Source organism: Chenopodium quinoa, unplaced genomic scaffold (genome assembly GCF_001683475.1).
Source record: "Chenopodium quinoa cultivar QQ74 unplaced genomic scaffold, ASM168347v1, whole genome shotgun sequence".
NCBI lineage: Eukaryota > Viridiplantae > Streptophyta > Magnoliopsida > Caryophyllales > Amaranthaceae > Chenopodium > Chenopodium quinoa.
In genome coordinates, this window is record NW_018744080.1 from 2,932,833 (window position 1) to 3,002,680 (window position 69,848).

The window sequence follows — 69,848 nt, forward strand, 5'->3', positions numbered from 1 at the left end:
GAATTTGATTTGTGCATATTGAACATTGCATTTTTAATTTCTTGATAAGTGAAAGGTTTGTCAAGCCAATGTTGATCCTCTAATGAAATAGAGGGGATATCCATTTCCATTAGAAGAAGATCAACTTCTTCCCCGTGATTATCTGGGATCACCGGGTCATAAACCTTTTTTATGGATGAAAGAACCACATCCTCCACCTCTTTTTGCCCTTCCACCCACAAATTATTCTCATCTTTCAAAGTTAGAATCTCATTCTTTAATTGTCTTTGCTTCACCCTCCTATACTTCAAGGGAGTAGGACAATCCCCAAACTTTATCCAACTTGCTTTCATTCTTTGTTATAAAAGTCAAAGCTTAGTTGATTCTCTGAGATTTGATGATTTAACTGATGAATATAACCATCCCCTTCTTGAACTGAGGCCACGTTCAATCCCGTACTTCGCAGATCTCTTGTTGTATCCGCCAATTAATACCCCAATTTTTTTTATTTTCCAAGCACCAGTATTGAAGCTTTGATCTTACCAACCTTAGTTTCCTAGAGAGTTGAAACATATTCGAACCATGAATCCCAATCTTCCAAGTTTCTTCGACCAGTGCCCTAATTTCCGGAAAGTTGAGACACCAACTTTCAATTTGGTAAGGCCTATTTGAGGTAGTAGTGTCAAAACGAGAGTGATAGATAATTGCTGCATGATCCGAGAAAATTATTGGTTCATGAACTAAATTACCCTTCGGAGAATGATGGAACCATTCCTTTGTAATATAAGCTCTATCAAGCCTTTCAAGAATGAGCTCGTTACCTTCCCTTTTATTACTCCAAGTAAACCTTGGCCCCGAGAAAGGAACTTCCGTTGCATTGCAATTGAACCTCCAATCAAGGAATGCATCGATCCCTCTAATTGTAGTTGAACCTCCCAATTTATCACTTCCACTTGATTGAAATCCCCTATAACTAGCACATTTTTGAACTCCTCCAAAAACCATTGGAGTTGTTCCCACACAATTCTTCTATTTTATACTTGAGGCTCACCATAAAGAAACAGTACATACTTAACACTTCCATTAGAATCATTGATCATACAAAGGATGAAATTTTTTGATGAGTACATAAATTCTACTACATCATTAGACCAAACTAAAACTAAAAGCCCTCCACTACTTCCAACTGCGCGCATTCCAACCAAAACTCGAAGTAGGGTGCAAATTATCTAATTTACTAGCCGCATTAACAAAGTTCATCTTAGTTTCCGAGAAAAACATAAACATAGGAAGTTTAGAACGATAGAGCCACACTATGTAGGGAATTGCAAGAGAGTGTGGGTCATTAAAACCCCTGCAATTCCACGCCACCACCTTCATGTCTCTTTAGGGGGTTGGCTTGCATTAGCCATCATACCCTCGGAAGAGATTCTCATTGAGTCAAGTATCATCATTTGCAAATCAATATCCATATCTTCCTTAAACCCACGGTAAGCCAAAGTAACTTCTTCACTTTTTTTGTCTTTTGAAAGAAGATTCCGAAGAGGAAGAGGAAGAGGAAATATCTTGATGCCTCTTGTTTTTTTCCTTTTTTCTTTAGATCATCATCTACCTCAACCCCGAACTCATGAGCCATGTACGGGTCCGAAATAGCCTTCGAAGAAAACCTCATAGTTCCATTCTCATATTTTTGCCATATAGCAAAACCCCCTTTTTCTGACCATCGGTGTAGCCGCTTGAACCTTTTCCTCTCAACCCAATCCAAATCTGAATCACTATGACGGATCGAGTCTCCACCACAAGAGTGAGGATAGTTGCCTATTGCTTCCCTTATCCTTTTTCTTGTATTTGCACTATCATCATAATTAAACAAGTCAGTGAAATTAAAAGAGCTAAAATGGGATACCGGAGAGTTTGGCGGATCAAAATCGGATAACGGAAGATTCGGCAATCCTTCCAAATTAGAGTGAGATAGCTGCAGAAAAGGGCCCGAGTTTCCCCTTGCATTTCGATGAATTTCCTGAATTTTTGTGCGCCTAGCCTCTCGAATCCCCAAGGTTAAAATAGTACTAGCTTCCATGATTTGCGCATATTCTTCGTTAGTGAGATTTTCATCTCCCAATCCCATTGTTGTCGTGACAGTAGGGCTTGAAATACCACGAATCGAAGTGAAATTATTTGCTGAATTTCAACCCCGATTATGCCCTGCTTCATTACCCAGAATAGCCACATGATTACCTTCGAACATTGCTGAAGATAAGGCCCAATCAGAGATTCATAGAGTATGGAAAATGGTACCCGGACCCCCTGCTTGACATTCTCGATTTCGCGCAGATGAGGACTCCCCAACTTCAAAGGTTGAACCTGCAAAAAGTTGTCTTGGAGTTTTTGGCCTATCATGGCCCAAATCAACACTTCTGTGAGAAGGGATTCCCTGAGTATCACATTGCACTTGTGATCTTTCCCCCCTTAAAGGGCTTTCCCTATTTGTGTTCCCTTGTCGAGTCTGAGTAAACTCAGCATACGGATCCTCCCCCCAATCCCAACCTCCTGCTAGATGGGGTTGCACCAGTGCATCATCCCTTTCAATGATTTCTGATCCATCATTCGACAACTCCTTCTCCCCTGTATGATAGCGTTCGCTATCCTCGCTAGTCATCAAATCACAGCTGTGTTGACACGCACCAAGTTCTCAAAGTCTTGACCATTCCTGCATTCGAACAGGAAATAAATTCCACATCTATGGACCCGGATATCTCCACTCCAAATCCATCTTGAATTAACTATATGTTTCGGTTGAAAACAATGGGACCTTGCCGAAGGTCCACTAAAATGGAGAAGACTGGATTCGATCCAAGCTGTGTTGGGCCGAAGGTTTCCTGCACAGTTAACACACGTAAACTAGCCTCGGGGGTGTTTCCGAGGAAGGCCCCTCCGATGCTAAAGTCAGTACAATGTGTAAAAAGGAAGACACTATGCAAGAGAGTTTGTAGCTTGAGGCTTTTGTGGAGTATTTCTCAATGCAAGAATGAGCATATGAGTTGGAATAATCCGTGTATGAGATAATGTATGTGATGATGCATGTGTTGTTGTGTCTGATAGTGTATGTGATGTTATGAGATGTCTTATGTAAGAATATGACTCTCTCCTTGAATGTGTTAATATGAGGGCTTTTATACCTCATCATATTTGGAGAGGTTGGGCTTTAGCCCAATTGGCTTACTTTGTGGGCTGACTTTTGACTTTTGAGCAATTGGAGAGTTGAACCTTGACCTTGGGCTTTCAATTGGATCATTTAGTGCTCAGGCCCAATTTTGACTAAATTGGACCCAAACAACTTGCCCCCCAGACCCGATTCGGAAGAATGACGGGTCGGGTTTGATTTAACTCAGAAAAGGAGGGAAGTAAATGATTTAATTGATCCAAAAATTTGAATTTAAACCGTAATTAATGAGATAACAACGGTTAATGATTTGCGGAAGTTGGACGGATAATGGGCGGTTTAATCACAAGACATGTGTTTAATGGTTACTTAGTGGGTACTTAAGAGAAATTAAAGCACAGACTCTTCGTATCCCGTACCTGGAGATATAAACAGAGGCGCGTCATTCTCCTCACTGATTCACCAACACAAACCCAGAATTCTTCGAGAGAGAATCCAAGAATCCGTATCAAAACTTCGCAAATTCCCCCGAGCATTGAGCTTAGAAGCTGAGACTTGCCACTACGAACTCGTAAATCGGCAACTTTCGCTTCAGATTAGGTAAATTCCTTTGATTTCAGTTTATTTTTCTTCGAATTCGAACTCCTTCCCCTCTTCTTTCGACTTTTCTCTTCGAAATAGTCCATGGCAAGAGGAGTTAGAGGTAGAGCCCGTGCTCCAAGAAGAGCAAGGCCGATTCCCGATCCTAGGAATAGGATTGGGACCTGGAATGGTCGAAGGCCGGAGTCTGACCCTGCTGATGGGATTAGGGCGACTCCCCTTTCCTCGGCTCCTCCTCAAAGAACGGATGAGCCGAGTGCTTCTAGACGGGACGATGAAATTCCCGCTGTCCTTTGGGATATCCTCCCTGGGTTTTCAGAGTGGGAGAATGCCGAAGTCGCTTCGGCCATGATAAAGAACCGCCCCTACTCATGGTGGGTAGAGAACGCCGATCAATATCGATTTGCCGAGCAAATTGAGTTGCACTACGGCATTTTTGAAGCTGATGGATATTGGTGCCGAATGCCCTCAGCATCCGATAGAATCCATCGTCCACCCCCGGGGTATGTGGGGGTGTACACGAGACAGCTTCAGTATGGGCTGAGGTTCCCTTTGGACGTTTTCGTCCGAGACTTGCTGATCCATTACAACATTTCCCTATGTCAGCTAACCCCCACCAGCATCCGAAGGGTGATGACATACTTATGGGTCTGCAAGTTCTTCAGATACGTGCCGAACCTGCACTGCTTCAGAAAGCTCCATCGGCTAGTGCCAAATATTCAGAGTGGGCACGGAAGCCATGGTTCTGGGTGGTATCGGATTGAGTCCCGGCCCCAATACTTGACCATGTGGCCAAATGACTCTTCAGACAAGGACTGGAGAGGTCAATGGATTTGGGTTAGGGCACCCATAGATCCGGGCCACCCTTGCGTCTTCAGCGCTCCCCGGTACTTAGCTGAGCCTGATCCCGAAATGGGAAGTCTAGGTCCCCCCGCAGATAACGGGGCGGATCCGAACCTGGATCAGCAACATATCTTCGGCAAGCTGCCGAACCCGGGGGGGAGTGGTCGAATGCAGCATATCCCGGAGACTTGGCTCCCCGATACGCATTACGTTTTCCAAGAGAATATGCTAGCAGCTGTTGGCCTCAGCCGAAAGTTTAAGGATGGTAAGCTTCTTCGGCTGGGGCCGAGGCTTTTAACTACCTCTTTTTCTTCTCTCGCTTTGCTTTTTTATGCTGTGCCAACATATCTGAGCTAAACTTTTTCCCTTTCCTTTTTTCAGAGCGGGACGAGACCAACGTTGGTATTAACTACGCTCGTCTTGGTGTTAACCGAGAGCGAGTTGTAACTGAACGGGCCCCGTCTATCACTGAGCCGAGCCATAGGGAAGTTCATCTGGACTCTTCCCACTTCCAAATTGAGGCTGTTGCTCTGTATCAGAGGCAGAAGCCTTGGTGGAAGAAGAGAGACCCTTGGTTTCAGCTGCTGAACGAAGAAGCTGAAGCTGCCCGCACAGCCGAAGAGGTTGCACGGGTACTTGAGGCTTGTGAAGGAGGAGAAGGGTCCTCCAGAGCTGCTGAAGCCGAAGCTGCAGCTAGAGCAGCTGAAGAAGACGAGGCTTTGCTGAAGACCTCGGTGAGCTTTCAGACAACTTTTTTCTTTTCTTCTTTTTTTTTTTTTTTTTTTTTTTTTTTTTTTTTTTTTTTACTCACACTCTTCTTCCCCCCTGTCTGTTACAGTCTGAAGAGAGTAACAGACACAGAGAAGGCAAAGCTCCTGTTCGTCCCGAAGATCAAATACAAGAGTCTTCAGACTCAGATATGGACGAGCAGCCTCTTCTGAAAAGGCGCCGAAGGATGGCCATCATCGGCCCTCATGACTTTCAGCAGAGGCCGATGACCATCGGCGTCGCAATAAGGGAACCTGAGGAAGGCAATGGATCGCCGAGGGTTCCCCAGCCAACACCCCAATCTCCTCAAAAGACCCCTCCGCCACCTCCTGAGATGGAGGTGGATCAGAGGACTCCCGAACCTAAGGGAGGGGTCCAAGAAGAAATCAAGGAGAGTGCTGCTGAGCACGGAAATAAAGATGCCGTGATGTCAAGTGCTGAAGGCTTCACGGCAGATATCGCAAGAGAGGTTGAGGCCTTCGTCCTCACCCCTGAAGAAGAGGAGGTCATAGTACTTGACTCCTCTGAGAAGGACGATGCTGAGACAACCAAAGCTAATCAAGCTCCATCGTCGTCCTTCCCTTCTTTCCAGACTCTGCATTCTGGAGAAATGGGTTTCTCGGCCCCCCGAATTCCAATCCCAGATCACATCTGGGACCTCATATGGGGTCAAAACCGAGAAGGAGCTGAAGCCTACTTCGGCAGTTTTGCTGGCATGTCCGAAGTAGACAGGGCAAGGATCTGGTCGCTGAAGGCCACTGCTGGGATGGGCGAATCCAGTAGATCAGTTCCTGACCCAGCCAGGTCTAACCAACTGCTGATGATGCAGGTAATTTTCCTTCATTCCCTCCGAAATTCAGCTCTATTTTTTTTTATTGCTTATTTTTATTTTTTTCTTCCTGTTTTCAGTTCGTGCACAATCAGACTCTCACTGTAGAGCTGATTGATACCCTACAAGATAGGGTAGACGCTGCTGTGCACGAAAGGAAGGTGGCTGAAGAGGAAGTTAAGCTTGCTAAGCTGAAGCAAGCAGCAGCTGAAGAGAAGCAGCAGGAGGTTGAGGAGTACGGTAAAAAAGCTGCCGAAGCTCTGAAAACCTTCTGCGATGCTATGGAGATGGAGGTTTTTCCCCCACTGATGGAAGGGGAAAAATTCCTCCAGGAGCATATGGGAGTGGACGTCTCCAAATTCAAGGCTGCTATTGAGAGCCGAATTCAAGAAGGAACTGCTGCACAAGCTGAAGTGCAGCAGCGTCTAGAGGCTCTTGAAGCCAGCCGAATGGCTGCTGAAGAGTTGCTCTTGGCCAAAGACGTCCAACTCTCAGAGGCTGCTGCTGCTGCTGAAGCTCAAAGAGCTAAATTCCAAGAGGCTGAGGATCAACTGCTGATCCAGAAAGTTGAAGTGGCCCAAGCTCAGACAAAGGCTTTCCAAATTCAGCAAGAGCTGAATGAGCTGAAGGGGTCCTCCTCCAAAGTCGCTGAACAGCTGAAGAAATCCAAGGAAGACTTGGAGGAGACCCAGAAGAAGCTGGCTGATGCTGAGGCTTCACTCAAGGTCCGTGTTTATACCCAAGAGGAATATGAGATGGGTTTCAGAAACGGATTCCGAGTATGCCGAAGACTCTGCCTTCATGCTGAGCCGAAGCTGGACTGGTCTAAATGTGCTGAGTGGGTCCAGAATCCCGAAGACCCTCACATGAAGTATGCAACTCCAGCTGAAGCTGAAATTCTTAAGGCTGAGGAAGCCGAAGAGGAAGCTGAAAGACTGGAGTTGGAAGCTGAGCAGAGGGAAAGGGAGGCTCGGCAAAATGCAAAGCCCGCCTCTTCGGCTGCTGGGGCTGAGGCCATCATGGGACTCAACGCTGATCAGTCTGATCCCCCGGCTGAAGCATAGGAACTCGGGCAGTCGTCTTCAGAATCTTGCGGTTCATCATGTGCTTAACTTTAGACTTGCCGCTTTCTGAGTTTTTTGCCTTGTTTTTTGCTTCAGCTTGCCTTGTCGTACAGCAGTTTTATTTTTTTGCTTATGTACGTATTTCGGCAGCTGTTATTTTCCGCTTGTGGGCGGCTGCCGATACTGTATTATTGAACTTGTAGCTCAAAAATTTTTTCTTCAGTTGCTTTATTTTTGAATGCTTTACTGTTTCTTTTCTTCAACTCTGCCGAACATAGCTGCACTGCGTGCTTCTTGCCCCCACAGAAATTGAAGTATGACTTTAGTTGAATAAGCAATTTCTGAACTTCTTCAAAATAGATATCCGAAACACAGGGCCAACTTAAGGCAATGCTTCTGGGATACAAGTCTTACTGAAGATTGACTGTCTGAAAGTTGGATATCCGAAACACAGGGCCAACTGAAGGCAATGCTTCTGGGATACAAGTCTTACTGAAGATTGTCTGAAAGTTGGATATCCGAAACACAGGGCCAACTGAAGGCAATGCTTGGGATATTAGCTTTCTGGGACTAACCTCTTTAGAACAAGTCTTACTGAAATTTGACTTCAGCTGAAAGACCAGCGTTCTTAAAGAAGACGTATATCCGAAACACAGGGCCAACTTAAGGCAATGTTTCGGATAATGGCTCTCTGGGATACAAGGCTCAGTTAAGGCAATATCCCAGGATTGTCCATGGACTCATGTCTTTGGAGAACAGGTCTTACTGATGTTTGATTTCAGCTGAAAGACCAGTGTTCTTTAAAAAGACTGAGTTTTGTAAGCCATCTGAAACCCAGTTACCCGAAGGCGAAGGTTTCAGACGAGGCTGATTTAAAAAGGCTGTTATCCTTGATTTTCTGTCTATCTTTGAAAAATGGATACCCGAAACACAGGGCCAACTTAAGGCAATGTTTCGGATAATGGCTCTCTGGGATACAAGGCTCAGTTAAGGCAATATCCCAGAATTGTCCATGGACTCATGTCTTTGGAGAACAAGTCTTACTGAAGTTTGACTTCAGCTGAAAGACCAGTGTTCTTTAAAAAGACTGAGTTTTGTAAGCCATCTGAAACCCAGTTACCCGAAGGCGAAGGTTTCAGACGAGGCTGATTTAAAAATTTTCAACTGTTGCTGTTATCCTTGATTTTCTGGCTATCTTTGAAAAATGGATACCCGAAACACAGGGCCAACTTAAGGCAATGTTTCGGATAATGGCTCTCTGGGATACAAGGCTCAGTTAAGGCAATATCCCAGAATTGTCCATGGACTCATGTCTTTGGAGAACAAGTCTTACTGAAGTTTGACTTCAGCTGAAAGACCAGTGTTCTTTAAAAAGACAGGTTTTGTCAGCAATCTGAAACCCAGTTACCCGAAGGCGAAGGCTTCAGACGAGGCTGAATAAAAAACCCTCAAAGAGTAGATAGAACAAAGAAAATTTTGAAAGGATAAACAGTTGTAAATTTTATATAAATGGCGGCTCCAAGGCCTGTCATTAGTTCAAAATGTACTTACAAAGATTGTTCTGCCCCGAAGGGTTTACACATGGTATTTTTTCAGTACATCAGCATTCCAGTGATTCTTCAACTCAGTTCCATCCAACTGCCGAAGTCGGTATGTCCCTGGCTGAAGCTCATCATAAATTTCATAAGGTCCCTCCCATGTAGCTGAGAGCTTCCCATGGATTCGGCCTTTCTGAACTGCAGCAGCATTCCGAAGGACAAGATCCCCAATTTTGAGAGGCCTTGCATGGACCCTTCAGTTATGGGAGATGAGGTCTGAACTTATCCCGGGCATATCAGCTGCCGAGAAAGCAAACACATCTCTGTTATCCCGCAGGAGCTGAATAAGTTCACAACGGGTGTTAGGATCAAGGTCCATCCCGATTGTTACACATTTCTCAGCATCTCCTTCGGCCAACTCTGCTGTTTCAGTCTGTTGGTCCATGTCCATTGCTGATGGACTGGACTCTTCAGAATCTGGTCTGCTGCCGATGTCAGCAGGTGTCCCAGTCTTTGTGTTCTTCGGCTGGCTCTCTGAGTCTTTCGGCTCAGATGAAGAGTCAACCTTTTCCCTTTCGGGACCTTTTTCTCTGGGCACTGATCCTTGGGCCGAAGCACTTAGGCCTTTCGGCTTTTTTGTGCTTGGCTCTCTTTCTTTTTCTTTCTCCTCCTCATCCTTGTCGTTATCTGGGCGACTACTGGATGGCTTGAGGTAGTTGCACCTTCGGGCGTCCTTCTGGTTGCCCTGTATCCTTTCGGGGAAGCCGGCGTCTGAGACGTAAATCATCAGCTGATGATAAGTTGAGACGACCCCTTGGATCTCGTGAATTATGGGTCTCCCCAAAATCACGTTGTACACTGAAGGAGCGTCGATGACCAAAAACTCAATCATGACGTTCCGGGCTGCCTCATCGCAACCGATGGTGACAGGAAGTGTCACCTTCCCATCTGGATAAGTTGAAGCCCCATTGAACCCGTATACCGGATAGGGTACCGGCGTAAGGTGCTTGGGCTTCAGCTTAATTTGGTTGTAGGCCTTTCGGAACAGAATGTTTGCTCCGCTGCCACCGTCAACAAGGACCTTACTGACGTCGTGGTTGGCCACCGTGGCGATGATCACCAACGGATCCTCGTGAGGGAACGTAATCCCCCGGCAGTCGGCGGCTGTGAACGTCATGTTCGGCACCGGCGACTGGGGAGATTGAATGTCAGCGTTGTTCACCTGGTGAGTCAAAGCTCTAAGGTGACGCTTGTGCTCCCTCCGAGAGTATATTCCTCCCGAGATAACATTGATCGGAGGGAATTTCCCCTCCGGTTTTTTACTGTTTTTCCGAGGGAAATCAAGGTCCTGCCGAGGGTCCTTTGCTAACCTTTCGGATTCTTTTTTCTCGCGGTGATCCGCGATGTATTTTTTCAAGTATCCCTCCCGGACCATGTCTTCTATCTGGTCCTTCAGCTGGATACACTCTTCAGTGTTGTGGCCCGAAGACTCGTGGAACTCACACCACTGATTTTTATTTTTTCGCTGATACCACTCTGGGAGTGGTCTCGGCTTTCGGTAACTCTGCTCCTCCTTCGTCACACTGTAAATTTTGGCGCGTGGAAGAGAGAGCGGAGTGTAGGACTCGTATCTGCCTGTGTATGAGGCAAACCTGTCCTTCTTTAGGTCGCTGGCCGAAGATGGCTCCGAGGCCTTTGATTTTCCCTTTGCCTTATGGCCTTGGCCTTCAGACAAGGGTATTTGCCTCTGTTTCCCTCCCCCGGATTGAGGTTGGGTTTTTGCTTTATTCCATTCTTCGGCTCGGATGAACTTATCCGATGCACTAAGAGCTTCCTCCAAGGTCTGCGGGGTATGCATGACCATGAAGTCTAGGAATTTTCCTGGCTGAAGGCCATTCTGCATTGCAAAAACAGCTAGCCCCTGGTCCAGCTGAGAGACGCTTGATGACTCGTTACTGAAACGGGTCAGGTAGTCTCGGAGGCTTTCAGTTTCCCCCTGTTGCAGACCCATGAGCTCTGCGGTAGTCTTCTCTCGGCGGTTTGCCGTGGAAAACTTGCTCCTGAACTTGGAGGACAGATCATCCCAACCTGTTATGGAGCCTTGCCTTACTCCCTTGGAGATCCACGCTTGCGCGACCCCCTTGAGAGTGGTTGGGAAATATTTGCACCAAGTCGCCTCGGATCTGGGGCAAAGATGCATATGAGTCTCATACGAGGCCACGTGGTCCTTCGGATCCGTGGTCCCGTCATATGTGATATGCGACGGTATTTTAACCGTGGGTACGCGCTCTTCTAGTATCCATTGCTCGAATGGTGAACTAGCGGGAAGCATAATGGCCTTGCCCTTGTTCCTGGCCGAAGGGACCGCGCTCCGCCCTCTCAGAGAGGTAGGAGTGGTTTTCGTCCCTGGCTGGGAAGTCTGGGCCTCGGCTGCAGGGAACGTGAGGCGACTACGCACGCTCGGTTCCTGGCCGCCGAGTCGGTCAAGGACGCTTCTGCGAGCAGTCTCAGGTTCCCGGCGAGCAGATTCTGGCCGAGAAGCTGAGCTGCTGCTCTTATGCGCTGCTGGTCTTGAGGATGAGGATCCTTTAAATAATTGAGAGTTCTTCTTCCTCTGTTTTTCATTTTTCCAAGAATCCTCCTCCCACTCTTCCAGTTCCCGGAAGGAAGGAAGCTTCCCACCGTCATGGTCTAACTTCCTCCGCTGATGCCGGGTATGCGGAGGAGTTCGATCACGAGGCGGTGGCATATTCTGTGCCCTCATTGCCTCCATGAGTACTGCCAGCGCTCTTGCCACCTCTTCCGAACTGGGCCCCGTCAAAGGGGTCTCCGGCCGAGTGTGGGCATGAGGCCGTGCAGCCGATGGTTGGCTTCGGGACACTGAATATGTCCTATGATCAGACTGACCCCTGCTAGACCGAGAGTGGTCCGGCCTATATTGAGAGTCATGCATTATAGGAGATAGGGAATCCTCCTTGTGTGATCCTCCCCCCGAGCCGGCACCCTTGGGAGAGTTCCGGTCCGGCGAGGGCGATGGTGTAGGGGTTTTAGGCTTTTCGCCCGCTCCTTGACGGAGGCTTTTGCTCTTGCGGTTCTTAGCCATGGCTGCTAAGATAATTGCAAGATGATCTTGGTTAGGAATTTGGCTTAAAGATTTTTGAAAGTCTTCCCCACAGACGGCGCCAAATTGTTTCGGTTGAAAACAATGGGACCTTGCCGAAGGTCCACTAAAATGGAGAAGACTGGATTCGATCCAAGCTGTGTTGGGCCGAAGGTTTCCTGCACAGTTAACACACGTAAACTAGCCTCGGGGGTGTTTCCGAGGAAGGCCCCTCCGATGCTAAAGTCAGTACAATGTGTAAAAAGGAAGACACTATGCAAGAGAGTTTGTAGCTTGAGGCTTTTGTGGAGTATTTCTCAATGCAAGAATGAGCATATGAGTTGGAATAATCCGTGTATGAGATAATGTATGTGATGATGCATGTGTTGTTGTGTCTGATAGTGTATGTGATGTTATGAGATGTCTTATGTAAGAATATGACTCTCTCCTTGAATGTGTTAATATGAGGGCTTTTATACCTCATCATATTTGGAGAGGTTGGGCTTTAGCCCAATTGGCTTACTTTGTGGGCTGACTTTTGACTTTTGAGCAATTGGAGAGTTGAACCTTGACCTTGGGCTTTTAATTGGATCATTTAGTGCTCAGGCCCAATTTTGACTAAATTGGACCCAAACACTATATATTGTACCAATTCCTCAGGAAGAGGGTATGGTCCAACAAAAATCCCTATCACGCAAGAATTGAAGTTTATTGCGCTATTATCCAGATCGAGGGATAAGGGGTCCCCCTCTTAGATCAAGGTTATCTTGCTTATTATGAGCATTAGGTGAGTTTCTATCGTTATCCATAATAAGAACAAAACAACAAAATGAAAGAGAAAGGAATAATGTAAGAGAGTTAATAGAAGAAGACAGAGAGAAAGAATAATCAGAGGAGGTAACTTGAGTTTAAACTTGTGTTCTTAAGAGATGTGGCAGCATGAACAAGAGCTGAGCAAATTTAATGCCTAATTCTATAGTCTACCCTGGAAGAAGATTTAGGGAAAAAGAGATAAGGAGCAAGCAGATTCTCAACTTTGGAGAATGAAACCCTAGCTGAACTAGGAAGAACTCACTATTTTAGTGAGAGATGCTCTCAACTTAGAGAGAGAAAATGAATGTTTTACTAGTCAAGTCTTTTGGTTGCTAATTGTCACAAATATATAAAAAATAGCAATATATGAAAAAGTAATATTGAGGCTTCGTAATCCGAAATTCGGAAAATATTGATCGTCAATATTTATATTAAAAAAGGGACTTCGTTCAATATTTTGTGAGTAATTTTATGATGTAGTTTTTGCAAAGTTATACAAGTGTACGTATTCATGGTTAGTTTTAATCACATTTTTATTGGATATAAAATACAATTATGTAAATGATGTGTATGAGACAAGTTGTGGCTATAATTCTGTATATCACAAGGCTTTACGTTCAAATTCTTTCAAGGAGCGAATTAAAAAGACATCGTACGTTACCCATTTTAATAGGAATGATTAACAAGAATAATCCTAATCGATAAAAATGCTAGTAAGCTGACTCACTATGCGGCATGCGTCAATGAAAGATAAAAAATGAAAAAAAAAGAAGGTAAAAAAAAAATTGTGAAACGTTGACCAGAGTATGAAAACGACAATATTAGGAGTCGTTAAATTGACATTAGCCACCTTGCAAAAACAAGACCCCACTTTTCCATTAAAAAAAAATCTAAATACAACAACAAAAATACAATCCAACAGTTGAAAATAAAAATGGCATTTTTTGTAAAAATTAATCCAAAATTTTCCTGTACAAAAGACTAACCGTTGGAAAAATTCTGATCGCCTTCATATCAACAAAGAGAATGAAGAATTAGGAAGTTTCTATTCTTTTTATTTTTTTCTAAAATTTTATAATTTAGGCATAATTTAATTAATTTAATTTAATTTAATTTAATTGATTTTATTCATTTAATTTTATATAAAAAAAAGAAAGAGGAAAAATGGTGAGAGGGAGATCATAAATTCCGCAGGTGAGGAATGCCTGTAATTTGCTGTAAATTTGAATACTCTTGACGGTTTTTCCAGCCTCGGTTCTCTGCTTCTTCAAGCAACGATCCAGAGGTAAATTTATTTATTTGTTTTTGATTAATTTCAATTTTTTTTGCAATTTTTTGGGAATTTTTTTTCCATATTTTTTGAGCTAGAAATGATATTGACCCATATGAGAAATCCTTTATTTAATGCAATTTTGAGAATTTTTCAATTTTTTTGGACCCTAAATTATATTGACCCACATAAGAATTTATTAATTTAATGCATTTCTGACCCAATTTTGTTAGAATTGTTGGTTATAAAGATGTTTTTCAATTTAATGCAATTTTGGATGGTTGGTGACAATTATTGATGAAATTCAATATGACCTTGATGATGGAATTGATTATTGTTGTGATTTTAATGATATGATTCATAATTCTGTTGAATGTAGGCTGGTTCCGGAGAGAAAGAGCTACCCAATTTGATTTCTGGGGGTTTTATGCAATTTTTTCTGGGAAATTTCGGATGATTCTTGATTGATTATACAAAGAGATAGAAAGAAATATACAATCTTTTGAATTTGTATTTTGGGTTTTCTTAATCAAATTACCTTCGTTGAAGGTTATACACTGTAAATATAGTTGAATTTTGGAAAAATATAAAATAAAAAAATGAGTGTTGTATCTGGAGTAATATCAAGGCAAGTTTTGCCAGCATGTGGAAGTCTTTGTTTTTTCTGCCCCGGTCTTCGGACAAGGTCGAGGCAGCCTGTGAAGAGGTACAAGAAATTCATTGCCGATATTTTTCCCAAAACCCAGGTTAGCTTATGGCATTATATGATTGTTTAAGCTTTTGTTTTTTCTGTGGCCTTTGATTTCAATTCAGTAGATGTACTTATTGTTATGAAATTGAGTTATTGCGTAAGTTGTACTGAAATTGTTATGTTCATCTTGGTGGTATGAGTTGGAAATATGAGTACTTTAATTATTAGTAGGTTGAATCAATTTCTTATTTTATTTGTTGTTTAAAAGAATATTCATCATTGTATGTTGAAGATTTGGTATCACTTTCTTTAGCTTGTCAGTCTTTTGTTTTGGAAATCCAACAATGTCTTAGGTACGAGTTCATGCAATGAGCTCATCTCAGCTTGCATGAAATTGTACTGATCATGTTGATAGTATTGATGACCGCCATTCGATAGAACTTAGGGTGTAAGAAGTTATCCCAAATGCATCTTGAATTTTCGAGCTATCCCAAATACATCTTGGAATCCAGGAAGGTAATTTTTGAGATATTGGGCAACATAGGGGAGGCAATCCCCGCCTATATAATCCATAACTCCTAGGCTACAATCCTCAAAGCACATTCCTACAATCCTCAAAGCACATTCCTCGAGTGCTCCTTATACACAATCTCTCAATTCAGAATTCTCTTTGTAGAGTTTGTACAACACCTTAGTGAGTTTGTTCTTTTAATAGTGAGAGCTGGAAGTTTATTACTCACCCCTAATACTATAGAGTTTTGGTACTCTTCTATTTTTACATATAGTGGATTTTCAAGGGCTTGTCATTCGTGAGGTTTTGAAATATTTTTCCCATTTTAAATTGTGTCCTATATTCATAACTTATCTTGCCTTATTACTATTTCTATCTATTTTTCTCAATCTTACATGCATCTTTTCTTCCACTACACACTCACAATTCTTATCTCTCATTTAGAGAATTGGTATACAACCTAGATGACTTTAATTTGCACGGTCATGCTTTGATCTTTTTTGGTCAAATGATATTCTTGATGCTATCTTTGAACAGGTTTTTATCGTGACCACGGCTACTTGTTTCTTTCATGCACTTGCAATTCTTTTGAACTGTTCAACTATGTGCTCCATCCTCGTAGTGTTATCATTTCTGTCTTTTGTTTATCTGATAATAGAAACTTTTGAATGTGCTTTCTGCTCTTCTAAATCTTTCTCTAGTACTTTGACTGCTAACCATACTTCTTTTGACAGGATGAAGAACCAAATGATCGGATGATTGGAAAACTCTGTGATTATGCTGCAAAAAATCCCCTGCGTGTCCCAAAGGTACTTTCAGGAAAATTTCTCTTCCCCCCTTCCCCTCCTATGTGCACCTGGGTTGTGCTTGAAAGGCCATGCTTTTTGCTACTTTTAGTATTCTAGTTGTCTAGTGTGGCCATGTTCAACAACAGTTAAATATAGTAATGCGGGTAGCCAACCTATTCTGAGACCTATACAATTTAGCTTATCAGTACTCTGTAAAGTCTTCATCAAGATAGTTTGCTAATTAAATACAGCCAACATGGTGGTTAGGTGGAGGAGCTTTGATTTATAGTTTCTTTGTCTGTTCTATTAGCAGATCCCCCTCCCCCACTCTTGAAAAAAAAAACTCCCTGATGCCTTAATCAAGTTGACTGAGGGTTTGATTTGACTTGACATAGCATTAGTTTTTGACACTTATGATTATATATGATGGAGACATGTGGTCCTCTTTGTGACCTAGTTTTTTCTTTTCGCTATGTTGAGAGCCTGAGAAGATCTTCTCAATCATTTGAGCTTCTGTGAAAGAATTATGTTCGCTTAAGTCTCCTCATTTCTGTAATAAACTACTTCACATATCATTTTAGCCTTGTTGAATACCATGGTTTGACATCTTTAACCACTTTTTCATCCCTTTAATCTATTATTATAGCTGATGTCTTGTGTCAGTGAAGAATTGCACTGTTTTGTTGATGTTTCACTGTAGTCTGCATTCTGTTGGTCAGATCACCAATAATCTTGAGCAGCGGTGTTACAAGGAATTGCGAAACCAGAATTTCAATGCTGTGAAAACTGTCATGTGTATTTACCGAAGATTATTGGTGACTTGTAAAGATCAAATGTAAGTTGTCTAATTGCTTTGGTTTGTATGTCAATTGCACTACAAGGAATTCTAATGCTTGATGTATCTACTAACGGTTAATGAGAATTTGAATACTTGGTATTTTACTGAAGTCTGTAATTCTGTATCTCTCTCCCTCTGTCTCTTTCTCTCGACTGGCACTAAGGACAATTGCCAGTTGGTGATCATGTCATATAGGCAAATTGGGTGTTTACACAAGAATATGATTGTAGTAGGTTTTTTCAAAAATTTAAGTAAACTGTGAAATTTTTTTGATACCTCATCATGAGCCTCTTCTTATGATTCAAAGCAGGGATGCGTATCATCCTATTTTTGGCATACAATTTATTTTCTCATGTTTAATTAAATTTCATTATTCAACTTCACATTGAGAATCGAGGAAAATAACTATTTTTCACTAGTATAGGCTGAATAGAAGAATATGTTGTGATTTTATCTAAAAGAAACATGTAAAAGATGGATGTCGTGTTGATTAAGGTTATTTTTACTATTCCTACCCTCAGTGTTCCTTTTCCTTTCATACTTTCCAGGCCTTTGTTTGCGAGCAGTTTGCTAAGCATCATGCACATTTTGCTGGATCAAACAGGACAGGATGAATTGCGAGTCATAGGATGCCAAGCTCTTTTTGTGTTTGTAAATAATCAGGTGTGTTCTATAAATCTGTACTGTATTGCTAGGTACTTCTTGTTTACCAATCACCTGAATTCTTTGAAATCTTTATGATATATACCAGTAAGATTTTCATTCCATTTTTTTGATGCTAGCTACATTTTTTTCATTAAAATTCTCTACGTAAAGCTTCATTTTGATACTAGCTTCATTTTTGTTTGTTTTTGTGTTTCAGAAGGATGGGACTTACATCTTTAACTTAGAAGACTTTATTCCCAAACTGTGTCTTCTAGCTCAAGAAATTGGGGAAGATGAGAGGGGATTTCGTCTTCGAGCATCTGGACTGCAAACTCTTTCTTCTATGGTGATAGCATTTTTAATTTTTAATTTTTTAATTTAATGATTATTTCACCTGCTTATGATAATATTTTCAGTTACAACTGCTGATCTAGCTCTTTGGTTATTTTTCTGATAAAGGGACAATAATATTGCTTCTTCTATGAAAGTTCTAAATTGCATGCTTGTGATTTTTGCAGATCTGGTTCATGGGTGAACATTCCCATATGCTAGCTGAGTTTGATAATGTAAGCAGATACTGATTTATTCTTGTGCTCATTTAACCTTCTGGTCTTTTGGTCTTGTTGCCTGTTTTATTTTAGCATTTACCCTTTTAATTACAAGTAATTTGAATGCTGTGATAGCTATAAGGGATTTAAGAGATATATATGTAATGTATATTTCTATGCTCAGTGATTTTTCTCGTTGCCTAATTGCATTCATCTCTCATGATTTCTAGTGTATATTTTGGACATGTCCATAGCTTCTGGTAGTAAATGCCTTTGTGAAACTGAAGGTAGAAAAGGAACCTGTACTTTGCTTTAAGCTTGAAGGCTGGGATTTCCTATGTTAGTGGATACACAAGATGGTGCAAATTGAATGAATGGATACCTTTGCCTTGATTAGATGTTGTTTGAACTCTTTCAGTCATTTATGAAATTGTTTGATTAGTGCTTTTTTTACTGTCTTAAAACTTCCTTGTCTGCTCCTGTGTATGGTTGCATATTACCACTATCACCAGTATTTGACTGCAATATTAATTACACAATTACTTTGTTCAGCTGTTTAAAATAGGAATAACTGACATATTCAATCCCTACTATTGATTAATTAGAAATAGTCCTAACTTTGAGAGTGTCTTCCTAAAGCAGTTCAATTTAACCTGTTAGTTCTATTACCTGTCAAACTATCAACTTTTTTGAGGGCATTTTGCTTCTCTCTCCTTTATCTCCCCCTTTGGCCATTACCACTTCCTTTTAATTTTACCCTTTTTTAACATGTGATACGTCATGTGGGAGTGCCTGGCTTCTTTAGGTAGACCCTCCATTTTCCCGACATGCATTACCAGCAATATGGATGGTTGTATTAGCTATAAATTTTGTAAAACATATCCTTTCTTTCTAAACAGGTTGTATCAGTAGTTTTGGAAAACTATGCCACTCCTCAGCAGAATACAGCTGACGATACTGACAAGCAGGGATCTAACGGTAGATGGGTGCAAGAAGTGCAGAATGACGAGGGTCATGTCATTGCTTCACTTGATATGTCAAGGATTCCTACTTGGGGGGGAATCATAAATTCTAAGGGCGAATTAAATGTGGCAGAGTAATTATTGTGCACAAATTCCCCTGATTTTCTAGTCTTTCTTGTGGTGGTAACTGTCATTTACATGCTATCTTAATCCTTCTGCAGGGAGGTTGCCAAGAACCCTGGTTTTTGGTCCAGGGTTTGCCTGCATAACATGGCTAAGCTAGGCAAGGAAGCCACCACCACAAGACGTGTTTTGGAATCTTTGTTCCGGTATTTTGACAATGGGAATTTGTGGTCTCTGATACATGGGGTTGCTTGTCCTGTTTTGACAGATATGCAGGCAGTTATGGAAACCTTAGGTAAATGGTATTCTTGGATCTTAATTATAGTTGAAATATTTTTCTTCCTTTTTTTAATCACCTTGAGCCCTTGAGGTGATGGTTTAATTACAACCTCCTTAATGTTACCATTTTCCCAGGTCATAGTTCACACTTTTTATTGTCAATACTGGTGAAGCATTTGGATCATAAAAATGTACTCAAACAGCTTGAGATGCAGCTGGACATTGTGGAGGTGACCACCACCCTGACTGAGCAAGCTGAGGTTGAGCCTTCTGTTTCTTTGCTTGGTGCGGTAAGTGATGTTATGAGACATTTGCGCAGAAGTATTCACAGCTCAGTTGATGATTCCAACCTTGGTACTGAGGTTATCAAATTTAATAGAAGGTTCAAAGAGTTAGTGGATGAGTGTCTCGCGCAGCTAGCCCACAAGGTATCATTCCCTTATTTTTTGAATTTTAACGGTTTTTCTACTGAACATCAGTATTTGTTTCTTTTCTGAGGAATTTGAGGTCTTAAATTTTGTAAACAGGTTGGAGATGCTGGTCCTATTCTTGATATAATGACTGGCATGCTAGAAAATATTTCTAGTATCACTGTTATAGCCAGGACCACAATTGCAGCTGTGTTCCGGACTGCACAAATTGTAGCTTCCTTACCAAATGTATCATATCAGAACAAGGCAAGAGAATTTACTGGTTTTCATGCTGTTGATTTAGTTCGTTGTTTTTTTTTACTATGTAGCTTATTTTGTCCACCTTCAATCTCCAAATTCCAATTTCAATACTTTTCTCATTTCTGTAGGCATTTCCAGAGGCTCTATTTCACCAATTGCTTCCAGCAATGGTACACCGAGATCATGAAACTAGGATTATGGCTCATCGTATATTTTCTGTCGTTCTTGTGCCATCTTCAGTGGCTCCTCGTCAATATTCAGCTGCGCCTATGTCCGGGAAAGGTGCTCATGTTCCGAGGTCACTTTCTAGAACTGTCTCGGTGTTTTCATCCTCAGCTGCCCTGTTTGAGAAATTACGCAAGGAAAGATCAGGAAGCAAAGAGAACATTCCGTTTGATGGGGGAAACATAAATGTCGGGATGTTCAATAGACTGAAGTCATCCTACAGTCGAGCATCTAGTATTAAGAACCTAGTGCATGTACCCATAGAGGAGGGTTCTCCGAACAGCTTAAACAAGGAAGTGGTAGGTTCTGTCTTTGAAATCTTTCCACTTTTCTCATGCTTTTCTGTACTAAAGTATTGAATTATACCCAAGGAACTTGTGTAGCTGCTTGCAAGATAGTTCTCTTAAATACAGTTTTCAAAAGGGCAGAATAAGTATATATGAAATTTAGCTAATTTTTTTGTATTTATATATGATAATTGTTTTATTTTACTAATATAGGGAGGAAGTTCGCTCAGGCTGAGTAGTAGACAAATCATCCTCCTTTTGTCATCAATTTGGGCGCAATCGATCTCTCCTGAAAATACACCAGAAAACTTTGAGGCAATTGCACATACATACAGCCTGGTTTTGCTGTTTTCTCGTGCCAAGGTGATTTGCTAATTTATAGTTCTCTTTAATCAATACACTTTTTCCTTGCCCATAATTGCAAGTACAAGATTTTTAATAGAAGAGAATCTTTGTATAGGAGTATTTATTTCTTCTATCAATTTGTTTAAACTTTCCTTAAATCTTATTACATGTTGATTTGATTGACAAACTGTCAAGCACATTGCTTCTGTTCTCAGTAATACCAAATACTTTCATGTTGCTAGTTTAAAAAGCTCTTTACTATATTGCTTTTGTTCTGAAGCTGCTGTTTAACCTTGTTTGAGTTGTAGAGTTCTAGCCAGGAGGCACTTGTTCGAAGTTTTCAGCTTTCATTTTCCTTGAGAGGCATTTCTCTTGCAGAAGGAGGTATAAATTTTCAATATTATATTCTTCTGAGAATTCAATATCAGTTTTTATTTGGCTGATACAGCTTAGGATTTGGCATAGATGTTTAATTAAAAAACTTCTTGTTTTACTGCTTCCCTTTCTGAGTCACTACTTTTCTGCAACTATTGAGCTGGTGAAAGAGGGACGTAAAATTAAAGAGAGAGGCGGGAAGGGGGGGTAGAGGGTGGGGGGAGAACAACATATGTGCAAATGGGAGTTACTATACTCTTGCTGATTATTTTATAATGCAACTTGTCAAGTTGTCAGTGGAGGAAATAATATGGAAGGGATTTTATAGACACCTGATATTTTACATTTGTGATATAGGGCCTCTGCCACCGTCGCGTCGTCGATCACTCTTCACCTTGGCCACAGTAATGATAATTTTTTCAGCAAAAGCTTATGATATCCAGTCTCTCGTCTCTTGTGCCAAAGCAACACTAAACAAAAAAATGGTATGTCATAGTAGTAGAATGATGTTGTCTTAGCTCTCATTTACTCATTTCTTTGCCTTTATATGGAAGTGTTTGATGTGCTTTTTATCCTTTTCAGGTTGATCCATTTTTGTCTTTGGTTGGAGATAGCAAATTGCAGGCTGTTAATAAGAATGCCACTATAGCATTTGGGTGCAAAGAGGATGAAACTTCTGCTTCAAGATTTCTATCTGAAATTATAATTACAGAGGATCAAACCAGGGAATCCTTTGCTGCTGAGATCATTAGAAGTCTTGAAAAGATTAAAGACGTAAGTTAGTTGTCAAGATAAAAGATAACATATAAAGAATCTTGAACTTTGCATGCCATTGAGACTATTTTGCTATTTTTTGCAACATACTTGTAACTTGTTTCTCCTTTATTCAGTCTGAAATATGCACTGTAAGGGAGCAATTGCTTAGTGAATTTTTGCCAGATGATGTGTGTCCTCTTGGGGCCCAGATGTTTGATAACCCGTCCAAGATATACGAAGTGGATCCTCGACAGAGTGTTTGCCACGATGAAGTAATAAATCTGCACAGTTGGATTTTAATTATTTGCTAAACACAGATACAGCTTTTGCTATTAACCTTAGAACTAATTTATTATTGGTTTTGATTGTTCAGATTATTCCACTCTTTACAATTGATGATGATTCTTTGCTTGATAAGAAGCCTAAGCAAGAGTTATTATTGACCTTAGAGAATGGCAGTCTCTTGAGTGTCAACCAACTTCTGGAATCAGTATGTTACTTTCTCTTTCTACTAAAACGTTTTTTCTAGATCACTGTTACAAAGCTTTTCAAAAGATATAGATTGACATAGATTAAGGCATGGATTTTGGTTATTACAACATTTTGCAGCTGAAATCTCTTTGTATCATTTCTGTGCATATTAGTAACCACTTGTATAACTTACTGTTGTGAATGATGTGGTGAGTATTTGGATCATTCCTTGGGCTTGCACTTGGAGGCTATTGAAATCTTTGCTTCACATGTTTAGATCGGTTTTCACAATTTTTTTTGTTTTGGGGGATTTATGTTGTGTTCATGTTTGTAGTTTCTTGTTGTGTCATTAAGTGTAAAAGGGTCACTCAAGTTTCACTAGCAGGGTGAACAAGGGTGATTATCCTCACCCATGGTCGTGCTAGCCAAGTCATTTCAGGTTGGGGGGAAGAAATATTATTTATCAATAACTTTATACAAAGAAAAACAACATTGTTTTGGCTTTCATCTGTCTCTCCCTGACGCATTAGTTTTTTGGAGCCTAATGATTTGCAATTAATGAAAATTCAGAAGCTTAAGATCAATTTCAATTTGATGTCGTTTGTTCTCTTTGGGTTCTTCACCTATTATTCTATATTTAGCTCTATTCTTGTGTGATTATGCAATGTCATTATATATTTTATAAACAAGGGGGATGTCTCCTTTTCCTACAGGTCCTGGACTCAGCTCACCAAGTTGGAAGATTTTCTGTCTCAACCGCCCCTGATTTGCCTTACAAGGAAATGGCCAGCCACTGTGAAGCTCTTATGATGGGTAAGCAGCAGAAGATGTCCCATTTGATGACAGTCCAACGACAAGAAAGCTTAATCAACTTCTGTGTCCAACATGCTGATTTCGAATCAAACAGGACTACATCTCCTTCACAGGTATTAAGATTCATCTAGTCTTGAGATGTCAATTGTTGCATTGTTTGATGTTTGCATATAAAGAATTTTTTGATATAGCATAAATGACCCACGAACACAAACAATTTGAGACACCCCAAAAAGGAACCGGTGAACAAGAAGTGAAGGAGGAATAATCCATCTTTTAACACTTAAATTATTTGGCTGTTCAGAACAACTGTCATCTCAGAGCGGGATTAGGGCTGTTTTTGGTGTTAAATTTAGCAATATGAGTCAGTAGAAGTGTTTTTTTTGGTATCCTTTTTTTCTTAGTCTGAGTTAAAAAAATGTTGCAGACGGGAAATCCTTTTGAAGATGATCACTTAATGGCTCCTGCAATCAACGTATTACCAGCTGTGAGTCCAGTACCCATGCTATGTGCTGCTGAATACAATTTACAACCGCAGCACTATAAGCTTCCCACATCAAGCCCTTATGACAACTTCTTGAAAGCTGCTGGTTGTTGATCAACAATAAACTAGAGGCGGTCGAAATGTTCTAAGGGAGCAGTATATATATAGTTTCTGGAATTGGTATTGACGACTTGGCGTTCTGTGCACGAAGTAGCTAAAAATTCTATCAGCTACTCCTGAAGCAGCTTGAATAGTCAGTCCTAGATTCCAAAAATTCATTGTATTCTTTAATTAATTTTTTTTTATAAATTTTGTTTTGGGTTATATCCAATTTTGTTCCAATGGGATATGGCAAACAGGTTGTATCTTCTGGAATTTTTTTGGTTAGAGTAGATTTCAAGTACAGCTTTACAGTCACATCTGTATCTGCTGAAAGTTTCCGCATTGTATAAGAAAACATTTTCTAAAAATCATTTTATTGGCGTTGACATCAATTTTTATTGTATGTATATTATGAATAGAACTTACTGTAAATTTGCTGAGCATGGATGAAAAAGCCATTGGTGATTTTATTTTTGTTGTTTTTTCACTCTAAGCATGTATTTTGATCTTTGTGTACAAGCAAGATGATTTCGTGTTGTAAACCCCCAAGCAATTTCTGTTGTACAACTGATTGCGCGGCAACCAAATGAGCAAACGAGTGTGGTTGTTTAGTGTATCTAGTAGTGTGGTACAAGCCATACAGCTCGTGAAAAATAAAAAGGGCACACCCCTTCATGTTGTGCAATTTACAATGTACTCTTACAGTCTTACTAGTCTTTTTACTCGGTTTTTTCTAATCAAATTTAGAGGATTAGTTTCCTTGTTAACCCCATAAAATGCAATGTATGACCAATACACAGGACTTGTTAGATTTCCATTTCCTAAATCCCCCACTGTCACAGATTTAAGAGACTCATTGGCAGTATATTTGGTAGAGCAGGCATGTTTCTTTCTTTTCTAACTTGCACGAACTTAGAGCACTCTCACTCATGGTCAAAAATATGCCCATGAGGAGAAATTCAAGGTAAAAAACCAAAAACATGTATTTTACTCATGGGCAAAAAAATAAATGCCCATGAGGAAAATCAGAAATGCCCAAGGTCATGGCATTTTTGTAATGCTACAGTAACTTGTGTAGCCCACTAATTAAATCTAAAAATAGCTATTTTGACCAATTTAATGTATTTAAAAACAAAAATAAAAATTATCAACGTTCATAATTTATTTTTATCTATAAGTAGACACCCATTTTGTTATATTTTTGTGCACTTCGAAAAATCACATTTTTCTACTTAATTTGTTATTATTAAAAATTTTACTTTTGTTGTGGGTTTATTTTAGCCCATGAGTGTGTGAGGACTTGTATAAAAAAAACGCCCATGAAAAAAGTGGAAAAGAGGAGTGAGAAAGTGGGTAGAGAGAGAATGACATTTTATTTTTTTGACCATGAGTGAGAGTGGTCTAAAACAGAATTTTGATCAGTTCCAACTCGAAAATAATGTTGATTGATTTGGCTAATTAAAAATGTATATTTTTGAAGATTACATGTATGAATCAATGACTCATTGTTGATTATATGTATAGATATGGTTCAAATCATATCAAATCCGAACGACCCATTTGCCACCTCTACTTATGTTTATTATTATTTTTTAAGACAACATAGTACAAGTAAACAATCTGATTGATGCAATTGAAAAGTTGAAATCAGTAAGAGAAGGCTAGAATTTTCAAATCTTAAATATATTCCTAAAGCATCTTACTATACCTTGTTAGAGATAGGCTCAGCATAGCACAAAGAAAGGCACTTTAAGTACAAAATTTTAGCAGTCTTTCAATTCCAAGAAAAAAAAATGATGTATTTTTAGCTGCAATGTGAAAAATTTGTACATAACTCCCATAAGGAATCAAACTATTTTAAGCTTCATTGTCTTGCTTAGGATCTTCATCCATGAATCTCTTCCACACAGGATGCTTCTTCCAAACTCGATCAGCAACAGCATCGATTGGGACACCTTTAGTCTCAGGCAATAGGAACACGACGAAGAAGCCCATGACAACAATCCACCCGGAGAAGAAGAGGAAGATGTAAGCTCTCATGTGACAAAGCATTGATAAAAAGGCTTGAGCAATTAGGAAGGTGAACAACATGTTGGAACTCACAGCAAACGCGAACCCTGCTGTTCTGGTTTCAATAGGGAAGGTTTCACTTGGTATAAGCCACCCTAGAGGCCCCCATGACCAAGCAAAGGACATCACAAACAAGCATGTTAGTATTACTACTAGAACTGCTGCTCCCTTTGGCAATGTATTGGTGTCTGTTAACTTCAGTATCAGTATTATTCCGATTGCAGTCTGCATCCAAACACGACCAATTGATTTTGTTAGTATCGAATGTACCAAGGCCCTGTTCTCTTCAACAGAAAACCAGTTTAAGACATGTAAAAAACAAGTTATAATCAAATAAATAAGAAAGCATAACAATAAGTGATGCACGCAAATTAGGCTTAACTTTGGCTATGTTCGGCAAAAGTAGTTGTTATAGTAGCTGTTAGGAAAAAGTTGTGAAACAAGTAATTTATAACTAGTCGAAGGAACTGAATAAAAGTGCAGTGAATAATGAAAGTACCTGACTAACAAACATTTGAACACAAGCTTGAAGTAGCAATATCCTTCTTCCAAACTTGTCGACTCCATAAACCGAAACCAAGGTACTAAACACATTAACAAGGCCAATAATCACAGCAGAAAGAAGTGATCCATTACTCTTAAACCCAACAGTTTGAAACAAAATAGGAGCATAAAACATAACTGCATTAATCCCAGTCATTTGTTGAAAAACTTGCATCAGAATCCCAATAACAAGAGGCGGTACACTCTGCTTCTTCCTTAACTCCTTGTAAGGGTGCTTCACTAACTTAGCCTGATCACATGCCTCCCTTATCTGTTCAAGCTCGGCCTCAACTTCGTCGACCCCCCTTATTTTCCTTAGCACTTTCCGGCCTTCATCAACCCGGTCTCTCTCGATTAAGCTCGTAGGAGTTTCAGTGATGATGATCCCTCCAATTAGCAGCAGAATAGCGGGAATTACTGCTAATCCAAGGGATATTCTCCATCCTATAGGGTGTAATCTTAAGGTTGCAAAGTTAACAAGGTTAGCAATAAGTATACCAACTGTGACTAGAAGTTGGAAGAGAATGTTTACTGCTCCTCTGTGTTGCATTGGTGCTATTTCGGATAAAAACAACGGCACTGCCTGCACAATTACCAAAATCGTACTCAATATTAGATTATGGACATCCAGAGTCACAAAGGACATTGATATAAACTAGATTTAATACATGTCATATTGTCATGTACGGAATATGGCTAAATATTTGACCAACTAAGCTAGCTTACATCAACAAGACACAAAACATATTCACAAGTGTAATTAGCCTCACCTCATTACCAAATTTTTATAAATTGGATTTAATGCATGCCATATTGTCATGTAAGGCTCAATACTTTACTAACTAAACTAGCTGACATCGACATTATATTCACTAAATGTAATTAACCTCAGCTCATTACCAAATTTTCATAAATTGGATTTAATGCATGTCATATTATCATGTATCGAATTTGTCTCAATACCTTACCAACTAAACTAGCTGACATCGACAAGATAACAATATATATTTATCAAACCCAATTAACCTCAACTCATTACCAAATTCTCATAAACTGGATATTGTCATGTACAGAATAAGGCTCAATACTGCATAATACTTTACCAACTAAGCTAGATGACATCGACAGTATATTCATCAAATGTAGTAAAACTCACCTCATTACCAAAACCGACACCAACGCCCATGAAAACCCGGCCAATGATGACCATCCAAAGACGCTGAGATAGTGCACTAAATGCAGAACCCACCAAGAAAAACACAGCAGAAATCAAAATGGTAGGCTTTCTACCTTTAAGTGAGCAAACTTTTGATGCCAGAAAACTTGAAACAAGTGCTGATAAATACAAAGATGATGTGAATAACTGAAGATACTGATTATCAAATTTACAGTAGTTGTTTTCATGAGCATGTTGCTTTCTTTGGTACACTTTTGGGAAGAATTCTTTCAAGAAATCATCCATTCCTGTCACTCCACCTGCATTTATATACAAATTACTCCGTAATAATCAATTTACACTTAACTACTGTTAAATACAAGATTAAATAGTGTGTTACTAATGATCAAAAAATTTGATTTCTTTTTAACAATCAATAACTAATTAAAATATACGTAGCATAAGTCTACCTATCTGAAAACTCAACCAAGAATTACACAATTTTTTCACTCAAAATTAGAAATATAACATGTAAAAATAACATGATACTCCGTAATAGGTAACATTCAAGTGATCCAAAATGGATCAATTACTAATCTTAATCTTACCCTATCTTATACAAAATTTACCACCCAATATGACAAAGTCTACATATTAGTAACAATTACTCAAATGCTCGTATTAAACTCAATAAAGGTCATACATTTATTCATTTGTATCCATGATTTCACTAGAAATAACTCGAATAAAGTAACAATCTACGAAGTATAAAATTTTACTAGGTTTACCTGAAATGCCAATATCATAACCAAACATGAGGCCTCCACAAGCTGCTAGTAACCAACAAGTTACAACGTATGGGGTTATTTTCCCTGGAAACTGATCACGTTTATTTGTTGTACTCATTTTTTCTTTAGGAGGAAGATTTCGCCAAAAGCAATTTTTATGCAAACAAATTTGTTTTACTTATTGTTTTCCCTGGATGAGAGGTTGTAACTCGTAACCCTAATACCCTACACCGTGTGATATATATAGTAACCAAACCATTGGTAATTAAGTTGGTTGAGCTTGTGTGACATATATATGTATAGAGTAACAATTGGAAATTAAGTTAATTGAGCTTGTGTGTTGTGTGATATGTATGGTAGATTACTAACAATTGGAAATTAAATTTTGTTATGCAATGTGATTTGATAATGACTATAAATTTCATTCTTATAACAGAACAATTGGCAATTAAACTCGGATTAGTAGCTCAATCCCTTATACACGTGGCAATCCAAGCTTATCTTTTTGTATAATTATAATTTTTTTTTAAAAAAACTGTATATTTATCTAGTTTGTTACACTATTATTTTGTTAACCTTTATTTCCACTTTATATATATATATATATATATTTTTTTTTTTTTGAACTGCAAATTTTTTTTAAAAAAAAAAATGTAGTTTGTTATATAATTCTGTTAACATTTTTATTTTTATTTTTTGAAACTGTTAACATATGTTTAGTAACTATCCAATATATAATATTTTTTTTTACATGCAAAATTTTAATTTTTAAGATTTTTCAAATATATGTAAAAGGATTGAGAAACTTCATATTTATGCAAATGTTACACATGCATGATTATTTTTCAAGTGCTCCTATGATTTTAAACCACCTTCAATGCTGCAAATGATAAGCAAGATTTCCATCAAAAATACTTGACTAATCATTAACTTCATCTTTAAAATTAGGCTGTGTTCTCCAGACTTTGTCTATAGTTGAAAGGCTTGGTGTAAGTTTATCCCAAAATCGAGACTTATACTTCAGACTTTGCTACATCAGATTTCCACTAACTTTTAATTACTTTTTTTTTTATTATTCAGACTCATACAAGACTTTCTCCAATTTCACACATTATTTCAAGACCCACTCCAGATTTACTTATCCAATTAATATTTATAACATTAATTTATTTATATATTTATTAATTATTTTAATATTGTGAGTTGGCAACTCACTATTGGACAATATAATTATTTTTGTCCATTTGTATAGTCTCAAGATGGGTTTTAAAATTCAAAACTCATCTCAAGACTATGTGTAGTCTTGATAGAGATTATTGCTAAAATCTTGCTCAAGACTTGTCTAAAGACTCATCTTAAAACTAGGGATAAACTTACTTCAGAAGTACTTGTATATTTTAGTTGATAAGTTTTAAAAAAAATTTAGACTACATAGTAAAAGTTAATAAAGATACGATAAAATAAAGGTTAACCAATAAGATCATATACGACAAGATAATACTTCTTCCGTCCCTAAATATAATTCTCGTATTTTTTGGGCGTCTTAAAATGTTGTTCCATATCATCTTTTTTTCAATTTTTAGACACTATACAAATACCAAATTATGACCCTCATTTTGTTTTTTGTTTTATTCACTCGACTACCTTGTTTTGTCTCTTCAGATAGGAGGAGCGACTGAATTAGTATACAATTCCTTTTGCATGCCCCCGCTTTACAATAATTTTATTGTACATCGAACATTTTGCTAAAAGTGATACTTTTTTCTTACAAAAGTGACCCTTTATTTTTTACAAAGTGACTCATATGTTTACAAAAGTGACCCTTTTTTTCACAAAAGTGACCTTTTTTTTCTACAAAAGTGACCCTTTTTCACAAAAATAACTTCTTTTTTCACAAAACTGATCATTATTTTACAAAAGTGACCTTTTTTTCACAAAAGTGACCTTTTTTTTCTACAAAAGTGACCATTTTTTTCACAAAAATAACTTCTTTTTTCACAAAAATGATCATTATTTTACAAAAGTGACCCTTTTTATCACAAAAGTGACCCTTTTTTTTTACAAAAGTAATTAAGCTACAAATGCAAAACAGAGTATCAAAATCAAAATTCTTAAAAAAAAAAAAAGTATCAAAATCAAAATCAAAGAAACCCAGCAAAATTAGAACCTCCATTTTTATGAACAAACCCAACTCACCCACAAATATTGAACCACCGCCATTTTCAAACAAGCCCATTCAAACTTGTTCGAGCACCGCCCATTAGGCAGCCTCCAACACTGCGTGTCTGCGTGACTGTACTTCTGGAACTTGAGCGGCAACAATGGCGACACTTCCGACTGAGATAATCACAGAGATTCACTCACAATTACCTATTAAATCAGTTGTACACTTCAAATGCGTCTATAAATTCTAGAATTCCTTAATCAAAACACCCAATTTCATCCAACTTCATCTCAATCAACCCTTAATTTTCAACTTCGATCGTCATCTCCTCTTCTGTTATCAATCTCTTTATTTTGCAGAATTCGACCATGACAAGATCTCTTTCTTAGAGGTCCAGCTCCCACTCTCAATTCAGGGAGTTCAGGTGTTTGGGTCTTGCAATGGAATCATTTGCATTAAAGAGAGAAATAAAAGCAAATTGAAGAGAGAGAAAGCTTTCAGCAATGGCCTTGATTAGAGCAAAGTTCATAAAAGAGAATGAGGAGAGAGAAGTAATTTTGGGGAAAAGTCACGTGTGAAATTATTTAGGGAATGAAATTCTTCCTCTTCTTTCTTGCCACACAATAAAATAGTGTAAACCCGCTTTTTTTAAATATTTGTGATTAGTATATATCAACATCATCAGTAATGTGCGCACCTTTCCCACATATATTGTAGTCTTTTTTCATTTTTTTTTTATTATTTTTAATTGTTATATATATATATATATATTTTTTAAGATTTAATTGTAATCTTTTAAAATAAGGGTAGTTAAATAATTTTACACAAAAATTTACTAAAATAGGAAAGTTTTATTTTATTGAACATAATTAGGTATTAGATTTTATTTCAAAAAAAAAATTAGGTATTAGATTTTTTTTTTTTAGAGAAAAACGGAGGTATTAGATGAAATGACTTATTCAATTTTTTCTAATCTTCAAAAGGTTGAAATAGTGCAATAATAATTTTTTTAAACCATCAAAGGTTCTATGCAATATTAGACTATACCGACAATGGCGAAACATTGTAACAAAAAATAAGTTAAGTTGTTGCATATTTTCGCCTCAAAAGCAAGGCTGAATATGAAATGTTGTGTCAATACATTACACGTATCACTTATATTCATGTATACAAAAATGTTTAACCAATTTGAAGAATTATACAAAAAAAATGGCCCTAACACATAGAATATTCCTACCAACAAATGTTTAAAAAGGTCTTTCTCCTATAACATTTCCAGGTGGATAATAATTGCAAGTAATAAAAGTGCCTCCATTTTGACACCTTTCTTTGGCGCATCCAACACTTTGTGTATCTTTCCAAACAATTTGTGTGTAATGCCCACACATTTCTTTGCAATTATTAGAACCATAATCATAATTAGGCTTTTCACCGGCCCACAAATCCACGGCTTCACTTGGGCTTAATTCACCAGGACTCATTGCAATGTTCTCACCATATATTGGATTATTTGAGTGTTGCAATTTGCAATCTACGGCCCTTTCTTTAGCATAAGATCTAGCAAAGGTTGCAAGAGTTTCGTTCCAAACTAAAGGGGGTTGCAATGCTGCAAGACGAGCTGCATTGGTTGGTGCAAGATATTGAAGTTTCCAATCAAATAAGGATGTGGCCAAACATATATGAGCCATGGTTAGCCCAGTTACCAAAACAATGGCTAAGGAAAGATTTGAAATAGCCATTGTTTTGGGGTGAGTTTGAAACCTAGGAGAGTGGGGAAATGAAATATATGAAAAAAAAAAAGTTTTGGGGAATTATGTATATATAGGTGGTTTTGTGTTAGTTTTTTTGTTAAAAATAATAATGATGGTGCTTAAACATAGGGTCTTGTGAAATTTTGGATGTATGGTCCATTGGCTTTTTATTTTTTTATTTATTTTTTATTTTTTATGGAATGTGAAATTTAGTATCTAATAGAAATTAGGTGTGCTATTCTTTTAACCAATCAATAACGGGTCATATTATATTCTATTTATATCCAATTTTTATTGAATGCTTCTTTGGTTGAAAATAAAATGTATTGGAAATTAGAATGTAGAAATTCGACAGATTACACCTTAAATAAATATTTCAAAGTTCATAGATATTGAAGTTAAAAATATCACAATTTGCAATTTAATTTGTTGCTAAAAAAAACTTGCTAAATTATGAATAGAATTTTGTTTTGTTTTAAAAGGTGAAAATCTATCTTATAAAAATTAAATACGCGTATAAATATTATATACCATGTTAGCATGTTTGTTTGTGGGGATTATTGGTGGGATAAGGATTTATAATCCCTCAAACAAACAAGGGATGGGGACTAATTTGGGGCTTATCCCTTTATTTCTGTAACAAGGGGGCAAGTATAAGGTTTGGGGATAAAAATTAAAAGGTGAAAGACAAATTTGCCCTTAATGAAAGGGAAGGAAGAGGAGACAAATTAGTAAGGATAGTTAAGTAAATTTGCTACTTATCCCAATTTAATTCCCAACTCATTACAAACAATGGATATCATAATTTTATCCTTATCCCACCTAGTAATTCCTTATCCTTATCCTATCTTCTTATTCTCACCATTCCTATCCCTATTGCCAAACGCCCCGTGTATGTATACAATATATTAATCCCTCTACTACAAAGCAATACTCATTTGCTATTCTAATACTATAAAGCTGCCAAAATTGCTAATATACTCAATAATAAATAAAATAAGATAAAGATTTAAATGTTAGTAAATTTATCGCTAAGGGCATGTTCACATTTACTGAATTGAGCTGAACTGAACTGAATTGAATTGAAATGAGCTGAACTGATTAGAGTTGAACTGAACTAAACTGACTGGAGCTGAACTAAACTGAGTTGAAATGAATATTTTATGAGAGAGAGAAATTAAGAGCTAAACTGAACTGAACTGATAATTGGAGCTGAACTGAACTGATGATTGGAGCTGAACTGAACTGATTGGAGCTGAACTGAACCGAAATGAACTGAAATTAAGTAAATGGGAACAGACCTAACAATCATCATATAAATGAACGAAGGGAGTAGTATTATTTCCAAGTATTATTATAGAAAGGGAAGGAATGAATAGAATTAATGCAACCATTTATTTTCCTAAACTTTTAAGAGTTTTAGGCTATCATTCTTTTTTTTCTTTTGGAAATAAAGGCTATGATTCTTAAATATCAAGTAATTATTTATTACGAAGTACATTACAATGTCTAATTTTTATTAATCCATATTATGCAATAAAAATTACTCTGTACTACAATTTAACTTAAAAAAACAAAATCATCCGGGGCAATCACTAATTATAAATTTATTATTTTATCCAAATTTATCTCTAAAATAAATTTATAACAGAGGTTTTTCAGTGTAGTAGGCCACATGGTACGGCACGGGTTACATGTATAGTGTAACTGGTTTTGTCAAAGGTTACTTGTAGGTGTTACTTGTATTTTGGAGTTACTTGTAGATGTTACTTGTATTTTGAGTAACCCCTATAAGTAACCCCAGACCAAACCCCCAGACCAAATCAGTAACACCTGAACGTAACCAATAAGACCATACAACTAACCATAGAATACAAATAACACCTACAAGTAACCCCCTGACTAAAATCAGTAACACTCTGACCAAAACCAGTTCACCCTATAAGTAACACCAAATTACAAGTAACACTCTACAAATAACTCATATCACACCATATCACCATATAGCCAGCCACATACAAAAAATTTGTAAATATACTCTTCTCATAGTATTCGAGAGATCAGGGAAAATAGACATCTAATTTAAAAGTGTCAAATGAAATCGACCCAGGTGCGTGACATGTGTGGTCTGCTGCTTGTTAAATTTACACTTTTGTGGTTGTGGATTATATTTGTGGGACCGCTTTACTGTACATCATGCACAAAATTAAAAGCAACAACTTTGATATTTGGGATTTTTCAATTTCATTCAGCTTACAGAGTTTATTAAAAGCTAGGATTTCAATTACTATCAAAGGTTCTAGGCTTCTTTCTCCGGTCTTTCATTTCTGGGTACGTATTTTTTATGTTTTTACTATTGCTGCAATTTATCATTCAACTATCTTTTCTATAATTTAGCTCAATTTCTATTTGTTTTTGTTCCTTTTAATTAGATCACCATTTAGTATTTGGAATGAAATTGTAGGAAAAAGTTAGCAACTAATCATGTATGAAGTTTGATTTTTGGGATTGTCTTTAAGATTAACCACTCCAATTAATCATAATTAACTACTCTAGTTAAGTGGCTAATCATGATTATGTAGTTTCAGAACCTTACTAGATTGGAGTGGTCAATCATGAACTGCATAATCATTAACATTATAATAATCATATTTTAATCGACCACTAAAAATTTTTCAATAAAACTTATATCATATGTTTTCGTGGTATAGAGACTATGGCATCTTGGCTAATGTTCTATTTTAACTTCAATGGTCAAGTCATTTTTAATATTTTGCAAGCAAGTTCCTAGTTACTACCATCGGAGATGTAACTCATATAAGATACTGTTATTGTTTAGAAGTCAAGTTATTGTTTAGAAGCACATAGTAGACGTCGTTCTGATGTAGTCAAGTTATTGTTTAGAAGCACATAGTGAGAGTTTTAGGGTATGTTCTCATAGACTGGCTGGACTGGAAATAAACGTATGAAAACAAACCCACTATATAAAGCAGAGGTAACAAGAAAGTATTTTCTATGTTGGATGATGGAATGTGGGTAGAATTTACTTGTGGATGAGAGTATAATGACTTTCCTTTTCAATCAATATAAATTGTGTAAAACAAATTTGTGTTATTTTTCTAATTGGAATAGAGTTATGAGAAAAGAGAATGTTGGAAAGCTTAATTATATTGATGAATATACACGAGTAAATATAGTACATTGAACCTACCAAACTATGACTAGATACAATATGTGACTAGGTACCTTATCTAATTACAAGGGATATAATTTGACTATCAAAATTAAGGAGTAAATCAAGGGATTTACATATACTAAACAATAACTAATAATGATAATGATGATATAATCATCTTTATCCTTTATACTCGGCAAGACGACATTCGGAACGAGTTGTCGATTTTGGATATAACATCTCAAATCTTGTTCAATGTAGGAATTGAAGTGGTGAGTGGAGCATTAGAAGGTTTTTTAGAAAAAGAAAAGGAAGTGTATTAAAGAAGCTTTTTTTTTTGGATGGAGGAGTTGCGTGAAGAAGTAAAAGGATAGTATATATATAGAGAGAGATTATAAGAAGTTGTTTAATGGGTGTTTTTCACGGTTTTTAAACACATGAACCATTGATTGTAAATATTAAAAAAAAATTAAATAAAGAAATTTGCTAGCATATGCTTGCAACAAATGGGAGGGAAAAAAATATAGAGGTTCCTTCACCACCATTGAAGGTGAGATAGAAAATTATAATGGTGGTGATGGTGGTTTAGAACAGAATGTTATGTTTTTCCATAATGGTTTTGGAGAGAATTTCGTATATGGTAACACATGGTAGGTAGACTACGGGATCGGGATATCGAAAAAGGTTTGTTTCTCTGTGCAAGGGGTTTGGAGAAAAAAATAATATTAATAATGGCATCTTTTGGTATATGAAATACGGGTTGCCAAAGAGCAAAAAGTGTGATTTTGGTTTGAAGCTTTCCGAGAAGAAAGTTTGATATGGTCACCATCATTTGTCGGCATCAACAAAGGTTTTGATAGTGTAACCATGATAGAGTTATGAGAAAAGAGAATATGTGACTAGGTACGTTAGGTCGTTAGTTAATTACAAGGTATATACTTTGACTATAAAATTAAGGAGTAAATCAAGGGTTTTACATGTACTAAACAATATGAAGTAACTAATAATGATAATGATGATATAATCATCATTATCCTTTAGAATGTGCCTCATGATTATTATGTGTAATGAACCTATTAATTTCTGTTTTGCAGCTTGAATATGTCTGCCAAGTATATAGTCGCATCACTCTTAGGATCGTTTGGTGTTTCATATGCGTTTTTTTATCTTGCAGCTGACAAGAAGATTTTCGGAGGCAAGTTGAACAATCTTTACTCAACTCTAATGATCTTGGCTCAGTATTCTCTTTCTTTTTACAATTTGCGAAATACTAATTGTACTGCATAGTGAACCAGGCACAACTCCAATGACTGTTTCTAACAAAGAGTGGTGGGAAGAAACTGACAAGAAGTTTCAGAAATGGCCTCGCACGGCTGGCCCTCCGGTGGTCATGAACCCCATCAGTCGCCAGAATTTCGTCGTCAAACCCAAAGATTCCTAGATATAGTGTCTTTGCTGTTGTATCAATTAATCTCTTTAATGGTTTCTTATCTTCATGTGTAGGTTTGCAATGAGTTACTGATAAGATTGTTGTATCTTGTATGTAAGAATAATATAGTGCAGTCTTTGGTTTGCTTGTATGTGGTTAACTATTAATCGAGGATCAGTGATTCAGTGAATACTACAGACTACTACAGAGTAAGAGGGATGGATTTATGTGACTTACCCGTACGACAATAGAGAGGTTGTTACCAATTGATCTTTAGTAAACCATTTTGATATCGGCCATATTTATTAAGAAGTTGAAGAACATTGACATTCAGTCCATGGAAATGGACATAATACCACTAGTACATTTAAAAGTAACAAATTTTGGTCTCTGGATGTACTCTTAGCCAAAATATTGCGATATCGTTGCCAGGATGCAGTCTGAGGTTGCATTATACTGGAATACAGAACTGTCTCAAATCTAAGGTTTCTCAAGGACAGTATGTATGCAGTTCAATGTAAGGAGCTGCATACGTCCCACCTCGTTGATTTCGATCTAGACCCAATGCTAGAAGATTGTAAAATCTAAATCAAGGCCTCACTACAACAAACTTCTTTTTGGGAATTTAATCATACAATTATGAAGTGGATTATACAGAATGGCAAAATAAAACTCATTCCTGCCAAAAACTAGTGATATTATGTGATAATTCAAGCTAATGCTTTAAAATCACATCTCATAATCAATCTTTGCTTGATTGCATTTGCATAGACCAAATCTATTTCTCCTTAACCTCTTGAAGCATTTCAATAACTTTTTTCATCTTAGGTCTTTTGGCGGGCGTGGTATCTGTGCACTGCAATGCAACCTTCAAAGCTGCAAGCATTTCTTTTCTCCAAGCAAATGAAACTGTGCTAAGCCTTGCATCGAGTATCTGCTCCGGAGTTTCCCCCCTCATCGGAGCACTTTGTACCCACTTCACCAAATCTGCTCCCTCGCCAAATGCCTCCTCAACTGGTAGATGTGTTGTAAGAATTTCAAGCAAGATAACACCATAGCTGTACACATTTCCTGGTGCAGTAACTTGCATGGTGTATGCATATTCTGGTCACCAAAGCAAGAGTTTCTTCAGCAAGTTAGCATTAAAGATGCTCATAATATTATTAATACACTGACAACACGGATTAAAGATAGAAAATAAATTTTGAATGTCAGAACAGACCTGGGGGAATATAACCAAATGAGCCGGCAACTGCACTGATACTTGCAGTTCCTCTGGATGGATCAAGAAGCTTTGAAATCTCGATCTCAGCAACTCGAGGACTCATGTTTGCATCTAAAAGTATATTACCAGAAGAGATATCAAGGTGAATAACAGCAACACTGTGAAGAAATGCCAACCCTTCAGCTATTCCAATAGCAATGGAGAGCCTAGTAAGCCAGTCGGGTTCATACTCAGGTTTCTTTGTATTCTCATGAAGAAGTTGGAACAAGGTTCCATTGCTCATGTATTCATGCAGCAAAAGGGCAACATCCTCATAAATTACAAAACCGAGGGGTCTCATCAGATGATCATGGTTTAGTCTTCCCAACCTTTCAAGCTCCCTTATCATCTTGTTCTGGTGGTGAATTATGGTCTTGTCCACCGATTTAAGACTTCTTACCAAGAGAATGATCCCTGAGGGCATGGTCGCCTTGTAAACTGTGCTAAAAGTCCCGCTGCTAAGCTTGTTTGTGTCCTTGAAAGTTGCCTTAACAACAGCATCAAAATCTATAGCTTGCCTGAAATTTTCAACAAAGATATTGCCTGCAGTTATCAGTGGTTTGCTAGTAGCACTATCATCCACAATGCCTATGTCTTTGGCCGAATTTTCTTGTTTCTCTCTCATCATGAACAGCAGAACCACCACAGCGACAGAAATGAAGACTGCCAAACCAGAACCAATAACAGCTAATACGATCCTGTAAGATATCTTGTGAGTATAGTTATCCTGATCACCTCCATTGTCACAAGATAAACTCAATGGCTGACCACATAGAGCCTTATTTCCTGAGAAGCTAGAATTTAAGCTTTTCTGAAATGGTACAAAAGCAGGTATAGGGCCAGTGAACAAATTGTTCGAGAAATTAACTTCTATCAAACTTAGCATGCCTTTGAGTGCTGAAGGTATTGATCCAGACAGTCGATTGTTGGACACATCTAATGAAACCAACTTGTCGAGCTTCCCTAACTCCGGTGGTAGAGGTCCATGGAGATGATTGAAGCTCAAATTCAGCGATATCTGCAAATTTTTCAGGCGACCAATATCAGGAGGAATTGTGCCAGTTAGATAATTAGTGGCCAGCTGCAAATCCAGTAATTTAACACAATTCCCAATCTCATGTGGTATTTCTCCTCTCATAGAATTTTGACTTAACAGCAAGAATTGCAATCTAGAGGTGTTGCATAAGTCAGCAGGTATGGTGCCATTGAATTTGTTGTTGCTAAGATCGAGCTTGTTAAGATTTCTGTTACGAAGAATGGACTCCGGTATATCTCCAAACAGGCTATTTTCTGAAACTATCAATTCCTGCAGATTACTGAGCTGCCCTAGTTCAGGAGGAATGATGCCAGTAAACCCATTCGAGGCCAAGTTCAAGAGAGTGAGGTTCGAGCAACGAGCAAATTCCACAACAATCTCCCCTGAAAGATTATTGTTGTTAGCCTCAAAATATGTAAGGCTAGTTAAATTCCCAACAGATTTTGGAATACTGCCTATAAGATTATTGTTCCCAACTCGAATGCTCGAAAGGTTATCACAGCTCCCAATCAATTCAGGAATTGTTCCTGTCAACCTGTTCTGAGTAAGCACTAAAAACTCCAACTTCCCCTTAGCAAACAGCCCCTCTGGTATAGACCCATCAAGCGAATTCGAGTGAAGGTTTAACAACTCGAGTTCAGACACCGAACCCAAACTGTCAGGAATTTCACCACCCAAATCGTTCTCATAAGCAGCAAAAACTCTAAGATTAGTTAAATTTCCAACCCATTTCGGAATTGAACCATTCAACTTGTTACCAGATACCTGAAAATCCTGCAATTCTACTAATGCTGCAAGTTCATCAGGTATCCCACCAACAAGAATATTGTAAGAAAGGTTCAATGCTTTAAGATTCTGAAGTTTTCCAAACTCAATAGGAATTGAACCCACAAATTTATTAGTAGACAAATCAAGAAACTCAAGCTCAGCTAAACTACCAAAAACAGTAGGAATTGGCCCAGAAAAATAGTTATTTGACAGGTCTAACCATTTCAATGCTTTGAGGTCAGAGATTAGAGTGACATTACCTCTAAGCCAACGGCTAGAAAGATCAAGAACTTCAACAGTTTGATTTGAACTACAAACAATACCTCTCCAATTGCAATAATCTGAACTATTAACACCCCAACCTTGTACCCCAATTTCTTCATTTAGTGCAAACATTGTAGTTTGATCAGGGAGTTCAGACCTTACTATTGTTAGAAACCCAACAATAAGCAAAATTGAGGAAAAAAATCTTGGAATTTTCTCAAATTTTGTGTTTTCTCTTTGAAATGAGCACATTTTTTCTCTCTTTCTGTGCTTTTGCTCTCAAAATTCAGTTAACTTTCCAGAATTAGAAAGTACAATGTGGGTATGAAATGAAACACCCAGAAAATCAAACAAAATCTAATACAAAATTATCAAAAACCCAGATGGAAATTTTCATTTTTTGGAGGAACCCATGTAAGAACAAATAACAAATGGAAAAATTCAGTGAAAAGTTGCAAAACATTCAATGAAAAAATTTCATTTTAATACACAATGTGGCTATGAAACTGAATACTCAGAACAGCAAACTTAATCCAAATGCAAAAAAATCAAAAACCCAGATGAAATTCTCATTTTTGGAGAACCCCATGAAAGAAATTTTCCAAATTATGAAAGGAAAAAAAAAAAAAACTAATTTTGAAAAAACCCCATTAAAGTAGAGCTGAAAGTGAAAATGTGCACATATGTGTGTTTGAAAAAAGGAAAGCTGAAAGTGGAACTTTTGAAGAAAGCAAAATCAAAGGAGAAATTGGGGCAATAGTAACATAAAAGGGCGGTTTAATTTAATTTGTTTTTTGTTGGTAATGAAATGAAATAAAAGGAAAGAGACACATTGATTGCAAAGGACCAAAACAGGTAATGTAATGAAATGTAGTGTAACTTTATGGTAAAGAAAGGAGGGAAAAGGGAAGAAGAAAGAAGGTGAAAGTTGAAAGAATGAAAGAAGCATACAAGATTACAGAGTTACTGTATTCACTAATTTCACGGACCAGGTGTTTTCCCTTTGTCCTACGCTCACTGTCACTTCTTGTTCCAGACGGGCGTTCATTGGTTTTTTTGTTAGGGGCGGGCAACCTTAGCATTGATTAGGCTTCGTTTTCTTTGCCATTACTCCCTTCATTTTTTTAATACTAGTATTTGATACGCTCTTGTGAGTTGACATGATCTTTAAAAATAGGTGAGCGTACCCTAAGTAATCCCTGATCGAACCCTCAAGTAATCCCTGATCGATTTATTTAAGTAAACCCTGACCGAACTCCTTAAATAACTCATAACCGAGTAGCTCGAGTAATCCCTAACTGAGTAACTTGAGTAATTCCAAACTAAGTAACTCGAGTAACTCATGACCGAATAACCCCTCGAGTAACCCCGAACCGAGTAACTCGAGTAACCCCTGATCGAGTACCCATCGAGTAACTCTTGTCCGAACCCCTCAAATAACTCCTGACCGAGTAACTTGAATGACGTCTGAGTAAATAACTCGGGTAACTCTTAACAAAATAAATTCGGTAACCCTATTATAATTTTTACCTAAATTGTATTACATTATTTATTTTATTTTTTTTAGAGAACATCATTTACATGTTGTTGAGGTCAGGATTCATTTTAAGGAAAAAAAAAGTTACAAATTCTCTTTTACTATTTAAAATAAATAAACAAATGTGTTATGACTTATATGAGTGACTTTAGACTTTTTTATTTATTTATTTTTTTTTATTTTTTATGTTAAGTAGTTATTCCTTACCTTATTTTTGCTTTTTATTCAAGAAAAATATAGTTAGGTCAAATTAAGGTTAAGGAAAATATAGGTAAAAAGAATGTATTATTTTAACCTGGTTTTGATGTTATATGTCTAAAATATTGCAACAGTAGGCTCCACACCTATTAATCAATTCATGTCTTGTGTCGATCATATTTAGGAAAATTTAAGCAAACTTAGATTCTAGAACTGAACAAACTATTTGTAGATTGGGATGGATTCTTCCTCTATCTTGTTTAAAGTCAAAAAAAAAAAAAAAAAAAAAACATTCACTTCAATTTTGGTTTTTTTTTTTTTTTTGGCCAATATTAGGCTAAAAACACGGATTATAACTATAAGGCATCTAATTGTTACAATTTTCATTTATAATTATTATTATTATTATATAATATCAAAAAACCTACAAAGTCAATCAATTTAAAAGAAATTGGTGGGGAGCCGAAATACAATTTGGGCCCCACTCCTTTAGCTATAGCAAAAGCCTACCCTAGTGAAAATATGAGCTGCCGCACGAGGCCCAATATCTTGCGTAGTCGAGAACCTCTAAACCCGCTTCAGCAACGCTACAGCTTCCTTCACTAATTCCCCAAGAGAAGAAAAGGAGAAGGACATCGAGATGATTTCAATGGACCCCATGAAAGCTCAATATACTATTTGGGTGGTTTGAATCATCCATTTTGCCTCAAAATAATCAATTTAGGCGTTTAGTTTTAATACACACACCTCCTGAATCAACTCAAAGTCATCATAGGATTTTTTTTTATATAATCGATTAGTGATCATATATGGCTCCAAAAAATATTATATGACCTCAATATGCATTCCCCTATCATCTTGAAATACTTCAATACTAGGTCTCAAAACCTTCAAAACTGGTCCGAAAGCATGGTTTATAGTCTTTAGTTTTAGACAATTTTTTTACTTTTAGGGACACAATTAAAAAAGTTAAAAAAAAAAACAAGTAGAGGTATTACCCAGGGGCGGATCTGTTAAGGTGCACAGTGAGTCACGTGACTCACCAGCACGCGCGCGCGCACACACACACACACACAAAAAAAAAAAAAAAAAAAAAAAAAAAAAAAAAAAAAACACTAAGAGACCGCCTATTACAGATAGGGGGTCTCTTTGTTGCTTCTATTTGAGATTAGCCCACTGTTAGTTTTTAAATATCAAATAGACCTCCTATTAAAATATCAGATAGGTGGTCTCTTTGTTGCTGCTATTGCCACCACATCATTAGAGACCTGTTATCTAGATAACATGACTCTTTTTGTCGGCCATTGAATTAGAATAATTTTTTGCGCAACTTTCATATTTCATTAAAGAGACCTGTTATATTTAATAACCAGTCTCTTATATTTAATAACCGGTCTCTTAAGTTATCTTTTTTTAAAAAAAAAAATAATTCTTGTTTTTAAGTAAAAAATCGGGTTTTTTCATTTTTACCACCTTCAAATAATGACTTTGTCGAATTTACCACCTCCAAAAAAAAACATTTACTTTACCACCTCATAAAAAAATTAAACATCAGTTTTACCACCTCATCTGAGCTCAGGTGACGGAAAACGCTTGTGGGGCCCAGCATAACGGCTAGTTTTTGATTTTTTCCCAAATTTCTCTCGATTTCCCTTTTATTTAAACCTAGTTCTTCATTTGTACACCAAATTCTTGCACATTGGAGATTAATTTTTGCGATTTTCTTCACAAATCAGTATTTTTGGGCAACCTTAACAATCCCAAACCCTCTAATTATCAAACAATCAATTGAACTCCTCGACAACAAGCATCAAATAGGTAAGCCATTGTCGTTAATTCTCTAGCAATTTTCGTGATTTCTATTGTAATTTTTTGGCAATTCGTTGCGTGATTATGTTGCATTTGCTAAGAGTAATTGAAATTGGGCGTTTTGTGAGGTCAATTAAACCCCAATTTGAATTAAAATACTTAGGGTTCATGTAAGATTAAATTAGATTGGGGGTTTTTGTTATGTGAATTGGCTACTGAAATTAGGGTTATATTATGGTGATTGTGTTCAAATACAATTAATTTCATTCTTGTTCTTACTGAATTTCAGAAGGGAATGTCTTCAGTTAGCATGTCACCCTCAAAGGAGAAAAAATGCCAATGTGGAGTTCCAATGTCTAGGCTGACTGCTTGGACTAGGGAGAACCCAGGACGCAAGTTTAGGACCTGCAAATTCTATGATCCTGTGACTGAGTCAAGGGGGTGTAAAGCTTTTGAGTGGGTGGATCAACCAGATGGAACACCTTGGCAAACAGAGGTGATTAACAACTTGCTGCTGGACAAGAAACTAATGAAGGGAGAGCTGAATGACATGAAGAGGGAAGTTGATGATGTTAGTGGACAAAGGAGGTGCTTGCTCAATGAGATTGACAGCTTGAAGATGAAATGCAAAGCTCTTAGCACAGATAGGAAGAAGATGATCAAGGAAGTGCATGGCAGCAATGCAACAACAAAGAAAATGCTCACAGTACATGCTATTGTTGTGTTTTGTTGTTTTGGTTTGGTACTGGGTATGTATTTTAGATCTTAGGTTCATTTAGGAATGCTTAGAAACAAAAAAAATCCCCAACTTATGTTGTGTTTTGTTGAATTATTATGTGTGGATGTTGGGATGACATTTCTTGTACTACTTTTAACAAAATCAATGAGAAATGGAACTTTTTGGTAGAAACATATCACAATTCGTATTAGTACTTGCAACACAATGTTTGAAATTGTTTTACATTGGCTGAGACAAAAGTTAAGGCACCTTTGTGCAAAATCATTGTTCAACTATCATTGTTCAACTACCAAATAAACTTGGTTGTCTATTACAAAATACTAATGAGTAGACCTAGGGTCACAGTTGATTGAGATCCTTGTCCTTCTTGCTTGTCATTACATGAAGCTTGGACCTGGTCTGTATTTTGACTTTGGGAGGAGTAGTTGTTGGCACTCTTGTGGGCTGACTCAGGCTCCTGTTGCTCCTGGTAACAGGCTGAGTTGGCAAAGGCTCTGTTCTTGTTGCAGGCTGGCTTGACACAGCAGTTGCAGATGCAGCATTACTTGACCCAGCCTGTGCTGTTGTTGGAGGCTTATATTGTGGCAACTTCAGTGCAGCCTGCAATCACAGTATGACAAGACTCAGAAACAAAGCCACTAAATACACTCAAGTCACAAAATACACAAAATACCTGTCTTGCTGCTTTCTCTTCACTTTTCTTTCTCTGTTCCTTAAGCCAAGGAGTCTGCATCTGTGGCCTCCCACCCTTTGGATTTGTTGCAGGTGGGTTAGGCTGTTCTGGTGCTGCTTCAGCCTTGCATGTTTTGGCAAAGTGGCCAAACCCACCACAGTTCTTGCATTGTTTCATCACCTTTGGCTTCTTGCCCTCAGGTGCTGCAGAAGTGCCCTCCCCTGGTTCAAGCTTTCTCTTATTTGCCTTAGATCTTCCTAGCTGCACTTTCAGCATAGGTGGCAAAGGCTGTCTGAGCTTGACCTTTTCCCAATTCTTAGGGCCAGGCATTGGCTGTATTGGGTTCTCATATGCAGCCAAGTATGTCACCCTATAGTAATGTGGGTGCACATACAACTCAGGATCATCCCTTTTGTCCATTATGCAAGCAAATGCATGGACACAAGGTATTCCTGTCAACTCCCATCTATAACAAGTGCATTTTCTCTCTTGCATATCCACAATGCACTGATCATCCTTGTATTTCACCTCATAAATTTCATCCCTTGAAGCTGTAACCTCACATGTCATGGCATACTTCTCCAACCCATCAAAGACTTTGTTGACAAATGGGGTTAGTAAACCTTCCCAAGACTTTACTGCCTCCCATTTGTCATTACTCCTCTTCATCATATATCTTCTAAGCCATTCCATTTGAGTTAGAATAGGCTTGTCTCTGGCATCTCTAATCACTGCATTAAATGTCTCACACATGTTGTTTAACAACATGTTAGACTTGCAGTTTGTAGAGAAAGCATGCCTTGACCAGTGCTGGGGGTCAATGTTTGACAACCACTGGTATGCTTCTTCATCCAAAAAATTGATACTTTCCATAGCAACTTCAAACTCAAACTGATACAACCACACACATGACAACCATTCAACACAACATAGACACATGGCATACAGTTTTCACAAAATAGAAAGACATGTAAATATGTGCAAAACTAAATGTTCCTAGCATACATTATAGTTCACCATAAAACTGACATAAAAGAACCTAAATAGAAGCTTACCAGAGTGCTTGCCCTAGCAGCAGCCCAGAACAATTCCTTGAAAGTTGCACCATGAAATTTCAGTTTGAAATTTGACCAAATATGCCTCACACAAAATCTGAGCTCAGCTTTGGGGGCCACATCTGCAAATGCTTCTATGAGACCCTACACACAAGGCAAAACTAACAAGTTAGTGTACAGAAAATTCAAATAAAGCAAAGTAATTTAAACACAAACACAACCCACTTACTTTCTGTCTGTCAGACATAAAAGTCAAGCCATCTCCTTGGTCATACACACAAAGTGCCTTGAGCAAGCTCTCCAGAAACCAGCACCAGTTGTCCTTGTTCTCAATCTCTGCAGTTGCCCAAGCAATTGGGAAGATGGAATTATTGCCATCTTTTCCAACTGCAACCAAGATCTGCCCAGGGTATGCCCCTTTTAGATGGCACCCATCCACCCCAATTACTGGTCTGCAACCAGAAATGAATCCATCCCTAAGTGCAGCTAAGCACACAAACATCCTCATAAAAATTGGTCTTTCAATTTGATTAATATCATCCACCACCACATTACACTCACTCCCTGGGTTCCATTTCAGCAGTGCCTTCCCATAGTCCCAAACCTTTGAGTATTGCTCTGATGAAGAGCCATATATTATAAGCTTTGCCCTGCTTCTAGCCAACCAAGCCTTGGAGTATGTAATTTTGATCCCCAAGTCATTCAAGGCCCTGTCCTGAATCTGTTTAATCTTCCATCTGGGGTTGCCCCTGAACTCCTCCAAGTACCTGTCAGCAAGGAACTCTGCTGTCACCTTGTTGTTCATTTTACTCCTAACACACCTATGCTTCAGCCTTAGTGTCTTAATTTGCCAAGCCTCTGATTTCACAAGCCTTGTTGCATAAAACTTGAACCTACACCTAACACCCTTACTACATGTACACTTCACTATCCTACAACTGTTCTTGTTATACACACACTTGCATTTCCTTTTGCAATATGCTGTTAGCCTCTTTGAATCATTGTGAAGAAGGTAATACTCATACCTATTTTCAATTGCATGTTGTCTCAAAGCTTTTCTCATTGTTTGCACATCACTGAACCTTTGACCAACTACAAATTTGATAGCCCTTTCAAAGTCTGTCTCAGGGTTAAACCAAGTAACACTACCCTGATCATCATCTGAATCACCTTCCACACTCTTTAGCTCATCAGAATCACAAGTTGCCTCCTCTTCAACCCTCACTTCAATTTTCTATAGATTTCTTTCTATGTCAAACCCTATGTCCTCATCATCACTTTGATCCCCTCCTTCAGTAACTCCCCTCAAACTGCCTTTCACCTCACTGTTAATATGGTCTACATTTTTCTTCAACCACTGTTCATCATCATCAGAGTATAAGTCCTCCTCTCCCTCATCAACTTCTAACTCAAAATCACTCAACTCAGAATCAGAAGACTCTGTATCACCATCCTCATCACTAAACACATCACTGTCATCCCTTAAGCTCCTCACTCTTTCTTTTATTTTTCTCACTAAATTAGCAAAATTTCCAGTCTCATCCCCAACCTTAGCCTTACCCTTATCTGGAGCAGTGAGTTTACCCTTCCCTTTATGTGTATTAGCATTCACTTTCTCTGCCCTAGGAAGCCTCTCCTCAGCCTCTCTGTCATGTATAACAATGCCTTTTAACCTAGGGCTTCTCCTAAATGGCTCTTCTTCAGTGGGCTTACTAAGTTCTGGGCTGGGTTTGTATACTTTAGGCCCACCAAACCTCTTTTTCAGTTCCTTCCTTTGTGCAGGGGTTAGCTCATTCCCAGATATACATTTGAAGGGTGTTTTGTTAGTCCCTTCAATTGGCTCATGACTGGTAACATACATCTCACATGCCCCCTCTTTGTTCACCGACTCTAGGAAACCATTCACCTCACCATCAACAAGCTCCCTTTTACCATTCACCCAAGACTTGCCCTTTTGTTTATACCAGCAACTAAACCCCCTAGGAACCTTCACATTCACATACACAAACCCATGTATAGCTGCTTGCCTCAAAAAGTGTACATCTATCTTATTTTTTTCCACCTTTCTCATCCAATAAACCCACCCACCATCCCAAGTTAACACCCTCCTATTTTTACCAGCTAAAGAAGGTATAAAGGCACCCCCTACTGTAATTTTTAAGTTCACTGTGTCCATTCTGTAACAACACCAACAAAAGCACACACAACAATAACCAATTTCAGTAATTACAGTAAACAACAAAAACCAATTCACCAATTACAGCAAGTAAAAGCAATTCACATTGACTATGCACTAAATTAACAGTAACCAAGTACATCTAATTAACTAATTATTTAACAAATGCACACTCTAATTCAGTCAAAGATTCTCATAATTAGGGTTTATAATACTTTAATTCACAGATTCCCCAAAAAGGCATACTTTACCCCAATTGACAACCATAAATCCAACGAAATGTACTAATAAAGGGTTTAAAGTACCTCTTGTAGTCAGGAATCTCGATTTCTGTCAGCAAATTACCAAGCTTTTGGTCCCCTCACCCCGTGGAAGATGACAAGAGAAGCTGATGTGTTGCAATTTTGTGGTTCCAGCTCGATTTCAACCACCTAAATTGATCTAGGGTTTCAGTTTTTACAGAGAGAAAGAGAAAATTCAAAGGAGAGAGAAGCAGTTACAGTGAGAATCAAGAAAAATCAAAGGAAAGAGAGACCAAAATTGATGAGGAAGTGAGAAATTTGGTGAGACATTGATTATGGAAGGTGGAAGGTGAGAAAAGGAGGAGACAGAGGGAAATCGATTTTAAAAGAATTAAATTGGAGGGAAGTGACAGTTAACTGGGCCCCACAAGCGTTTTCCGTCACCTGAGCTCAGATGAGGTGGTAAAACTGATCTTTAATTTTTTTATGAGGTGGTAAAGTAAATGTTTTTTTTTTGAGGTGGTAAATTTGACAAAGTCATTATTTGAAGGTGGTAAAAATGAAAATACCCTAAAAATCATAAAGTTAGTTTAATGTAATAGTTTTATAGTATGTATTTTTATATCCTATTTTTGGATTGAAATCAATTTAGTGAAATATAATTTTTTTTTATATAATTTTTGGATTGAAACAAGTGATCAATTATTGATGGTGACTCATAAGTTCGAAAATCCTGGATTCGCCACTGGTATTACCTATAGACCTCTTTATCCGGGTAGGCAATTTATGTGGTTCGAACCATCCACTTTTTCTTGAAACTCTCAATTAAATCATTTACGTATACACTTTCTCTCATTCACTCAGACACCACAAGTATTCATGTAACCTGATGATGGTCCAATAGTTTTCAAACAACATTATATGTCTCCAAGATACGTTCACTGCGATCTTGTGAGTTTTTGACACCGGTTCGTTATGAAATTTTCAAAATTGATTCAATTTCGTGTATGATATAACCAATGACGGATTTTGGGCCAAAAAGTTTGGGGGGCCAAGGTTTGATCCTCCAACCTTTTGCTCAAAAATAACAATACTTAACCACTATATCATAACATTTTAAGTGTAATTATTAGAGATTATATTACTTAAAACCAATAGCTTAGAAAAATTAAGGGGGGCCGGACCCCGTCCCGTCTCAACAAAGGTCCGCCCCTGGATATAACCTTCAAATTTGGCTTTTAAATAACATTTTTAGATCTAGAAAAATTATACAGGTGCTTCATGCTAAAGAAAACAATTACGAAGTGAGATTTTGACTTACTAAAGGTTTTTAACTAAATATAGATAGCATCAAGTGCATGCATATATGCAAAGTTTTACAATAAGGTTCATCTACATTAGAACCATTATTTGGTTTATAAAAAAAAATCATTATTTGGATATGAAGGAATATTTATCCCCTTTAATTCTTTATTCAATAAACATGAAGATGAGCAAGATATTTTAATTTTTAACTAGACAAAAGTATAGAATATATTCTAGTTAATTAAACTATAGAAAAGGAAATTAGGTGACTAACCCTAATTTAATTTTATTTTATTAATATAAGAACTATATAAGATTCCTTTCAAAAAAAAAAAGAACTATATAAGATCCATCCCTTTTGGCTTGACTGCGGTTTATGATTATGGGAACGTTAAATAAAATCTGTTACTAATGATGTTACCCATAACACATGACATTGGCAATAATTTGACTCATTAATAACATTTTAAGAGCTACCCAATCTTTGCTTTCTTCATCATTTGATTGACTATTATCTTCCATTGTTCTCTTTTCTGAAACCAATACCCAACTCGACCCCACCAAAATTATTAAAATAAAAAGAAAATAAATTAATAATAAAAAGAAAATAAGAAAGAGTAAAAGTGTGAAGGCATGCAACTATATATCAATATATGCAAGGTAGAGATCTATATAATATAGTAAAATAATCCGTACAATTTTATTTTTTTTGTATTGTTTAATTAGTAAATTAGTAGACAAACTAGAATCACATCGCCTATAACTTTTGACTTTGGTTGAAACAAAATCATGTTATTGTTTGGTTGGTCACACAAGAGGTACAGAATGTCAATATTTATATATAAAAACAACCACATTCTTGTCAAATACTAATGAGATGATCTTGTGAATAATTTTTAAACATGAATGCCATTTTTATAGACTTTATTTATATAGCTTGCATTGTACATTTGTACGTAGTTTTTTTCTTAATAAATTGATATTTTTATGCGAAAAGGATAGGTATGTAATTATTATATTTTATACTTCCTCCGTTTTTTATTATTGCACCATAGGGATTTGGTGCAAATATTTTGGCAGTGGAAAAAAGTAAGAAAGAGGAAGGTAAAAATACAAAATTGTCCATGTGACTTATTGATAAACAAAAAAGTAAGTGTGAAAAAACAAGGGTATGTTGGGTATTTGTAGTGTGAACACAAATAATATTTGTGAAACTTCCTAAAAAGGCAAGTGGTGCAATAATAAAAGAATGGAGGAAGTAGGGGTGAACATGGTCTGGTTTGGTGCGATTTGAGTCTAAACCAAACCAAACCAAACCGCAAAATACGGTTTGGTCAATTTTCCAAACCAAACCAAACCATATTAGTATTGAAACCAAACCAAACCAAACCGTTGAAAAGGTTTTCGGAGGCTGACAAAGTGACGTCGACCAACGTCTCTGTGAGTAAAGATAGAGAAGGATAGTTATAGCGGCCCATAGGCGCGAGATGTACCTTGTGGGGGGGGGGGGGGGCGGTCCCCTGGACATAGTCCTTTTAGGCAGTGGCCGTTTAGTCCATGGTCCATTGGATGGTCGGTGCGGATGAGCCACATGCAGGGAAACTTGCACGTGTGGTTCTGGCCGGGCTTTCCTGAGGTATCTAATAACCCTGCTTTTGCTCGCTGCTGGCGCACCTCTCCTAACTATTGCCCATTTATTCTGGTAATAATGCGGTTTGGTGCGGTTTGGTTTGCGATTTATGATGAGACGACATTTTTTTCCTAAAAATTGTCAAATATTAATAAATTTATAATAAAGTTCAAATAATTAGCCCAAAGGAATTCAATTATACTACAAAGTTTTAATAAAAATAGCAACCAACTAATCAAGTGCTAAGTGATAACACAATAACACATAATAAAAATAATACATAATATATAATAACTATTTGAGAATGAGTATAAAGTATAGTAGTATACTGACCGTATAGTCTTCTAATGATTTTTCATGTTTTTTTTTGTTTTTTTTAATAATATATACGCAGCAATAACTTTTTTAATTTATTTAGAAATTATATAAATATTAAAATGCGGTTTACTGGTTTACGGTTTGGTTTGGTTTATAATTTTTGAAAAACCAAACCAAACCGCAAACCGTACTTCCTAAAAAATCGAAACCAAACCGTATTTTTCTAAACCGTAAACCAAACCAAACCGCTAAAATACGGCTTGGTCTGGTTTGGTTACGGTCCAGACCAAACTGTGTACAACCCTAGGAGGAAGTATTTCAATAATTCAATTTACCTTGTGGCAAGGAAGATTAAGGTATGGTTAGATTTTTTTTCAAGAAAAAAGGTAGATTAAGGAAATTTTGAACTTGTTTAAAAAAAAAAAAAAAAAAAAAAAAAAAAAAAAAACTAGATATATAGTTTGTTTGCTTGTTTTCTCTTAATAAGACATTACTAATAATTTAATGGATCGGACCATAATAATAATAATCAGAGTTTCCCGCGTGGCACATCGTGTGGTAGGGATGGGTTACGTGCTCAACACCTTATGGATTGCTTGAGTGGTGTTGTTGTGGCTGTCTCAGACGAGTTGGTTGACTCTATTACCGGGGTGGTTAATCTGTTTCTAGCTGGTAGATGTCCTATGGAACTAGGAGAGTATATTGCTAGTGCCCCTCTCACACCCCTTGTCAAGCCCGGTGGTGGAATTCGTCCTATAGCTGTGGGTACCGTTTGACGGCGTCTGGTTTCGAAAGTCGGTGTTGTTATGGTTGGGCAGTCTTTGGGAAGTTACTTTGATGGTCTTCAATTTGGCGTTGGGGTTTCTTCAGGCGGTGAGGCCATTCTTCATGCTGTGAATCGATTACTTGAGGTTCGTGGATCTGATGTTGGTCTTTCAATGTTGTTGGTGGATTTTCGTAATGCCTTCAATCTAGTTGATCGTGTGGTCATGTTACGTGAGGTCCGTCGTCGTTGTCCAGGTATTTCGCAGTGGGTTGAATTCTGCTACTCTAATCCAGCCAGATTGTATTATGGGGACCACACCTTATGGCCGTCTCAGGGGCTGCAACAAGGTGATCCCCTTGGTCCTCTGCTTTTTGCTTTGGTTTTACAACCCTTGGTGTGTAAAATCAGAGATACTTTTGATGTATGTCTTAAGGCTTGGTATTTAGGGCCTCTTTTTGGGTTACATCTTAAGTTTCTGGCCTAAGAAGACCCCCGAAGCAGGCTTGTGGGTGTCTTTCCACCTAACATTGCTCGACCTTCGCGTGGTGTTAAGTTCCTTGGTGGTCCTGCTAGTTCTGATTCTGGTTTTAGTAGTGAGCTTGTGATGCATAGGGTGACCAAGACCATTGCGCTTATGGATAAGGTTGCTATGCTGGATGATCCTCAGTGTGAGCTATTGTTACTTAGGGCTTGTACTGGAGTTTCTAAACTCTACTTTGCGTTGCGTACTTGTCCCCCTAGTACTTTTGAGACGGCTCAGCGCACTTTTGACGAGGCTCTTCGATCTTCTTTGGAGCGTATTGTTACTGCTTCAGGACCTGGGTTTGGCGATTGGAAGTGGTGGCTTGCCACTTTACCATTTGCATTTTGAGGGCTTGGTGTTTATTCTGCAGGTGATGTTCGGCATTATGCTTTTCTTGCTTCTCGGTTACAGTCTACTGGGTTGCAGACAAAACTTCTACGACATGATGACATTGTTGGTCATGGTCGAGCTTTTGAAGACGCTTTGGGTCTGTTTAATGGCGCGGTGGAGTCTGATTTTTTAAGTAATCCTAGTGAGGTCGCTGCCCCAAAACTCATGAAGAAATTGGCAGACATATATTTCACGAAGGTTACCGATTCTGCAGAATCCACCTTTTCATTATCCCCTCGTCTATCAGCATTGTGGAAATCTCAGCAGGGAGATCACACGTCTGCTTGCCTTCGGGCCGTTCCTATTTCAGGATTGGGTCAGACTATGAATGCAAAGACTTATCGATGTGTATTTTGCTACCGATTGGGTGTTCCGTTGTTCTCTGCCTCGACACCGTGCTCTGCTTGTTCGAGGGTTTTTCCAGGGCATATTTTTGGCGATCACGCGGTGTCGTGTGCTGGTATCGTGGGTATTAATTAAACATAGACATAATGTTGTTCGGGATACCCTAGTTGATGTTTGCTATCGTTCGATCTGGGATTTCAGCAAGGAAAGAGGTTGATATTGGGTTGTCTGGAGGGAACGACGAGGCCCTCAGACCTGCTGATGTGTTACTTTATTCTTGGGATTGCACTAGTAGAAAAATAGCAAATGACACCGCTCCAAACCCAGCCTAAGGCACCGGTTTGAACCGGTGCCAATGTGGGGGGTGCCAATAACCCCCCTTTTTGGCACCGGTTCAAACCGGTGGCATAATTGATTTTTGGCACCGGTTAACCGGTGCCATAACTATTCCTTTTTTTTTGTTGGGAATTAAAGTCAATTGGCACCGGTTAACCGGTGTCAATTCATGTTATTTATTTATTTATTTATTTAAAGTTTGTTTTATCCACACATACAATCAGAGATATATTGATCAAAATATAATCAGAAACATATAACAAGCTTGAATACGAAATATAATCAGAAATATATTGATGATTAAATTGTTATTTTACAATACAAAAAAATAAAATAAATTACAACATCAAAATCCAAAAAAAAAAAATTACAACATCAAAAAAAAAAAAAATTACACATCGAACAAAAAAAAATTACAACAATAAAATAAAAATTCCAAAATCAACACTTTGATTCTTCACCTGCATCAATTAAAACACCGAATTAATAAAAACTCACAATAAACTAAAATTACGAAAATTAAACCCAGAAAATAAACCCAGAAATCACGAAATTAAAAGCAAGAAAATAAACCCAGAAATCCCCCCCAAAAAAAGAAAAAACCCCAAAAATACTCACGAACTGAAAATAAAAAAATTAAAAAAAACCCAGAAACTCAAAATTATAAGAAAAATTGAAAAAAATACAAAATCCCCGAATTACTTAACAAGAATGGCTTAATACAAGTACTTCATCCATTCTTTTTAACATGCATGTACCTAGAAAATACAAAATCCCCGAATTTTCTCTTTTAAAAACATCCAGAAAACTCAAAAAAAAAAAAAAAAAAACCCAAAAGACACATGCTTGTACCCAGAAAAATCGATTAATTAAACACAATTTTTTTTGAAAGAATTAAACACAAAATTAAACCCATAAAAAACGAGAAAAATCGAATTTAAATATAAAACCGATTAAATTCGGATAATTATACCCAGTAAAATTGACAAAACTCGAATTAAAATCCAATAATCAATTAAATAAACCCAGAAAAATCGATTTAAATCCAAAATCAAACCCAAATTTAAGTCCAACAAACTCGATTAACATCGAATTAAACCCATAAAAAAACCTCTAACTCGAAGGATACCCAGAAATTGTTGTTGATGTTGATGTTGGTGGGCTTTGCGGCGGCGGTCGACCTTTGTGGTGGTGGCAGCGGCGGCTTTGCGGCAGTGGTGAGATTGTGGTGGTGGGCTTTGTGGCGGTGGTCAAATTTGTGGTGGTGTAGATCAAAGAAAGGGAGGAGATCGAAGAAGCTAGGGAGAGGAGATGAAAGAAGATCGGTTGAGAGAGAGGAGATCGAATATGGGAGATGAGAGGAGAGAGAAGGGAGAAGAGGAGAGAAGGGAGAGAGGAGAGAGAAAGAGATCAGAGGGAATGAAATAAAGAGGCAGAGTGACCGATTATATTTAGGGTTAATAATGTGATGAAACGGTTTTTTTTTTTAACATCTTTTTGGCATCGGTTTGATCTGAACCGGTGCCATTTCTCTTTGTCTAAAAACCCGCCCATTTTTAGGCCGATTTTTGGCACCGGTTTGGCCTGAACCTGTGCCATTTGGGGGTTGCCTTTTTGTATTTTTCTACTATTGTTGGGTCGCGATGTCTGTGTAGATTTGACAGGATCTTCTCCTTTGACACAGCCAGGGCTATCTGACTTTATTCCTGGACGGGTTGTGGCTGATGCAGCTCAGCGGAAGCGGGTTAAGTATGATCTGAGAATCGTTGTCAGGCGATTGGATATGGATTCATTCCCTTCTCCTTTTCTTCGTTTGGTGAATTAGAGAAGGAGATTGTTGCGTTGCTTAAGCGAATTCAGAGGTTCTCGACGACGCAAGACATTGGAGCACGTGCTGCAGCTCATATTTTTACTAGGGTAGGCTTTTCTATAGCTAGAGGAGTGGGGGCCCAGATTGTATCTCGACTTCCCGCTAATTTATTGTAGGTTGTATGACTTTTTGTTTTGAGATATAATAATAATAATAATAATAATAATAATAATAATAATAATAATAATAATAATAATAATTTTACCAGCTCTGTACTCTGTACATAATATGCTTATATACGTTATAGAGTTTACACATCACTATTGGTAAAATACCTGTCGATTCAAATAACAAAAATAGAGAAGATGAAAGGTGTTTCGGGGTTTTTTGATGTCCTGCGGGAGAGTTACAATTCCGAGACTGGAACCGGACGCCTGTACCTGCAAAATAACGGAGACTCCTGTGAGCTCCGCCTCCAACGGTCAAGTTAGTACCTGATTAAGGAGTAATTAATGCGGAAATTAAAGTAATAAGGTCTCTCTAGGTGAGAGTGTTTAATGTAGGTAATCTGCTTTGTTAGCGAGATCAGCCGGTTATTACTGTGTGTAATTAATGTGTTTGTTCCGTAATGTTTTTCGTGTACTTCTTGTGGTTTTTCTCCTTAATGAGGATTAAGGGAGGTATTTATAACCTTGGGAAACGTGCCCATTCTAGGTTTAGGTAAACCTAGGGCCGATTGGGCTTCCCTCGGAAGTTGGGCCTGGGTGGCCGGGTTCTCCATTAGGCATGGAGTATGCCACATGTCGTGACATAACAGGTCCAAGGTGGACGAATAAGCGCGTGCCACGTGGCAAGCCCTGACAGTTCCAACCAGGGGACACTTGGCAGGACCTGATTGGTCCACGTGGCGCATTCCGATTGGTGGGAGCAAAATCCCCTAATCAAAAGGGAAAATACTTGATTGAAGATCTCAAACTCACAGTCGCGCCGTGGAACAATAATCCACTGCCTTAGAAGGGAAATACGTCACCACCGGTACAGGTTTCCTGATGACGCACGCCCCCTAAGTTTAACGCAACTCTCCCCGTAATTCGTGCACCCGAACCCGAAGAGTGGAATTGCTCAAGAACTGTTCAGATCTCAAAGGGTAGGTTTTTGTTTATGTGTTTAGGGTTCAATCATATAAAAATTATGAATACAGGAAAGGCAAAGCTCATATTTATATGTGTCCCGAAATTAGGAAACAAATAAACAAACCGACCTAAGGAAAAAAGGCGGGCCCGATCGGGCAACCAGCCGCCCGATCGGGCGCGAGATGAAGTTTTCCAGACCTGGTGTCGCGCCCGGTCGGGCGAACCACCGCCCGATCGGGCGATCTAGAAAACCCACCTCGGGCGAGCCATCGGGCTCGAGCCGCCCGATCGGGCTTGAGCCGCCCGATCGGGCTCGTCAAAAACTCGAGTCCGTCGCCCGGTCGGGCGCGAGAGTTCTCCTATTTTCCTTAGCCACCTCCGCCTGGTCGGGAGAACCACCGCCCGATCGGGCGCAAGAATCCGTTTGCATTACCTATTTCCAACAATCCCCCACTAATGCGAGCGTATCTTCAACATGAAATCTGAACAGTAAATGAAAGTCTTAGTACTTAAATGCTAGTATCCAAAGATTTGAACTAACACATTAGTGCACAAGGTTTTCAACACTTCCCTAGTGAGTATCCTAAGATTTGAACTCCTAGGAGCGAGGAAGGGACCTTGTATACACATACCTTGACTTTAGAGGTTAAGCAACTCCGCCAATCTTGGCCTACACCTTGGGCTCTCATGAGTACTTCAGGAAAACTACACCACAATTTTCCCCTTGAAGGAGGCCACCCCTCGTACTCACGTAGGTGTTCCGTCTGTGTATAAAATACACATTCCCAGCACATCTAGGGTCTTTCCTTGCAGGCTTAAAACACATTCAAGCACCTTGCAATCCCAAGATTTTTCTGTGCAATGGAATAAGAACATTAAGAACGAAAAGTTCAACCCTACCAACTCGACAGTGCATCTATCAATCCACTGTTCAATGAGCTCTTAGGCTAGATGCATTAAGGGATACTCCCAACCTCAGTCATTCGGTACCACTATCGTTCCCTACTCAAGTAGTAACAGGGCTAGTGATTCTAATTCATTTAAGGATCACTATTGTTCCCTACTCTCAAGCAACTGGGCTAGTAGTATTAAGAGCAAGCAATGCTCAAACTTCCACCTTCGGTGTCATTATCAATCCTACTCTAAGAGCCACTGGGCTAATGGTCTTAAATCCACTTAAGAACCATTATCAATCTCTGCTCAAAGAATAACTGGACAAATGACATTAAGAGCCATGCTCAACCTTACTGAATCCACCTAATCAACAAACCACTGAAAAAAGTTATAGATTCAATAAACATAAATGGTGTAAATCCAACAATGAGTCAACAAAAAACAAGGCTCTAGACCCATTCAGAACAAAAGTTCAACAAATTAAAACACTTCGGTGTGTCCATGTAAGCTGTCTCAATTGACCACCCAATCTGGGTTATGGACATATTAAGAGCACTTAAAGCTCAACCTGCAAACATCAAACAACAAGTCTACCAAAGAATCTCATAACCATATAAATTAGAGGGTTATTAAGCCAGATCACTTCAGGTTGTAGACTCAATTTTTAAACTTCGTCACTAGAATAATTTAAAATACCCCACAGGATCTTAAATATATTCTCTTAGTCAATCAAGCACTTACCTTTGCTTCATCCTAGTATAAGGACCTGCTTGATTCTTCTTTGCTTTCACGTACTCTAACATGAGTATCACCTCCACAAGTTCTGTCTAACTTTGTCACTACATTTGTAGTTCCTGACAACATACATAGACACTTGTGAAAAATAATGTAGAGAACATGAGGATCAACTTACCCCCACAATGGACAAACTTCCAGAGATTAATTTTTGCAACAATCATCTTCTTGACACACGTCATCCAATCTAATGAACCTTTGCTTCATAATGGATAGTGTACAACTATTTGTTTTGCTGCTCACTCGAAACAGAGCACCACCTTTCATCATGTAAAAACCATGCACTGAAGAGGTTCAACTAATCATCGTTGTTCATTCAATCATTGTCTCTTAGAATTTACTGGATAGGTACTTGAGAAACTTTCTCACTTTAACCTTCATCCCTGTACTATCTAAAACTCAGAAAATAATTGAGTAATTCTCTCTTGACAAACAGAATGAACAATATAGTTCACAACAAAACCACTACACGTCAAGAATAGTTTGTTCATCATTTAGATTGCAAAACATTAGCACATTTGAATTAAACATCAAGGCCAAATAATAAAAATAACTCTGGCTTAGGCATGATAAATATAATTTACCAAACCACTTTCTCTACATCACAATAATGAGATTGATGCGTACCTTTATTAGTTCATTGGCATACTGCCTGGAACGAATCTATTTATCTCATTATCTTGTACTTTTTTCTTGGCTTAGAGACACATATACATCTTTATCTCAATAAACAACATGCATGTGAAGTTAACAACTTATGATTATTCTAGCAAATGAACTCTATCAATGCGAACCATAGTAACATCACACATGCATCAAGAAGTTCAACTCACATGCCAAGAAAAACTTAACATAACAAGTTAGAGTACTCAAATCTAACCCCCACTCACCATACATATCACAAAGGATACAACATCATGAGCAAAATACCTCATCTTCTAAGTTATCACCTGTGCATGCGTTTTAAATACACACCCTTGATTTACAATCAATCATGCTAGGAAGCTTAAGCAACCTTACTGCAAATCAGACAAGCTTAGAACAAACCAGGTGAGTCATAAGAGTTGGTCAGCACCAAACTTACAGAATAAATCCTAACAACACAATATCTTACCTTTAGCCCATTTCCAATCGACCACCTTTCAACTCACCTTGAAAGATACTTACAACTGATGGATTTATAATAGCAAGGAAAGATATACTATTCTCAAGCATATAAGACTCAAAGGAGCGCACACTAGCATTAACATGCTTCTTTCAACAACTAGTTAATCAAGGTGTATTCATATTGTTCATGATTTTTCCATTCACCACTACATGAATATATACCACACAACAAACATCTACATACAACTTTCGATCAAGAAAGTAAAACCAAGATGATATAACACTAGTTTAAGCTTTAATCCAATACACCTTAGATGATGAACTCATCAACTTTACTGGCAGAATAAAGCTTAGGAAGCAAGAACAAATCCTATGAATGAGCAAAACTAACATGTCGTGTCATAGGAAAACATATACTACTACTTGAGACATTTCAAGGATTTAACATATCAAGCTCATACATGATAAACATAGTAGGTATTCAGCATACATATCACCCACAGTCCCACAAGCCTTCATGCCTTACGTGAAACATATCTAAAAGTCAATTCTTTATTATTGGAAACCCCCACATCACAGATACCACATGAAAATAATCATGGATCAGGTAACAAATTAGGGAGTATAAACCAAATTCTTGGGTGAAATACTTACTAAACAAATAAACAACTGATACATATCTGCAACCCCACAATACTAACATTCACAGAATATTAATAGTTTTTAAAGACATATAGAATGTTAATTCCCATCCTTACCTCATGTGGGGCACTTACGTTTCAAACTTGCACGGCCATTCTAGCTCTGTTAAGTCAAGCCTTTTTTATTTTGCTAATAAGCACGGAAATCAACCCGGTCTCAACTAGACCATCAACAAGGAAAAGTAATTGCTAAACCTCTAGAAAAATAAATACATTTCAAGTTCGTGAACACAGCTAATTAAGGTCACAAGAATTGAAAGAACCAATAATTCTAAATCCCTTTTTAATCTAAAAAAGAGACACTTACAAGCTTATCACATACTCCGTGCTCAACAAAACATTGTCCATGATTAGGAGAAATAACAATAAAAACACTATCATAAGATAGAACATATTTATATATCACCCCTAATCTACTAGGACAAATCACATTAAAGTCCATAAGCATAAATAAATTATCATTGGACAAAACATACATTAGCAGAGGTAAATTACTTGTAAAACAACAAGTCAACAAATAGATAGCCACAGTTAAACATCTCTTACGGAAACCTTCCTCCTCAGAACCACTCTTGAACAAGAGTAACACTAACATACTAGTCACTTAGTCAATCTCAAGTAACTCAAAACACCCCCACATTGCATTGCAATTTTCATAATAATAAAGTTATGCATATAAAGCAGGGTCACATAATAATAGACACTGTATTGTGTAAAGTTAGACATTAATTAAATAAATTTGAGAAGAAACTTATCTGATATCAAGTACAATCTACCCGTCGGGGAGACTGCTACCATTGGGCTAGCAATCGTTCATCCACCTCGCCGGAACATGAAATGCAACCATGTCATATCATGCGGCACCCCTCGAATCTTTGATTAATAGCTCCCCTCGAATCTTTGATTAATAGCTCCCGAACAAAATCAAGTTCATCAAAGAAATTCTAATTACAGTGCGTTAACATCACAAAAAATATGATTTAATTGTCCAACTTAAATGCGTCATCATGGCATCAAATCTTGGAGCCCAACAATGTTAGAGATCAAAAATTGCGCTCCAACTTCAATTTGCTATGAACATATGATTCCCACCAAACAATATACTCCAAGATTAAGATAGCTTCTTTAATCATAGATTGACCGACATATGCGATCAAACATAATTGAAAAACAATTAACTTCCATCGTATGATATTAATGGAGACAACCAATTTCTGATTTCCCTTTTTTTTTCTTTTAATATAATCCACCAAATTGATTCAGCCGTAATTAACAGAGATCGGCAAATAAATTTAGCCTTAATATCCTTCGTCTCTTATTGAACAGAACGGCACACAATTAAGGAATCAACAGTATAATAAATTAATACTATTTCCCTTCTAAATTGTTGGTAAAATACCTGTCGATTCCAATAACAAAAATAGAGAAGATGAAAGGGAAAATACTTGATTGAAGATCTCAAACTCACAGTCGCGCCGTGAAACAATAATCCACTGCCTTAGAAGCGAAATACGCCACCACCGGTACAGGTTTCTTGATGACGCACGCCCCCCAAGTTTAACGCAACTCTCCCCGTAATTCGTGCACCCGAACCCGAAGAGTGGAATTGCTCAAGAACTGTTCAGATATCAAAGGGTAGGTTTTTGTTTATGTGTTTAAGGTTCAATCATATAAAAATTATGAATACAGGAAAAGCAAAGCTCATATTTATATGTGTCCCGAAATTAGGAAACAAATAAACAAACCGACCTAAGGAAAAAAGCCGGGCCCGATCGGGCAACCAGCCGCCCGATCGGGCGCGAGATGAAGTTTTCCAGACCTGGTGTCGCGCCTGGTCGGGCGAACCACCGTCCGATCGAGCGATCTAAAAAACCCACCTCGGGCGAGCCATCGAGAGCCGCCCGATCGGGCTCGTCAAAAACTCGAGTCCGTCGCCCGATCGGGCGCGAGAGTTCTCCTATTTTCCTTAGCCACCTCCGCCCGGTCAGGCGAACCACCGCCCGATCGGGCGCGAGAATCCGTTTGCATTACCTATTTCCAACAATCACTAAATTATATCTTTGCTTATACTTCCTTCGTTTATTTAAATATTATTGCGATATTATTATGAAAGTTTCACAATTATTACTCCATCCGTTTGTAATAATCGTAATAGTAAAGGTGGACACAAATGACAAAGTATGAGAAATTAAACTATAGGGACTAGTGAGGGACTAAGGGCCTGTTCTGATATACTGAACTGAGCTGAAATGAACTGAACTAAATTGTTTATGAGAGAAGGAAATTAGGAACGGAACTGAACTGATTGGAGTTTAACTAACTGAAATTAAGCTAAAGAGAACGGATCCTAAAGGGGGGAATTTTATACTCGTAATGTAAAGTATAGTTGGCATGCATAAATCTATTAAATTGTTAGTAGAAGAGAGAAAAAAATAATAATAAATAAAAATAGTGTGAGTGGGGTTGATATGAAACAAATAATAAAATAGTAGTGGATCCCTACCAAAATAAGGTTACAACAACTTTTCTGTGTGCCTGACCACACCGTGTGGCAGGGGTTACTTATTTAGGAGTTACTTGTATGAGTGACTTATTCAGGGGTTACTTGTATGGGTTGCTTATTCAAGGGTTACTTGTAGAGGTTACTGATTCAGGGGTTACTTGCTCAGTCAATTAGCGTGGTTTATGTGTCAGAGCAACCCTTGACTGACCGAGTAACCCTTAACCGTATAATTTACCCCCGAATGAACGTATAACCCCTGATCAAACAAGTAAACCTTAAATAAGTAACCCTAGCATAAGTAAACCCTGACCAAACGAGTAACCTCTGAATAAGTAGCCCCTACAAGTAACACCTAACCAAACGAGTAACCCCTATCACACAGTGTGACTAGTTACATATAAAAAAATTGTGTGTGTGTGTGTTTTTTAATCATAAATTATAAGATACTGTAATTATCTTCAAGGGATACTGTGGTCATTTTAATTTTAAGCTTTATGAGTGATTTTTATCATTATTTTGTTTTTGAATTTTAATTTTATTTTTAAGACAAGTAACTTTTATATCAAGATAACTATGGTCTACGGATCATTTTAGGGCAACTCTAATTTCTATGTACAGATGTACTCATGTACAGTACAGTATTATAGTATACCTGATTTTTTAAAACTATGTGTTTTTAATTTAGTTTTCTGTATAGGTTTAATCCTTTTTTTTTTTTGGGTGTATTTAGTATTAATCCATTTTTTTTCCCTCTAATTATCTATTGGCTTGATGGGAATGTTTCGTCTTAACTCTCATGTCCTCTAGTTCTAGTTTAATTATACAAACAATGAATCCTTTTGAAAAGAAGAAAAATATATAAGTAAATCGGTATGGTCTATTGTTGGTTAGTTATAATTAAGGCCATATCATAAATAAAATCAAGACATAGAAGTGAGATCTTGTTCTCTTAAAATAAACTGATTGACTAGAATTAATAATGAATTGAGTTGAGGTGAACTTAAAATAAGTCCAAAAAAAAAAAAAAAAAAAAATCTGAGTCTGAATACATTTTCGATCCCTCATCAAGATAGGTGGAAAACTCAAACAGACTTAAATAAGATGTCTCCTTAAAACAATTGAGAGAAAAGGTTTAGATTTTCGAAGTCAAAAAACCGTTGAATTAAAGCATAATTGATTATCCTGATGCTATTATCATCGGGAATTAATCGCGCGTCATCCGACATGGCCTATGACATAAGCGAATGTATATCGATTCATTACAAACCATGTCTTAGCGCTAGGCGAGCATCCTTTCATTATTCACACTCGATACCATACGAATTGAAAAACATCAAGTCATCAACTAAACCAAAAACTTTGACATATGGTTAAAGTCCAAGTTACGAGAATGACATAATGAGAACTAAGGCTAAAATAAGAACTAGGAACTAATCTAGACCCTTAAATCATATTAATTGGACGGCTCACATGCTTCTCGTATCATTAATGACATTTTTGTAATATTTTAACTTTATAAATAGTTTACTATTTTATTTCTCAAAAGTAAATGAAAATTTAGTAAAAGTAAATGAAATCGGTCTTAAAGTAAATGAAATTGCCTTAAAAGTTAAAAAAAATGGAAAAAAGTTTGAAAACAGAGAAATTACGAGAATGCCATTAATGAGAGCGGGTGCAATGTGAGCTATTAGATGGAGTGCGATCAATGGTTGAGATTAGTTCCTAGTTCCTATTATTCACCTTGGTTCTCACATGATTTCACTTCTATATATATATATACTCTGTCAATATATTACGTATAAGAGTACAATACTCGTATAATTATTACATTGTATTTAAGAGAGCCACAAGGGCAGGGGTGAGAATCGATCCCAGGATCTCCTGAAATCGGGAGGGGAGCTCTAACCACTTGAGCTATCCATCACTCTAATTATTACATTGTATAATTAAGAAAGAATCATACATGATAGTTTAAGTATCAACAAAATATGAATTACGTTTATTATCAATTAACCTATACTAAAAGCGAATCTAAAGTGACACTTGTCACGATGTTATAAAAAAAATTCCCGCCTTTTTATCTTTCTTTTTTTTTTCTTTTTTTTTTTTGCCAAATTTTAATGACGTCCATTTTATAACCTACCATAATACTTATTTCCATTTTGACAACACATTTAATCCAATCATACTCAATTTAAATTTTTTTAATTATTTTTCAACATATATTTTATATACTATAAATCTTTTAATTACAAATATACTAACATAGTTTAAAATTAAGGTATTGACATTTATCATCATCCAAAATTACCATAATATTATTATAATTTTTTTTCCTCCGACTTAAAATTTATTTTCATTAAAAATAGGAATAATAATTTTGGTAGAATACTTTGTATAAATCTTACAAATATACATAACGTTTATAAGAACAACTAAACAAAATCATTTTATTATATTATGCTCCTCCGTTTTTTTATAAGTTATGGTTGAATTTGCACATTTGTTGAGACACAACTTTGACCATCAATATCTTTAATTAAAGACTATTATTTTGTTACAAATATTTTTTTTTGGATAAATTTGTTGAATTAACACCATTCTTTATAAATTTTGTTGTAAAGTTTAATTATAACCGTGCATGGCACGGGATTTAACCTAGTTATTGTATTAAAACTAAACTCAATTAAGCAAATAAAGTGTGCCCTAACTTAAACAAAAAATTATCTTCTTTGCAAAGAAAATAGTCTTTTTTTTTTGTGTGAAAGAAAGAAACACCTAGTCTTAATAGTGTATTTAAATGAATGGAAAAAAAAATCAATTAACGAAGAATAATTTTACGGGTTCTCTGCTACATGCCTAGGAATGCTCCTTGCCTGAATGGCTACACTAGGATCAAAACCAAAAATGTCATATTCTTTGTTGGTAGGCCATCTTCTGTCTTTGGCTGTGATTGAGGAACATTTTTTTTAAAAAAAATATTTTTATTTATTTATTTTTATACCGGTTATAAGGAAATGAAAATTTGAAAACTAAGCCTAGCTTGTCTCTAACTAACGTTGGACCAACTTAATTAATTAACTCATAATCATGAAATTATAATAAGAACTCCTGAAGCAAAGAAATTAAGCTTGGGGGAGTCATGACTTTAGCCATAATTAGCTGTGATGTCCGCGATTATGTCTATTGGTTATAAATATCTAATGGTGGAAAGACATCAAATTGAAAAGAAAAGGATAACTCTAGACATCAGCAAATTAAATCTGCAATATAGAAGTGAAATGACTAGGGCATGTTCCTTCAGCTTAATTTTAGTTTAGTCACTTCAATTCCGTTCAGCTTTTAATTTCCTTCTTTTATAAATAATTCATTTCAGCTCTATTCAATTCAGTAAATCAAAACAGACCCTAAGAGAACTATTAAATGATGTTTTAGCATTTAAAACACAAATTGTTACATTTCTCTATTACTCCGTAGGTGTTAAAGACCAAGCTAGAAAATTAACCCGGCCCTTAATATCTCCACTAAGTGTTAAAATCTCAGCAAGAATGATGCCCGAGTTGAAGCCTATAAATGATAATTTTTGTTACTTTGTAATCAAAATTTTAATCTCTTTGCAAATCGGGGTTCCTGCATAAATAATTTTCAGTGTCCAATCAATTGATTGATTTTGGTTGAAATATATGTAATTCTTGTATTCCAATACATGCAATATTATCATATGTCTCGCATAGTATTATTAAGGTGGACACAAACAAAGAAACAAAAACGAGTTTGAAAAACTTTAAATTAATTGATCATTTGTTAGGTTAGAGAATAAATAGATGCTAAGATTGACCTACCTAGGCAAAATGTAAACATCTTTAGGCACAAACAAACATATATTACAAAGTATATTTTTCCAAATATCTAGTACGAAGAGCAACATAAAAAAACAGATCCGAATCAAATTCTTTTTCTTTCTTTATTTATTATCTTTTTCTTATTAATAACTTTCTTAGGGATGGACTTGACACCACTTGGAAGTACCCCTCAACCAATACCATGTGCAAGAGCCATGGTGCAAACAAGCCCCACTTTTCAAAAGAAATTGCCACACTCTTCAAACAAATTAATGAAAATTATAATGGTGATGGTATATTCTTCTTCTTATGCCCCTTAAAATTTGTTCCATTTGGACTTTTCATATTCTATCATGTAGGCCTTAAATTTATATTTAATTATAACGAAGGTTGTTAATTCGGGAGATACGCTTGCCATGACTAGCCATGTTCAGTAAGCTCTTACAATTGGCAATATAATAAGGAAAATATATAAACAAATATTTATAGGGGTAAAAATGTCCACACACTATTAATCTTAATAGTTCAAAAAAAGAAAACAATAAATATTAATGAGGGAAAATAAATAAATAAATATTTTAGAATGTACAATTCTCCAAACATTATTCATATGAGTTAAATCAATAAAATATACGAAGTACAAGGTAAAGTTTAGCACAAAGTTTCAAATGTGGCTGGCCAGCCACAATTTTTTTTTTTAATTCTTTTTCTCTCTCTTCTATCTCCTCTTTTCTTCTTCTTCAAGCCAAACCTTCATCTCATTTTCTCAGAGAATGTAACACAAATTTAACAACCGTCGTCAATAGTCGTCTTCATGGTTCGTTCGTCGGAGGTAGTGATTTCGCTGGGAGGGTAGTGATGGTTTGGTGACTCCGTCGCCGGAAAACAAGTGCAAGGTTTTTAAGGCCAAATTCAGCCATGAAAACTCTAGATCTAGAATTTTCATGGTCGAATTTGGCCTTTTTAGCCATATTTGAAGTGATATTCAAAACCATTGTTAACATTTTAAGGTATTTGTTCGATTTGATTTTTTTTTTAATGGTTTGGTTGGATCGGGTTTTGTTTGTGGGTTAAGGGCTAGTGGCAAGGCGTTTAGGTTGGTAGTGGTTCGTTGGTGGTGGTTGTTGGTGGTAGTTTTTTGTTGGTGGTGGGTAAGGGATTACTAGATCCGGTCTGGGGTTACTAGGTGGTCGGGTCAGGGGTTACTAGGTGGTCGGTTACTAGGTCGGTTAGGGCTTACTTTGGGTTACTAGGTCGGCAGTCAGGGGTTACTTGGGGTTACTAGGGGTTACTAGGCCGGTTAGGGTTACTAGGTCGATTAGAGGTTACTTGGGGTTACTAGGTTAGGGGTTACTGGGTCGGTTAGGGATTACTTGGTCAAGGGTTACTAAGTCAACCAGGGGTTACTTTTGTTTTGGGGTTACTTTGTCATTTGCTGATTTGGCACCCTGCCGCATGGTGCGGCCAGCCGCACCAAAAACGCACTGAAAGCTTAGAGGCAATTAACATCATATCAATAAGGCATATATGTAAACACACAGTTTAAGAATAGAATAGTCCTCACACGTACTATTCATAATTTTTTTTTTCTCATATTTTTGGAAGGCAGAGTTATTTTGGTACAAGTCAACAAGATTTCACGCATAAATTTACTAATAATTACAGATTAGTAGATAATATACCGTCAAAGACCTTAAACTACCAAAAAAATACAACATACAATCTTTTGGAGATGGATGGAATACTTCCTATATATATTTCTAAAATCATGTTGCTTAGTCCTAATCTCCTAAGTTTATGTTGTTTAAACTTATTATGTTCTGCACATAATTAATTTGATTATTTTTTAGAGTTGTTATATTTGTGGATTGAAATTGTTTAACTCTAACATATAAAAGGAAATAAGGTGAAACAACCATAAACTTAGTTGATTATTATTAGAGGAACTTTTCTATACATTCGATTTACTGAACATCGGAGATAACTTTTTATCAAATTTAGGGTCACTTTTACAATTTTTTTGGGTAACTTTTATCAATAAAACATAAATATTTCGTAACTATTATTTATGTCAGGGTAAATCTTATTATATTTAGGGTAACTTTTGCTCAATTTGAGGTAACTTTATAACGATTGTACAATATTTATTGTGCATCCGATTTATTTAAAAATTTGTCATATTATTATACCCTTACTTAATGTCCAAATTCTTTTTAATAGGATAAAAATAAGATATGATTCTAGTCATTATACAACAACACTTGTTATACTACGTAATAAGTTTTTATTAAATTTAGGTATTGACATATTAAGACCAATCATATATCGTAAATTATTCCTTTTTTTGACTAATCATAATTTGTAATTAAATTATTCTAGGACAACAATTATGTGAGTAGTACACGTGACTATTAATACCGAACAAATGCCGATATATAAAAAGAGGTGGAAAAGGTAAAGAGGTTTGTGGGGGATGGAGGGGAAGCAGATAGCATACAGTGTGGGAATCTAATAGAGAATTGATTGAGAAAGAAGCTTTAGCTTTTAGCAGACATGCATCATGAGCTTTGTATCATCATTTGTCTCTCCTATTCGGGGCATCATTTTCTCCATCCCTTTCATTCTTGTTGGATCATGCTCAATTTCATGTTCATCCCAAGTAATTAATTATATGAAATTAAAGCATAAATGGGTTATGATTTATGAAATTTTCTTCATTTAAATTGGCATTT

General features: G+C 37.3%; 7 protein-coding genes across 7 annotated transcripts; 2 read left to right on the top strand and 5 right to left on the bottom strand.

Moving 5' to 3' along the window:
- Positions 1 to 13,274: 13,274 nt before the first annotated feature.
- LOC110691493 lies at positions 13,275 to 24,351 on the top strand. Its single transcript, XM_021868429.1, has 20 exons — positions 13,275 to 13,982; positions 14,347 to 14,713; positions 15,904 to 15,978; positions 16,677 to 16,792; positions 17,344 to 17,458; positions 17,658 to 17,786; positions 17,959 to 18,006; positions 18,888 to 19,084; positions 19,172 to 19,368; positions 19,488 to 19,780; positions 19,880 to 20,029; positions 20,152 to 20,547; positions 20,749 to 20,898; positions 21,189 to 21,264; positions 21,613 to 21,740; positions 21,838 to 22,029; positions 22,146 to 22,283; positions 22,385 to 22,501; positions 23,196 to 23,408; positions 23,723 to 24,351. Exons 2-20 carry the CDS (start codon positions 14,567 to 14,569, stop codon positions 23,891 to 23,893), a joined length of 3,048 nt encoding a protein of 1,015 aa, XP_021724121.1. The 5' UTR covers positions 13,275 to 13,982; positions 14,347 to 14,566; the 3' UTR covers positions 23,894 to 24,351.
- Positions 24,352 to 25,598: 1,247 nt separating this feature from the next.
- Positions 25,599 to 28,820, bottom strand: LOC110691650 (sugar transport protein 8-like). The gene is made up of 4 exons (XM_021868602.1): positions 28,439 to 28,820; positions 27,651 to 27,970; positions 26,451 to 27,077; positions 25,599 to 26,176 (listed from the first exon to the last, which is right to left on the bottom strand). The coding sequence occupies exons 1-4, from the start codon at positions 28,554 to 28,556 to the stop codon at positions 25,739 to 25,741; spliced, it is 1,503 nt and encodes a 500-aa protein (XP_021724294.1). The 5' UTR covers positions 28,557 to 28,820; the 3' UTR covers positions 25,599 to 25,738.
- A 2,845-nt stretch (positions 28,821 to 31,665) lies between these two features.
- LOC110691651 (pathogenesis-related protein PR-1 type-like) lies at positions 31,666 to 32,822 on the bottom strand. The gene has a single exon (XM_021868603.1). It carries the CDS (start codon positions 32,339 to 32,341, stop codon positions 31,850 to 31,852), a length of 492 nt encoding a protein of 163 aa, XP_021724295.1. The 5' UTR covers positions 32,342 to 32,822; the 3' UTR covers positions 31,666 to 31,849.
- A 1,701-nt stretch (positions 32,823 to 34,523) lies between these two features.
- On the top strand, positions 34,524 to 37,170 carry LOC110691495. The gene is made up of 3 exons (XM_021868432.1): positions 34,524 to 34,684; positions 36,623 to 36,723; positions 36,824 to 37,170. Exons 2-3 carry the CDS (start codon positions 36,630 to 36,632, stop codon positions 36,967 to 36,969), a joined length of 240 nt encoding a protein of 79 aa, XP_021724124.1. The 5' UTR covers positions 34,524 to 34,684; positions 36,623 to 36,629; the 3' UTR covers positions 36,970 to 37,170.
- A 401-nt stretch (positions 37,171 to 37,571) lies between these two features.
- LOC110691494 (leucine-rich repeat receptor-like tyrosine-protein kinase PXC3) lies at positions 37,572 to 41,523 on the bottom strand. Its single transcript, XM_021868430.1, has 2 exons — positions 38,180 to 41,523; positions 37,572 to 38,061 (listed from the first exon to the last, which is right to left on the bottom strand). Exons 1-2 carry the CDS (start codon positions 40,539 to 40,541, stop codon positions 37,736 to 37,738), a joined length of 2,688 nt encoding a protein of 895 aa, XP_021724122.1. The 5' UTR covers positions 40,542 to 41,523; the 3' UTR covers positions 37,572 to 37,735.
- Positions 41,524 to 45,502: 3,979 nt separating this feature from the next.
- On the bottom strand, positions 45,503 to 47,385 carry LOC110691368. The gene is made up of 4 exons (XM_021868286.1): positions 46,530 to 47,385; positions 46,301 to 46,444; positions 45,640 to 46,136; positions 45,503 to 45,506 (listed from the first exon to the last, which is right to left on the bottom strand). The coding sequence occupies exons 1-4, from the start codon at positions 47,361 to 47,363 to the stop codon at positions 45,503 to 45,505; spliced, it is 1,479 nt and encodes a 492-aa protein (XP_021723978.1). The 5' UTR covers positions 47,364 to 47,385.
- Positions 47,386 to 47,534: 149 nt separating this feature from the next.
- Positions 47,535 to 49,579, bottom strand: LOC110691496. Its single transcript, XM_021868433.1, has 2 exons — positions 48,782 to 49,579; positions 47,535 to 48,477 (listed from the first exon to the last, which is right to left on the bottom strand). The coding sequence occupies exon 2, from the start codon at positions 48,474 to 48,476 to the stop codon at positions 47,535 to 47,537; it is 942 nt and encodes a 313-aa protein (XP_021724125.1). The 5' UTR covers position 48,477; positions 48,782 to 49,579.
- Positions 49,580 to 69,848: the final 20,269 nt, after the last annotated feature.

Coding starts and splice junctions, on each gene's coding strand:
- LOC110691651 (XM_021868603.1), bottom strand. CDS start 32,341: ATGGCTATTTCAAATCTTTCCTTAGCCATTGTTTTGGTAACTGGGCTA.
- LOC110691650 (XM_021868602.1), bottom strand. CDS start 28,556: ATGAGTACAACAAATAAACGTGATCAGTTTCCAGGGAAAATAACCCCA. Junction 27,971..28,438: donor TTATGATATTGGCATTTCAG/GTAAACCTAGTA, acceptor ATATAAATGCAG/GTGGAGTGACAGGAATGGAT. Junction 27,078..27,650: donor GTGTCGGTTTTGGTAATGAG/GTGAGTTTTACT, acceptor GTAATTGTGCAG/GCAGTGCCGTTGTTTTTATC.
- LOC110691494 (XM_021868430.1), bottom strand. CDS start 40,541: ATGTGCTCATTTCAAAGAGAAAACACAAAATTTGAGAAAATTCCAAGA. Junction 38,062..38,179: donor ATTTGGTTATATTCCCCCAG/GTCTGTTCTGAC, acceptor TTTGGTGACCAG/AATATGCATACACCATGCAA.
- LOC110691495 (XM_021868432.1), top strand. CDS start 36,630: ATGTCTGCCAAGTATATAGTCGCATCACTCTTAGGATCGTTTGGTGTT. Junction 36,724..36,823: donor TGACAAGAAGATTTTCGGAG/GCAAGTTGAACA, acceptor ATAGTGAACCAG/GCACAACTCCAATGACTGTT.
- LOC110691496 (XM_021868433.1), bottom strand. CDS start 48,476: ATGGACACAGTGAACTTAAAAATTACAGTAGGGGGTGCCTTTATACCT.
- LOC110691493 (XM_021868429.1), top strand. CDS start 14,567: ATGAGTGTTGTATCTGGAGTAATATCAAGGCAAGTTTTGCCAGCATGT. Junction 14,714..15,903: donor ATATTTTTCCCAAAACCCAG/GTTAGCTTATGG, acceptor TTCTTTTGACAG/GATGAAGAACCAAATGATCG. Junction 21,741..21,837: donor CAACACTAAACAAAAAAATG/GTATGTCATAGT, acceptor TATCCTTTTCAG/GTTGATCCATTTTTGTCTTT.
- LOC110691368 (XM_021868286.1), bottom strand. CDS start 47,363: ATGAGAAAAGCTTTGAGACAACATGCAATTGAAAATAGGTATGAGTAT. Junction 46,445..46,529: donor TTATGTCTGACAGACAGAAA/GTAAGTGGGTTG, acceptor CCTTGTGTGTAG/GGTCTCATAGAAGCATTTGC. Junction 46,137..46,300: donor CTGCTAGGGCAAGCACTCTG/GTAAGCTTCTAT, acceptor TGGTTGTATCAG/TTTGAGTTTGAAGTTGCTAT.